The sequence below is a fragment of the Setaria viridis genome, chromosome 5 (genome assembly GCF_005286985.2).
Source record: "Setaria viridis chromosome 5, Setaria_viridis_v4.0, whole genome shotgun sequence".
Lineage (NCBI taxonomy): Eukaryota > Viridiplantae > Streptophyta > Magnoliopsida > Poales > Poaceae > Setaria > Setaria viridis.
This window is the reverse complement of record NC_048267.2, coordinates 12,798,882-12,868,310: the sequence shown is the minus strand read 5'-3', so window position 1 is coordinate 12,868,310 and position 69,429 is coordinate 12,798,882. Positions and strand designations below refer to the sequence as shown.

Below are 69,429 nucleotides of genomic sequence, written 5' to 3'. Positions count from 1 at the left end.
GTTGAATGAAGTCGATGATAACGTTGAAGTTGACGGCGAGCCCCTCGAGGCAATGTAGTGATGGCGAGGTAGGTGGCGATACCGAGGATGAGCCCCTTCGAGCCGATGTAGTGGAGGCAAAATTGAGGGTGATGCCAAGGTTGAGCTCGTAGCCAATGCAGCGGAAAACGTGAAGTCGCAGACAATGGGCTGACGGGCTACTGGTAGCTTTAAGTTGTCGCTGTGCTGGCAGCTTTTTCAACCTCGCGATGAGCGCTCGAAAAGATTTTCAAGCCTCACCGTCCTTAGGCTTAAACCCTCAAGGTTCCGATCCATCACGTAGTAAAATCCCTAGGGATATATAGAGAAAGAGAGATAGATAGATAGATAGATAGATAGATAGATAGATAAGATAGATAAGATAGATAGATGTGTTTCTCTATGGCTAGCCATAGAATAAGTATTCTGTGCCGGATCCAACGGAGGCAGCCGAACCAGCCGCAACGATTTCAGCACGCGAAAGCTTATTCTGTCGTCGGCTCGCCCATCCTATCGGCTCCACCCCTTATCAGCTCCACTGCTCATCGGCTCGTCGGTGGATTACCCATCTCCAGCTTATCCGCTCCCGCTGCTGCCGCAAAATCTGCCCGATTCTTACCCCGCCCGCACGCACGCCCGACGCCTGATTTTTCTCCCGCTGCCGCCGCGCCCGGTCCTCCTCTCTCGGCGGGAGCACTTCGCTGCGCGACGCAGGCGCCGGCCGCGGCCGTAGCCACACGACCTGGGTCACTGTCCAGGGCAAGGAGCGGGAGATCTCCGTGGATCTCGTGGCCCGCGGCCGCGGTAGGGACAAGGGCGCTGCCGGCCGGAAGAAGAAGGATCGGGCGGACGTTGGCATGCCGGTCTCCGTCGACGGCGAGCGCGTGCTCCACGTGCGGCGGCTGCGCTGGAAGTTCCGCGGCAGCGAGCGGGTCGACCTCAGCGGCGGCGATGGCGTCCAGGTCTCCAGGGACCTCCACAACTAGCTCTCCCTCCGCGTGATCCGCCCCCCGTAGACGCCTCGACGCAGGCGCAGGCCCACGCGGTGCTCATTTTCTGGTTCGAGCTCGCCAACGGCGGCGAGGAGCGGGATGCCGATTTGGGGAAGGATCCCTCCTCATTTTATAGTAACTGATCACGCCATATGGATGCATGCCTTTGTGGTCTTACCGTGCCTTTCTATAGAGCAAAACCAAATTTCTTACACTGCTCCTCTGGTAATTTCGGGTCTTCCTATTCCTTAATTCTCGTAAATTGTGGTTCTCGTAAATCATATACATCGTAATAATGGCAACTATCAGTGTGTATGGTAATTTTGTTTGTATTTGTTCAGATCACTAGGCATCCAGTGACCCTTAATCTAGTAATTCATTTTCATAAATTCTCATAATTTAATTGTACATAAATTCTCATAATTTTACTATACCTTCGGTGACCCTTTGCAGTGGTAAAATCACCATATAATTTACTATTTTTTTAAGTATGCCAATTTCACCAGGTTGTAGAGTAGTGTTTGATTTATCTAAGACCTGAGCTCAGGATTATGTTGGAACTTTGTCAATGTTATGGCAAATTCATGATTTCCTGTTAATAACTTATCAGAATGTTTTTCTCATAAATCATAGTAAAAGAATTATGTCAATCAACATTGTGTTACTGCAATTTTGACCCATAAAGTATGCCGTACGTACGTGCTCGTGTCCTTATTAACTTCTATTATACTTCTCAGTTTTCAATTAGTGTAGCCACTGTACTAAAAAAGGAGCACCATTCTGGTCACCACATTATTTTTTGGCAAGTTAGACTTCTCTTTCTCTGAAAACCATTTACCATAGTCATGGTACTTATTGTAAATATGATTATATAGTATCTTCCATTCTTTGCAACTGTCTGGATATAGTTCTGTCCTGATTTTTCTTAAACTACTAATGCAGGAAAAATGTGCCAGGGTTGCTCTAGGCTTACCATCCACTAAACAGTACCACCAAGCTTCCTGCTGGACATGAGGCACACAGACCTCATCTTGATCTTTCATTGCCGATTACCGATTATAATAGTCAAAATAAATACTGACACATAGTGTCTTCGATGCCACAATTTTCCTCGTGTTCTATTCTCCGTCCAAAAGGATCAGTTTATTGTTGTCAGTAGACACACCAATACAATTCTTACCTATTATATTCTGATGAAATTGTAATAAAGGATCATTTTTGTCTATACATGCCAATAAGTTGCACAACATGATGACCGGCTGTGGTAGCTCGCCCTGGTAAACTTCTTCATTATATGATCGAATTACGGTTCATTTGTACCATTTTGTATAAATAATATTGCTATTGCCATTTATCCTGAATTGTGCCATTGGCCTTGTGGTAAAATACCTACCGCACTATCGTCACCAGATTACGTAAATCAGATTCTTAACTAATTGTCGTAAATCACGGCTGCTGATATATATAGTAAATTACTTAAAAAATTGTCGTAACCTGCATGTATTCTCGTAACATGTACGCTGCAACTGCATGTTGTTACTGGACGGAGATCTGCATGTTGTTACTGGACGGAATCTGTTTTGATTGGAAAGAATTCATGAATTCCCGATATGACCCGAAGCTCCTTTTTCAGTCGTTGATCACGTAAATGGACTAGTGAGTAATGACCGGCGTCCAATCCGGCGCTGATTATGCAACTCTCGACTCCTGTCTGCTCGGCTCGCTCCATCACTCGGCTCGCTCCATTAGTGGGCTTGCATGCAGGCCAATTGCTAGGGAGGTGCGGACCAGGTGCCCAATCCTGATGCGCCAAGTGGTCTGGCTATAGAATAACTATTCTATAGAATAACAATCTCTACCAAGCTGAAGTTGGATATAAATTATCACAGCACTAGCAGATCTGAATATATGCATGTTAGATGCCCATAACATATCAAGAGGAAGGTAAGGAGCAAAAGCAAATAGTGACATGAAGATGCAAACATTTCTCCATGAACAGGGTGACCAAGCAAACAATTGACAGCCACATCTCCAAGGTCTTATTCGAGGAGGTCATTTTAGGAAAGATCAGGGTGTTACATGAGTGCTGTACTCTAGGACAATTGGCAATGGTTCAGTAACATATCTTAGATTTTCAGCAGTAATCCAACCAAACTAAGCAATAGGACTATAGGAAGCTGAACCATAATTAATGATGTGAACTAACCAATAATTCCTTCTGGTTGATAGAACTTAACAATGTTCCTGGATAAATGTCTACGGAAAACGAGCTGAAAAATTCTGCATTCCTGTACTACGAGATGGTAATCAACAAATGACCAATGATGCAGTGTTTCTACTGTAGATAAGCAACGCAACAGGAACATTCGCAAAAGCATATTACTGATTGTTTAAGGTTCTCATGTTCCAGTTACAAGAGTAAAAAGCAATCAGACCCTACAATGAATAAGGGTGTCGCAGACATCTGCCCAGAAAAGCAACCATATGAACACAGCAAACAACTACAGCCACTGCTCTGCCTGTGTTTTCCAGGCTGGTTCTACATGAACATGAAAATGCATAGTAGGAATTGAATTTCTATCAACTGTTCTAAAAAAAGGTAAGAGATCTTAGCACTCCCTCCAATTCAAACAAGGTAATGGCAGACTTCTGAACTACGGCCTCCTCAAGACCTCAACAGAATAGGAAATACTACATTGCCAATTATAGAATACCATGGAAATCAACAGCGAACTGGTAGGGCCAGCATTGGCGTGGGGCATGGGCCACGAAACAACCAGGTAAGCAATGCAAAGTGAAATCACAAGAATCTTAGCACAATAGCATTATTGATCCTTATCTTGTAAGGAAGAATATAGAATACTGGTCATGTGTCCTCCAAACTAACATGTATTCAGAAGAATATAGAATACTGGTCATGTGTCCTCTTCGGTCAAAGAATTAAAAGGTAGATTTTCTTCTCCTAAGTCCTAATGCTCCTCACACACAGCTTTATTTCTTTCATCCCCCGAACCAACTGAGCACAGTCATATTTCTTTCTGGGGGTAATGTAAGTTCTATTGTCAAAACAGCATGCCGGTTGTTTAGAGGCCTGAACATAGATAGCTTTCTTCAAGTCAGGGCAGCATGTCAGGCACTCAACAAACATGAACATACACAATGTATCGGTATCCTAAACTCCAAAAGAAACCACAACTCAAATGGGACCAAAACCAGAGGCTGATACCCAGGGGCGGACCCAATAACTGTTGCAAAAAGATCGAATTTAGTAGGTAAAATCATGGTCAGATCCGAATACAAATACCATACGTTAGGGGTTTGGGTGTTTGATTTCGCGCAGCAGGATGGGAAGGGAGGGGAATAGGCAGGCATACCCCTGTCGGATGTTCGTCGCCGGCGAAGCGCCCTGTCGTCGCCTGAACCGGATCGCCGTCCACCCACCGGCGGGCACGCCGACGGTCTTCCTCTCCGGCGGGTCGACGAGGTTGTACTTGGCGGGGTCCTTGGCCGGGTCGAAGTTGCCGACGCCCCTGCCGCCGCCGCCGACACCCCTGCCGGGTCCTTGGCCGGGATCTCGGGATGGGGAGGGAGGGAGGCGAGACGGAGGTGGTGGCGGCGGGATCTCGGGATGGGGAGGGAGGGAGGCGAGGCGGAGGTGGCGGCGGCGGGATCTCGGGAGAGGGAGGCCGGAGGCGTTCAGGCGGAGGCGGAGGCCGGCGGGATCTCGGGACTTCGGGAGAGGGAGGCCGGAGGCGGAGGCCAGCGCCCAGCGGATTTTTAGCAGTTGGAACCCACGGGTTCAACCCATTAGAAGTCCAATAATAATTATCCCTCACCACACCACACCAAACTGCTAGGGAGGTGGAGCCCAAACCAAGTCAATTTATTAGCAGTGTTGGCCCATTAGCACCCAAGCTAAGGAAGCCCAAAGTAAAATCCAAACTGTTAAAGTTATTTCAGCCCAAACCATTTGCAGGGTTATCCATCACGTAGTAAAATCCCTAGGGATATATAGAGAAAGAGAGATAGATAGATAGATAGATAGATAGATAGATAGATAGATAGATAGATGTGTTTCTCTATGGCTAGCCATAGAATAAGTATTCTGTGCCGGATCCAACGGAGGCAGCCGAACCAGCCGCAACGATTTCAGCACGCGAAAGCTTATTCTGTCGTCGGCTCGCCCATCCTATCGGCTCCACCCCTTATCAGCTCCACTGCTCATCGGCTCGTCGGTGGATTACCCATCTCCAGCTTATCCGCTCCCGCTGCTGCCGCAAAATCTGCCCGATTCTTACCCCGCCCGCACGCACGCCCGACGCCTGATTTTTCTCCCGCTGCCGCCGCGCCCGGTCCTCCTCTCTCGGCGGGAGCACTTCGCTGCGCGACGCAGGCGCCGGCCGCGGCCGTAGCCACACGACCTGGGTCACTGTCCAGGGCAAGGAGCGGGAGATCTCCGTGGATCTCGTGGCCCGCGGCCGCGGTAGGGACAAGGGCGCTGCCGGCCGGAAGAAGAAGGATCGGGCGGACGTTGGCATGTCGGTCTCCGTCGACGGCGAGCGCGTGCTCCACGTGCGGCGGCTGCGCTGGAAGTTCCGCGGCAGCGAGCGGGTCGACCTCAGCGGCGGCGATGGCGTCCAGGTCTCCAGGGACCTCCACAACTAGCTCTCCCTCCGCGCGATCCGCCCCCCGTAGACGCCTCGACGCAGGCGCAGGCCCACGCGGTGCTCATTTTCTGGTTCGAGCTCGCCAACGGCGGCGAGGAGCGGGATGCCGATTTGGGGAAGGATCCCTCCTCATTTTATAGTAACTGATCACGCCATATGGATGCATGCCTTTGTGGTCTTACCGTGCCTTTCTATAGAGCAAAACCAAATTTCTTACACTGCTCCTCTGGTAATTTCGGGTCTTCCTATTCCTTAATTCTCGTAAATTGTGGTTCTCGTAAATCATATACATCGTAATAATGGCAACTATCAGTGTGTATGGTAATTTTGTTTGTATTTGTTCAGATCACTAGGCATCCAGTGACCCTTAATCTAGTAATTCATTTTCATAAATTCTCATAATTTAATTGTACATAAATTCTCATAATTTTACTATACCTTCGGTGACCCTTTGCAGTGGTAAAATCACCATATAATTTACTATTTTTTTAAGTATGCCAATTTCACCAGGTTGTAGAGTAGTGTTTGATTTATCTAAGACCTGAGCTCAGGATTATGTTGGAACTTTGTCAATGTTATGGCAAATTCATGATTTCCTGTTAATAACTTATCAGAATGTTTTTCTCATAAATCATAGTAAAAGAATTATGTCAATCAACATTGTGTTACTGCAATTTTGACCCATAAAGTATGCCGTACGTACGTGCTCGTGTCCTTATTAACTTCTATTATACTTCTCAGTTTTCAATTAGTGTAGCCACTGTACTAAAAAAGGAGCACCATTCTGGTCACCACATTATTTTTTGGCAAGTTAGACTTCTCTTTCTCTGAAAACCATTTACCATAGTCATGGTACTTATTGTAAATATGATTATATAGTATCTTCCATTCTTTGCAACTGTCTGGATATAGTTCTGTCCTGATTTTTCTTAAACTACTAATGCAGGAAAAATGTGCCAGGGTTGCTCTAGGCTTACCATCCACTAAACAGTACCACCAAGCTTCCTGCTGGACATGAGGCACACAGACCTCATCTTGATCTTTCATTGCCGATTACCGATTATAATAGTCAAAATAAATACTGACACATAGTGTCTTCGATGCCACAATTTTCCTCGTGTTCTATTCTCCGTCCAAAAGGATCAGTTTATTGTTGTCAGTAGACACACCAATACAATTCTTACCTATTATATTCTGATGAAATTGTAATAAAGGATCATTTTTGTCTATACATGCCAATAAGTTGCACAACATGATGACCGGCTGTGGTAGCTCGCCCTGGTAAACTTCTTCATTATATGATCGAATTACGGTTCATTTGTACCATTTTGTATAAATAATATTGCTATTGCCATTTATCCTGAATTGTGCCATTGGCCTTGTGGTAAAATACCTACCGCACTATCGTCACCAGATTACGTAAATCAGATTCTTAACTAATTGTCGTAAATCACGGCTGCTGATATATATAGTAAATTACTTAAAAAATTGTCGTAACCTGCATGTATTCTCGTAACATGTACGCTGCAACTGCATGTTGTTACTGGACGGAGATCTGCATGTTGTTACTGGACGGAATCTGTTTTGATTGGAAAGAATTCATGAATTCCCGATATGACCCGAAGCTCCTTTTTCAGTCGTTGATCACGTAAATGGACTAGTGAGTAATGACCGGCGTCCAATCCGGCGCTGATTATGCAACTCTCGACTCCTGTCTGCTCGGCTCGCTCCATCACTCGGCTCGCTCCATTAGTGGGCTTGCATGCAGGCCAATTGCTAGGGAGGTGCGGACCAGGTGCCCAATCCTGATGCGCCAAGTGGTCTGGCTATAGAATAACTATTCTATAGAATAACAATCTCTACCAAGCTGAAGTTGGATATAAATTATCACAGCACTAGCAGATCTGAATATATGCATGTTAGATGCCCATAACATATCAAGAGGAAGGTAAGGAGCAAAAGCAAATAGTGACATGAAGATGCAAACATTTCTCCATGAACAGGGTGACCAAGCAAACAATTGACAGCCACATCTCCAAGGTCTTATTCGAGGAGGTCATTTTAGGAAAGATCAGGGTGTTACATGAGTGCTGTACTCTAGGACAATTGGCAATGGTTCAGTAACATATCTTAGATTTTCAGCAGTAATCCAACCAAACTAAGCAATAGGACTATAGGAAGCTGAACCATAATTAATGATGTGAACTAACCAATAATTCCTTCTGGTTGATAGAACTTAACAATGTTCCTGGATAAATGTCTACGGAAAACGAGCTGAAAAATTCTGCATTCCTGTACTACGAGATGGTAATCAACAAATGACCAATGATGCAGTGTTTCTACTGTAGATAAGCAACGCAACAGGAACATTCGCAAAAGCATATTACTGATTGTTTAAGGTTCTCATGTTCCAGTTACAAGAGTAAAAAGCAATCAGACCCTACAATGAATAAGGGTGTCGCAGACATCTGCCCAGAAAAGCAACCATATGAACACAGCAAACAACTACAGCCACTGCTCTGCCTGTGTTTTCCAGGCTGGTTCTACATGAACATGAAAATGCATAGTAGGAATTGAATTTCTATCAACTGTTCTAAAAAAAGGTAAGAGATCTTAGCACTCCCTCCAATTCAAACAAGGTAATGGCAGACTTCTGAACTACGGCCTCCTCAAGACCTCAACAGAATAGGAAATACTACATTGCCAATTATAGAATACCATGGAAATCAACAGCGAACTGGTAGGGCCAGCATTGGCGTGGGGCATGGGCCACGAAACAACCAGGTAAGCAATGCAAAGTGAAATCACAAGAATCTTAGCACAATAGCATTATTGATCCTTATCTTGTAAGGAAGAATATAGAATACTGGTCATGTGTCCTCCAAACTAACATGTATTCAGAAGAATATAGAATACTGGTCATGTGTCCTCTTCGGTCAAAGAATTAAAAGGTAGATTTTCTTCTCCTAAGTCCTAATGCTCCTCACACACAGCTTTATTTCTTTCATCCCCCGAACCAACTGAGCACAGTCATATTTCTTTCTGGGGGTAATGTAAGTTCTATTGTCAAAACAGCATGCCGGTTGTTTAGAGGCCTGAACATAGATAGCTTTCTTCAAGTCAGGGCAGCATGTCAGGCACTCAACAAACATGAACATACACAATGTATCGGTATCCTAAACTCCAAAAGAAACCACAACTCAAATGGGACCAAAACCAGAGGCTGATACCCAGGGGCGGACCCAATAACTGTTGCAAAAAGATCGAATTTAGTAGGTAAAATCATGGTCAGATCCGAATACAAATACCATACGTTAGGGGTTTGGGTGTTTGATTTCGCGCAGCAGGATGGGAAGGGAGGGGAATAGGCAGGCATACCCCTGTCGGATGTTCGTCGCCGGCGAAGCGCCCTGTCGTCGCCTGAACCGGATCGCCGTCCACCCACCGGCGGGCACGCCGACGGTCTTCCTCTCCGGCGGGTCGACGAGGTTGTACTTGGCGGGGTCCTTGGCCGGGTCGAAGTTGCCGACGCCCCTGCCGCCGCCGCCGACACCCCTGCCGGGTCCTTGGCCGGGATCTCGGGATGGGGAGGGAGGGAGGCGAGACGGAGGTGGTGGCGGCGGGATCTCGGGATGGGGAGGGAGGGAGGCGAGGCGGAGGTGGCGGCGGCGGGATCTCGGGAGAGGGAGGCCGGAGGCGTTCAGGCGGAGGCGGAGGCCGGCGGGATCTCGGGACTTCGGGAGAGGGAGGCCGGAGGCGGAGGCCAGCGCCCAGCGGATTTTTAGCAGTTGGAACCCACGGGTTCAACCCATTAGAAGTCCAATAATAATTATCCCTCACCACACCACACCAAACTGCTAGGGAGGTGGAGCCCAAACCAAGTCAATTTATTAGCAGTGTTGGCCCATTAGCACCCAAGCTAAGGAAGCCCAAAGTAAAATCCAAACTGTTAAAGTTATTTCAGCCCAAACCATTTGCAGGGTTATCCATCACGTAGTAAAATCCCTAGGGATATATAGAGAAAGAGAGATAGATAGATAGATAGATAGATAGATAGATAGATAGATAGATAGATGTGTTTCTCTATGGCTAGCCATAGAATAAGTATTCTGTGCCGGATCCAACGGAGGCAGCCGAACCAGCCGCAACGATTTCAGCACGCGAAAGCTTATTCTGTCGTCGGCTCGCCCATCCTATCGGCTCCACCCCTTATCAGCTCCACTGCTCATCGGCTCGTCGGTGGATTACCCATCTCCAGCTTATCCGCTCCCGCTGCTGCCGCAAAATCTGCCCGATTCTTACCCCGCCCGCACGCACGCCCGACGCCTGATTTTTCTCCCGCTGCCGCCGCGCCCGGTCCTCCTCTCTCGGCGGGAGCACTTCGCTGCGCGACGCAGGCGCCGGCCGCGGCCGTAGCCACACGACCTGGGTCACTGTCCAGGGCAAGGAGCGGGAGATCTCCGTGGATCTCGTGGCCCGCGGCCGCGGTAGGGACAAGGGCGCTGCCGGCCGGAAGAAGAAGGATCGGGCGGACGTTGGCATGTCGGTCTCCGTCGACGGCGAGCGCGTGCTCCACGTGCGGCGGCTGCGCTGGAAGTTCCGCGGCAGCGAGCGGGTCGACCTCAGCGGCGGCGATGGCGTCCAGGTCTCCAGGGACCTCCACAACTAGCTCTCCCTCCGCGCGATCCGCCCCCCGTAGACGCCTCGACGCAGGCGCAGGCCCACGCGGTGCTCATTTTCTGGTTCGAGCTCGCCAACGGCGGCGAGGAGCGGGATGCCGATTTGGGGAAGGATCCCTCCTCATTTTATAGTAACTGATCACGCCATATGGATGCATGCCTTTGTGGTCTTACCGTGCCTTTCTATAGAGCAAAACCAAATTTCTTACACTGCTCCTCTGGTAATTTCGGGTCTTCCTATTCCTTAATTCTCGTAAATTGTGGTTCTCGTAAATCATATACATCGTAATAATGGCAACTATCAGTGTGTATGGTAATTTTGTTTGTATTTGTTCAGATCACTAGGCATCCAGTGACCCTTAATCTAGTAATTCATTTTCATAAATTCTCATAATTTAATTGTACATAAATTCTCATAATTTTACTATACCTTCGGTGACCCTTTGCAGTGGTAAAATCACCATATAATTTACTATTTTTTTAAGTATGCCAATTTCACCAGGTTGTAGAGTAGTGTTTGATTTATCTAAGACCTGAGCTCAGGATTATGTTGGAACTTTGTCAATGTTATGGCAAATTCATGATTTCCTGTTAATAACTTATCAGAATGTTTTTCTCATAAATCATAGTAAAAGAATTATGTCAATCAACATTGTGTTACTGCAATTTTGACCCATAAAGTATGCCGTACGTACGTGCTCGTGTCCTTATTAACTTCTATTATACTTCTCAGTTTTCAATTAGTGTAGCCACTGTACTAAAAAAGGAGCACCATTCTGGTCACCACATTATTTTTTGGCAAGTTAGACTTCTCTTTCTCTGAAAACCATTTACCATAGTCATGGTACTTATTGTAAATATGATTATATAGTATCTTCCATTCTTTGCAACTGTCTGGATATAGTTCTGTCCTGATTTTTCTTAAACTACTAATGCAGGAAAAATGTGCCAGGGTTGCTCTAGGCTTACCATCCACTAAACAGTACCACCAAGCTTCCTGCTGGACATGAGGCACACAGACCTCATCTTGATCTTTCATTGCCGATTACCGATTATAATAGTCAAAATAAATACTGACACATAGTGTCTTCGATGCCACAATTTTCCTCGTGTTCTATTCTCCGTCCAAAAGGATCAGTTTATTGTTGTCAGTAGACACACCAATACAATTCTTACCTATTATATTCTGATGAAATTGTAATAAAGGATCATTTTTGTCTATACATGCCAATAAGTTGCACAACATGATGACCGGCTGTGGTAGCTCGCCCTGGTAAACTTCTTCATTATATGATCGAATTACGGTTCATTTGTACCATTTTGTATAAATAATATTGCTATTGCCATTTATCCTGAATTGTGCCATTGGCCTTGTGGTAAAATACCTACCGCACTATCGTCACCAGATTACGTAAATCAGATTCTTAACTAATTGTCGTAAATCACGGCTGCTGATATATATAGTAAATTACTTAAAAAATTGTCGTAACCTGCATGTATTCTCGTAACATGTACGCTGCAACTGCATGTTGTTACTGGACGGAGATCTGCATGTTGTTACTGGACGGAATCTGTTTTGATTGGAAAGAATTCATGAATTCCCGATATGACCCGAAGCTCCTTTTTCAGTCGTTGATCACGTAAATGGACTAGTGAGTAATGACCGGCGTCCAATCCGGCGCTGATTATGCAACTCTCGACTCCTGTCTGCTCGGCTCGCTCCATCACTCGGCTCGCTCCATTAGTGGGCTTGCATGCAGGCCAATTGCTAGGGAGGTGCGGACCAGGTGCCCAATCCTGATGCGCCAAGTGGTCTGGCTATAGAATAACTATTCTATGGCTGGCCAGAGGCTTATCATAATTGAAAGCGTGGCACATTGGTTAGTCTTGAAAGTTGTTATTAGCTAAAGGATATGAATTCAAGTCCCAAGTTTAAGAGTTTAGTAGTCCTGCGACATCTTTCTGTGTTTGCTGCAAGAGTTCTTGCCATACAGCTTGGATGCTACGTTGGTTGCATTCTCGACGTCATGATGCGAGGTTGGGCGCGACAGTTCAGGTCGCTTATGCCTTTTTTCTTTTATCGGCCGAGGATAGCCGCGAGGGTCCAGCTTATTAGCACGGGGGTTCATGCTAGCTTATTTTCTTTTTTTCTGAGCTGAGATCAAAATCATAAGAGAAACGAGTCGAGGTTAACTATTAAAAGTACTCAAGCAGTGTGTGCTTGAGTTTTTTTTTACACTTATGCTTGAGGTTTACAGGTCGAAATCCTATCAGCAATTTGTTTTTAGAGAAAGGATAAGTTACTTAGCTCCTCGAAGGTCCTCTTCTATGGATTTTGGACTTTTGTAATTAATTAAACACCCTCGCTTGCTGATGGTAGTGCTGCCTTGGTGCATGCATGCGGAGGTTCCAAGGGCAGCTTGGTCTGCGGAGGTTAGAATGCAACTTGACTTGCAAGGTTCCGCAGCTTTGCGCGGAGGTTCCGAGCACAACCTGACTTGCGAGATTCCGCAGCTTGCCCCCACGGAGATTCCGGGAACAGCTGACTTGCGAGGTTCCGGAGCTCCGGCTTTCGGGGGTGTTGAACAAGGTGATCGATGAATATATCAAGTGAATGTATTAGCAAAGTAAAATATAGGTGGCAAGGGGAACAAGCTAAGGGTGATGAGCTTCGCTGTAAGCAGCAGGTTTGACGGGGACGCAGCTCATCTGGCAGCTTCGCTGCTGAGACCCTTTGCCTTGGTGCCGTCGACTTGTGTGAAATCCTTGCATGCACCCACGGTGGCAAGTGACAAACCAATGGTGCAAGGTGATTAGAAAGGGTGCATTTCATTTTTGAAACCTTGACTGGGAGCCTCGAGGGTGACGTGATTGAAGAATCTTGTCCAAAGAAAAGGAACAAGACCCCAATTACTTATCCGGTTCAACGTTCGAGGGTGCAGCCTAACTCCGTGCTCGGATTGTGTACGGCCATATGAATTTCGTTGGTTACGTGAGCACTCTCAACTGCAGATTATGTATGGGGCTTTGTGCTGGTACCTCGCAGGGCCGTACATTAGGGGGTGCAAGTGGGGCGACCGCGCCGGGCCTCCAATTTTCAGAAGCCACTCTAAGCAGCAATTAGCCTATTAAGCATGTTATAATCCAATCTTTTTCACGTCGAGCCCAATAACTTACAGTGGATGCTTGGCCAGTTTGGGTTTCAATTCTATTATCCTCGTATTGCAGCATACATTAATGCTTATGGTAATTACATTATGAAGTATAAATACATTTTTGTTATTTGCATTTTGGAAATATGGAGCTACCATTTTGTATTTCGCACCCGGACTTCGTAAACTTAGGTACGGGCCTGGTACCTCGCACCATGACTTGGATGATACACTAGCTTTTATCTGTGGTGGTGGAGCCTCGAGGCAGGCCCAGGTCTCCTGGCCACTTCGGTGCCATGATGAACTGCAGCTTCGGCGCCGAGCATATCATCAGAGCAAGTTCATAACCTCATCGCACTTATTATTTAACCTCAGGGTCTTGAGCATGCACTCGCAAGTAACGAGCTGTGCTCTAGCTTGCAACTATGGTGCCTAGAAGCTTCGATGCCATCGATTGGAGGTTGATGTATCTCGAGCACAAACTGCTAGTACCTTTGATACTTCCATATAAGTCCTTACAAAACTAAAAACCAGGTTTTCTAATCAACTTGCCACCCTGATGGCTCGCAGCAAAACTCAAGCATCAAGCCTTGTCGAATCTGAAGTTCATATCTGTGACGGTACCAAGGTTGAGCCCCTCGAGATCAAGCCTTGTCAAATATGAAGTTCCGAAGGTGAAGGCGGAGTCCCTTAGCCCGCAAAGTCGTGAGTTCGACTTTGCTTGTGTCTGTGATGCTGTGAATTTTTGTGAATTTTTGAGGTTCGAAACCTTTGGCAGGCGGTCTGTGAATTTTTGAGGTTCGAAACCTTTGGCAAGTGGTTGTGTCTGTGATGCTGTGAATTTTTAAGGCATAGTGAGGATTTCATACGTAAAAGAAAGTTGATAAAAACTTGCTTTGAGTTTTGTGGACTTAAATTTTATGAAAAGTAAGGTCGAAATTGCAACTCTTGGTTGCTTCGACCGTGAAACTTTGAACCCTGCTAGGTTAGAGGGAAAACAAGTGTACATTGCAATATAAAGTTGATGCCGCAACTTGTTGTTGCCTCTGACTCTGAATGCTTGAACGAAAAGTAAAACTGATGCCGCAACTTGTTGTTGCTTTTAGCTCAGAGCTTGCATAGAAATGCAACGCTTTACTTGTGCAGAAACGCAAGATTCAAGTGTTTACATCTACTGTTGGGATAAGCAAACCTCTGTGCAAAAATGCAAGTCTCGATTGCGCTGAAACACAATGTAATTAAAAATGCTTAAAAGGTAGAGACGATGCCGCAACTTTTTGTGCTTTTGGCTTTGAATGTTTGAGCAAAAAGTAATATTGCAGAAAAGGTAAACTTGTGGATCGTCACCCAACTTCTCTTTTACGAAATTGAACCTCTTAGCCTCTCGGGCTTTTCTGATTCATGCACGAAAGTCAGGTGATGATTTTGATGCATGCTTTGATGCATATGAATGAAATGCTTGCATATGCAAAGATATATCTTGTAGTTTTGATTGAAACTTGAGCACGCAATAGAATAGTGCCCTGAATTGCTTTAATCAACCTCCGAAGGTTGTGACTTGGTGCTAACCATTATAGTGAAAGGCCAATGATTGATGAAAGCCCATAAAGATAATTCCAATAGTTGATGGGAGCCAAAGGTCCGTAAGATATATCACTTGATGAAAACCAACGCGCCATTAAAACCAATATATCATGCCCCAACTCTTGACTTGGTTATGAGGTGAAAACCAATGTACCTGAAAATAAAAAGTGCGAGGGTCTAATATAAAAGGGTTAGCTTTAAGCGGGTGGAGAGGGGCTTACGGTGGTGAAAAACTGCATGCTAAAGAAAAAATTCCAATATATAAGATGTAGCTTGCACTGTTTTAAATTTTGATCAGAGTCTGCATGCCTCATCTGACCACGATGTAGTAACAATACAAATAAATAGATTAGTGAACAAAAGTTTGCTTGTGCTCAAGCTTTTGTGGACTTACTTTTCAAGCATCAAGCTCTAGTCGATATCGTAACTCTTGGTTCCTTCGACTATCATTTTGAACTTAGTCTCATGGGGATAAAACATTGTATTGAATATAGTTAGTGAGAAAATTTTCTAAGGAAAACAACTGAGTTTCTAGGGTAGCCCCGTATGCATGGGCACGCTCCGTAGTTAAGCGCTGGGGAGTGAATAAAATTGCCAAGCTGCTCTAAAGCTCAATCTGGTAAGCGAACAATAAACATATAACTAGATTGCCTTTGTATGTTAGAAAACCAATAAACCAATGCCCTTCATCATGTTTCTTGTAGAAAACCACATGACGCCAGCAAAGGTCATCCAAAATGATTATTGACCAAGTAGCAGAGCTCTGCATTTTTTAAGAGGAGGTACCCTCCATGGAGGGGTTGGCGAATTAATTTTACGTCACTGAATTAACTTAGCTGGGGAAAGGTAAGCAGCTTATAAAAAGGTGACAACATGCGCGTATGGCAAGGATGAAATAATAAGCAAAGTATTTTAAAGGATACATCCTGCAAACATAGATGTTAGCTTAGAGAGGGCACTATCTATAACTCCATACGCACGCAGATAGTGTATAAGATGCATGTGCATAGGAAACCCAATAAACCTTGTTACATAACGGAAGCTATTGAATATGTAAAACGTTTGTTCTTTTACTCTAAGGCCTTAAGCAGTACGCTATAGTAGTTAAACATTTAATCATGCATATTGCGGTAAGAAGACAAACAGAAAAGAAATCGAAGCTTACGTACTATACAAATCAGAGTGGTTGATTTGGTAGATTGCTTACCCTCGAGATGTTAGAGGTTCTGGGATTGAGTCTCACCATAGCATCATTTTTGATAAATTGTAGACTTACCTTAATTTTTTCCTGAAGCAAAAAGGGGCCGAACCATCGCTGCTGCTGGGCTGCCAGAACTAGTGCTGCCGAGGCTCTTAATCCTACTTGTGCATGTATAAAGATTATTTTTTACGTAGCTTAATTAATGTTGCTAAGTTAAGAAAGCCACCACTACTTTGACAAACGAGGGTTCTGCAGATGTTTGCAAAATTATGTTGGCCGGTTCAGCTAGCTTCGATCGTGTGTATGACAGTGCATGCATGCTTGCTCGCTAGATGCATGTTTGGCCTTGGCAGCACATTCACGGGGAGCTTGGTTGCGTGCTGGTAGTTTCACATGCATGCAGGAAATCGGGAACAGCGGCCAGCTGCTTTGCTTGCTCGAGGTTGCGAGCCTCGGTCTTGTGCCGCCCGTCCGCACTGTCGATGTTGGCAGCGAGGGTTTACCGCGGAGGTCGACACTTGCCGAGGGTTCGCTACAAGGGTTCTGCGCATGCCGCGGAGGTTCTAGCTGTGAGGTTCAGCGAGGGTTTAGTACTTGCGGCCAAGGTTCGAGGTTGCCGCGAGGCTTCTAGGCGGCCTCGATGGTTCTGCTCTTGCCGCCAAGGTTCGAGGTTGCCGCGGAGGTTCTAGCTGCGAGGTTAGCCGAGTTGCTCAGCTTCGAGGTTAGAAGTTGTTTGGCTTCGAGGTTAGCCGAGTTTCCCAGCACAACTTGATTTGCGACTTTACGAGGTTAACTGCGCCGGCAAGGTGCGGAGGTGAAGTAAAATGGAAGAGTTTATCTGCTAGCTTTAGGCGCACGGCCGTGCGCATGTGACGCAAAAATAACATGTAGCTTCGGTTGTTCGATCAAGCAGGATAGGCTCAACTTCGCTATCCATGTTAATGGCAACATAATTATTGCTATTTTGGCAGTCTGACACGGTTAAACGCCCAAGTGCCTTTCGAGAGGTGAAACTTCGATTGGTGTTCAGACTGTACAAGCTGCTCAGCGTGGTTTTAATTTTCCTTATCATAGTTTTGCTCTTGTTTGATGGGCTGTCAGCCCAACGAGGGTGACATGATAATGACGACGATATTTATAACCTCGCCTGGAACGTACATTCTTGCCTCCGAGCTATGTGGACAAGTGCATCCTTGCGTGATAGACGGTGACATACGTATGCGAAGGTGTGCGGTATGCATTGGAAATGTTGGTGTCGCGAGGTCGTGGAGGTTTGGAGCGGAGGTCCTGCAGCTTGGCTTGTCTTGTCTTGCGAGGGTTCCGTAGTTTAGCTTCAGGAGATTTTGAGACTTTGTGAGGTTTCCAGCTTGCCGATTCACACGGTCGTAGAGCTCGCCGCGAGGGTTCTTGCACCTGGGAACTGAGGTGATGGACAGCGTTGCCTATTTGCTTGAGCGTGCACTCGGAGGTTCGTGGCTCGCCACGGATGTTCGCTTGCTGCTGAGGTTCTAGTTGAATAGCTAGCCCGAGGCTTATTAGAATTGAAAAGCTTTGTGCTAAAGGATATTTAAATCCCATAGCTGTTGACTTGCAACAAACGATCGAGGGTGGTGAGATTAAAGTAAGGCATATTAAGGAATGAGACATGACCTTCAATTGGTTGAAAGCATGACGTGAGGTTCCTGCCGTGGAGGTCGTCGCTCGCTACAGAGGTTTTAGCTGCGGGGGTAGAGCTTGCTGAGGAGATTGACGCTTGCTGCGAGGGTTCTCGGCAGCTTCGAGGATTCAGCTCTTGCCGTCAAAGTTTGAGCTTGCTGTGGAGGTCGTGCTTGTTGCGAGGGTTCTTGGCAGCCTCGAGTGTTCTTGCGGAGGTCGTTGTCGATGGCCCTGCGAGGATTCTTGCCGCGGAGGTCGCGCTTGCCACGAGGGTACCTGGGTACGGTGCGCTTGTTGCTGCGTCGTTGCTCGGTCAGCAGCTCTTGGTTATCCTGTCAATATGTCACGATGCCTGGAAGTATCGAGGGTAAAGCTGAAAGCTTTTTCTTTGTTTTAATATCATGGGTGAGCTTCGATTGGATTTGTTGGTTTCCATTAGCCAGAAATTAGCTAGCGACGGTCATCATAGTTTTATTATCACATGTGTTTTGTTGTTGTAAAGCGAGATGGAAATGAACGAAGGTGACATGATCAAATAATTTATCTCGGGAAAAAAACATGCGCTTCACTCTATAAATTTTTCTCCTTTCGTGGTATGCCGTGAACTTTTATTTCGTACGAAAACTACAGCGGGCGTCAGTGTTGGGATTGGGAATCCCGAACAGGTTATAGAGAGAAGGAGAAAGGAGAGAGAAAGCCAAATGAACTAGTGAACAAAATGAACAAATGGTCAAAAATCCTCTCCTCCGAGCCCTAGGGTTCTATTTATAGGGAGGAGGAGGTGGTTGTTTATGTTAATTCCATTGGTGGGGTTGAATATTACAGACAGATTCTTAACTTTACAAAGAGGTCTCTGGATGTTACAACTGAGTCACTAACCCTTACAAACAAGCCCTTAGATCCCATTTCAAACCTTTTTTATACATAAAGGGGGTTCCTAGCCTTAGTTAACCTCGCAAGTTCTTATGGGAGCTATTCTGGTAGTAAAACTCGTACCTTCGCATCTTCTTTGTTGCTGGAGGGACTTAAAGCTGGCAACTAATAACTGATGACCAAACTCCAATTGAGCTAACCCTCGAGTGTTCGGAGTCAGTCCCGAACACCGAGCTTTCACCTTTTTACTCTTTACTCAGGAACGGAGCCAGAAGGAAGACATCGCGAGGTTATAAGTTCTCGGAGCAGCATAATGAACCAGATGCCACGAGGTTGGACAACTATCTCGGACCAAGGGTGAAGACACGAGGCTAAAGGATCGATCTGGCACGAAGGTGAAGCCCCGAGGTTGGGAGGATGGAAGCGTAAGAAACGTGATCACATAGAGAAATTCAATTTGTACACTTTACCCTCAGTGAAATTTATGTATGCCATATTCTAGAAATGTAGTGGTTGAGTAAGAACATTTTCAGAATGTAAAGTGGCTCACGGGTTACTATAGAAGGGGAGCCCTACCCTGTAGTAAAAGGAAGGCTACAATTTTTCTATTTTCATGTGCTATCTCCTTTTATCCACAAATTTGTTCGGTATCAAATTTCTTTGAGGCCAACAGCACGCCTACCATGTTCTCAGCCATAAAACAACCCATGATGTCACAACCAAAGAAGAAGAAGATCACACCACAGGAAACCACCGAGGGAGAAAGAGAGCAAGAGATAGGACTTATCCTTATTGGTCAAGATGACACAAACACCTTAGAGAGGTTAAAGAGAGTCAAGGCTAACTTACAAACAAGAAGTGAGAAAAAAAGAGCCGAGGCGGAGGCAACAAACCAAACACAACTAGAAACAAGCACAAGAAACGATTTACTTGGAGCAATAGAAAAATAATTGGCCTCGGTACTCAAATAGCTCGAAACCCTAAAAAAATAAAAAGAAAGATTTGCCCAAAGAATTGGAAGCACAACGGCTAGCGGTCAGGAAAATAGCAAAACTAAATCAAGCAAAAAAACAATTGGCAGAATTGTGAGAAGAATTGGATGAACTACAATACTTGCAAAACACGCCACCACGACCACCAACTTCGAGACAGCAACATATCATGAGAGACGCATCTATCCCACAGACAAATACTAACCTCGCTGGGCACAACGTCCCAATGATGACAAACACCTATGTAACAGTAGATCAAAACTCTCCATTGTCCTTGCAAACGGCTCCATGGTCTACAACCTCCAAGGTGGTTTCACTGCCAAAGTTCAATGGGCAAAATGACCCTCGCCAATTCCTCATGAGCTACGAAGCTGCAATAGCATCAGCTGGACGAAACGATGTTGTCTTAGCCAAGTCCCTAATCATAGCCTGCGAAGGAGCAGCACTGAACTGGTACTCGGTACACAGTCAATGTATAGTTGGATAGATCTCAAAACAAAGCTAATACAAAACTTCCAAGACTTCCATCGTGCAACAACAGACCCGAGCGACTTGTTCCATGGCATCCAAAAAGATAAAGAACCCCTGGCCAGTTATGTCAGAAGATTTGTGCAATTGAAGTCACAAACTCCGGATGTGGACGAAAGTGTAGCCATAGCAGCCTGCATTAGAGGGCTAACACCAAGCCCAACAGCTTTGCATCTAACAAGAGAAAAGTCAAAAACCATGGAAGCTATGTTCGCCGAGCTGGAAAAGTACTATAGGTCAGATGAGGATCACAGAAAAGAGTGATGGAAAGAAATCGCCAAAGGCAAGCTCAAAAAGACCAAAATTGGCAAGCCTCGAAATACAATTTCGCACAACACCAGCAGCCATACCCAGCTCAACATGTGTTACCTATCGAGGGTACTCAATCCACACAACAGCAAAGTCAAGATCATAATAGATAACCCCAACAACAATAGGAAACAAGTTATAGCACGGGCAAAGAGGCAGTCATTCTGGAAGAGGGAGAGGCCGAGGTAGAGGACCTCTGAGGCTGCACAATCAAAACAATCAACCTCGAATGTTCTATTGCACATTTCATGGCAAGCTACTAGATCATGTGACTGACTTTTGCCCAGAAATAAAAAAGACCTTCGAAAGAATAGCTAAAGAAAAAAGAGTAGCCGCAGCACGAAAAACCATCCACCATACCTCTTTTTGGCCACAACAACCATACTTCCAAGCTTATCCACAAACAAACTCAAATATTAACCTCGCAAACTCCTTTGCCAATCTTTCGTTCAACTACCAATCCACCATGATGTGACAACCTTCGCCGCAGTTTCAACCTCAAAGTCAGCAAGCCTCGCAAACCGCAAGCTTTGCACCTTCCCATCCTCTGCACGAGATACCACTACCTCCACAAAATCTACCCAATCAAATACCTAAAGCTGAGCCTAACAATACCCAAAACAACAACTCCAAAGCCCTACCCACCTACGGCATGATAATGCCAATGTCGGGAGCATCCTCGCAAGAACTCGAAAATCCAAAAACCAATTCAAATGCTTGCCCACCTATGGCATGATCATACCAATAGCCGGTGGATCCTCTCTAGAATTTGAGAACAAAAGACAAAGGCAAAATTATATCAAACAATTCCATTCCATCATCCCTGATGGGCCACCAGCCAAGTCGGAATGGGCACACATGCCCATCTCCTTCATGGAAGAAGACTTTAAACTCAAAACAGCCTCGCATAATGATGCGATGGTGATCGAGGCTATCGTTGCAAGATGGAAAATTAGAAAAGTGCTAGTCGATAATGGAAGCTCAGCGGATATCATTTTCGCAAGCACATTTAGAGAAATGAAAATTGATCCTCACTTGCTACAGCCAGTAGAAGTGCCACTGCTCGGTTTTGGCGGAAAATCAGTACGAGCCTTAGGAAAAATAACACTGCTGGTATCATTTGGAAACTAAGACAACGCCAGAACGGAACACATAACATTCGACGTTGTGGAGATGTACTATCCATACTTCGCTATCTTTGGCAAGGGATACATTAACAAGTTTGACGCAATTATAAGGCAGCTTTTCCTATGTATGAAAATCCCAGCCATGAAAGGGGTCATCACAGTCTACGGCGATCAACAAACAACCAGAAACATTGAAAAAGGTGCAACCCTGAGCTAGAAAAATATTCACCACCTAGCAAGCCCCGACGAGGTTGATTCATCAGAAAAGAAAAAAACATACATCGAGCCTAAAAGAGACAAAAAAAAAGGTGAAAATGAGCGTTGACGGAGAAACAAAAAAAAAGTGCTACTAGATGAATGCATTCTAGACAGAGCTGTAACAATTGGGGCCAACCTTGAGCCCAATGAAGAAAAGCACCTAATTGAGTTCCTGAACAAAAATAAGGATGTCTTTGCATGGTCCGCAAGTGACCTGCAAGGAGTCAATAGAGATATAATAGAACATAAGCTAGAGATAAACAAAGGCATGAAACCCAAAAAGCAAAAGCTTCGAAAAATGTCAGAAGACAAGATACAAGCTATCAAAGCAGAGGTTCAAAGGCTAGCTGATGCCAATGTAATACGCGCAGTCATGTATCCTGAATGGCTAGCAAACATAGTCCCAATCAAGAAGAAGAATGGCAAATGGAAAATGTGTATAGATTTCACTAATCTAAATAAGGCTTGCCCAAAAGATGACCGCTCACTAGAAAGGGTCGACAAAGTGGTAGATGACGCTTGCCCAAAAGATGACCGCCCACTAGAAAGGGTCGAAAAAGTGGTAGATGACGCTGCAAATAGTGAAATGTTGTCACTACTAGACATGTTCTCAAGTTATCACCAGGTGCGAATGAAAAAAGAAGATGAGGAAAAGACAAGTTTCATAACTCCATTCGAGGCATACTGCCTGAGGGGCTCAAGAATATGAGGCAAACTTTCTCAAGAATGATAGCAATAGTCCTGAGTAAGCAACTTCGAAGAAACATTCTAGCCTACGTGGATGATATTGTTGTAAAAAGTGACAAATGAAAAGATATATTCATGACCCTTTCCAAAAACAAAAACAATATTTATTCCCTATTTGCTACGAGTTTTGTTACAAGTCCAAAAAGCATTTCTATCGCATAACCAAGACCCAAACCTTGAAACCTCAAGGCTCTAAAGGCCAAGGGGCTCAAAGCCTCAAGTAGCGCACCTGATATAGCAACCAAACATAAAACACCCTCGAAGCAAAAAGGATTCGTGAGAACTAGTGCATAAATAAAAAGCACGAGAGATGAACACAACCATTAACAAACATGTTTAAACAGCTAAGGTCGATCAGGCATCCTATACAGCAAATGTTTACAATCACCAAATATTACAACCAACAAATGTCTCACTTCCAGACCCTAAAATCAAGTTAACAAGCCGAGCCTCAAGCCTACACCTCGTGCTGCCCAGAACCACTAGCTTCACCTTCCTCCCTCGATCCCTCTCCCTTGACCTGATCACAACAACATCATTAAGAAAGCAACTAGAAAAAGTACAAATATAAAACAAGTGATAAGAACACAAACCTTCACAAGTCGATCACGAGCAAAAGCCTTGCATGACCGCATCCAGAAGCTGCCCAAAATTGTTTCAAGAAATTTTTCTTCAAAATTTTAATGTTTTTAGAAATCTCTTGTTCATCAAGGTCCGAGGCTAAGGGAAATTAATAACTGCATGCCTCAAACTTCAGAAATTCGGAACAGCCCTCACTCTCCAGCAATTTCAGCATGCCCTCGCAGCAAAAAGAGGTCGCGTAGTCGCTAGCCCCAGCAATGACCAAGGGCAAGGACTCAAACTCTTGTTCCATCCAATCAAACATTTCTTTGGCACCCTTGTTGATAAGGAAAGGAAGGGGCTTAGCACCAAACTCTACCAAAGCAAGTTTATATCCATCATGAATTTATGCAAACTTGGTCTTTAGCACCTACTCCGCTTCATCAATAAAAACTTTCTGGTCCTCAAGGCTCTTGCCAAGCGTATGGATCATCGTATCCTTTTCAAGCTTTCTTCAAAGATGAAATAGTTGTTGAATCTTTCTCAATAGTGCTTCGCAATTTCTCCAAAACTCCAAGATTGTCTTGCGAATTCTTCTCCAAATTTTCTACCCTCTGAACGAGATCACTGCATGTTTTCACAAGCAATTATTTGTTTTTCTTTAAATTTGTGTTTTCCTCGAAAAGAGAGGTCTTGAGATCATTTAAAGCAGTATTCTCTTTTTTCAACCTCACGATCTCAACCTCGAGTTCAATAATTTTAGTGCTATGGCTAAGTGCAGCTTTCTCTTTCTCCCGAAGCCTATCAACGGCAACCTTACCAGCAATCACAGCCTAAAAAGAGAAACGACGAAAAACAAGTAAAAAAATTGAGAAGAAGACAACATTGCTAAACTACCAAAACCTCGATACTCGCAAAAACAATACCTTATACCCAAGGGTAGTTGTTATTCTTGCCAAATGATCAAGGTCGTAGCACTGTAAAGACTTCTCGTACTCTATCAAAACAGCAAACACCATATAAGTAAGCAAGTAAGCAAGAATCAAATAAAATAAGAGACATCATCAAAATACTAACCCTTAGGATCAAATGAACTTCCTTGAGTATCATCTTGAGTAAAACACTTAACCCTTGTAGGAACCTGAGGAATTTGCTCTTTTTCCTTAGCAACCTCGCCCTCCTCAGAAACCTCAGAAGAAATACCAGTTTTAGCCACCCCCAAAGCTGCCTTCATTGTTTCACCTACAACCTGGAAGGAGTCCCTCGATCCCCATAGAAGCGACGGATTTAAAGGATCATCAACCTCACCTGACCCAGGTGCATGAACAGACAATAAATTTTCCCTAAGATCTGTGCCAAAAGCCTTGTAATCAACCACACACTGAGGTAGAGCGGAGCCCTCGAGTACAGGATCCACTCTTAGAAGCATCGAGGGCTCGTTGTATGGCTCTCCAGCTGTGCCAACAGTATTTTGCAATTCCATCAAAAATTTAATAGAGGCACCGCTGGCATCTACGAAGCTTAATTTAGGTGAAAATTTGATGATATTTTTACCTGGCTCAGCAGGCACCAGATCAGGTTTGTCATCCTTGGTAGCAACAACAACCTCAGGGCGCAACTCTTTTTGAGGAGACCTCTTCTTAGTTTTGAGGCGCAGAGACGAAGCCAAAGACAAGTCCTCGTCCAAAAATACTTCATCATCATCATCAAGGACATTAACAATTCTAACCCCAGTTTTCTTGCCAGCCTTCTTCAATTTCAGCCCAGCAAGAGCTCCGGCGACTTCGAGTTCTAACCTCGTAGCATCTGGCTTAACCTTGGGCTCACGCATTGTAGGCGTAGAGCTCTTGACAACCTTAGGATTTTTGCCGAAAGAGCTCAACTGCTAATCGGCAGAAGAACCCTAACCAAGCAAGCTTTTCTTTTTAAGAGCCTCGAGACCAGAGGTCTTGGACTTCTTACTGACCTCGACCACAGGCAAAGAAGCTGAGTCCTCAGATTTCTTCTTCCCCCTGCCTCCATTCCCACCAATCTCAATAGAGCCGGTCATGCTAACCTCGCGCATCCGCTTAGAGGGTTTGCGAGGTTTGGCGTGAGGTTCAACCTCTATACCCATCTCGGACAGCACACGGTTCACTCGTAGACCGTGAGTAACAATCTTGCGAGCAGACAAAAACTCACTCTCGTGGCAAGGCCCCTCTCTCAACCTCGTCAAAAAAAACTCACTCTCGTGGCAAGGCCCCTCTCTCAACCTCGTCAAAAAAAAACTCACTCTCGTGGCAAGCCCGCCTCTCAACCTCATCAACAAAAAAAAACTCACTCTCCTTTGGCATCCATCCGTAAGAAAGGGGCCAGATGTCCACAGCCAAAAAATTCCTCAACTAAGTCTCGCCTGGCAACACATGAACAAGCAAGAACAAGGCATCCTCGCAAGCCCAAAAAGTCTTTGTTCTCAAGAAAGGTGAGGCAGTTGTAATGTTCAAAGGCGACATCGAGTTGAAGAAGGGGTAAAATGGCTGACCATAACCAGAAGCCTCGGACATATCTATCTTAATGTAAAACCAATAGCTAAGCCACTCGTCATCCCATCTGTTCTTTTGTGTCATAGAGAGCTCAACCCTGAAAATTTTCTTACTCTCATTTTTCCTCCGGGTTGTAAACATGCAACAGCTGAACTGTGTCTCAAAAGCCCCCTCCTCTTCATCAAACTCAACCCTCTTCTTCTGAATATGAAGCTCAAAGAGCCTCGCAAAACCATCAACATCAATCACGCCCCCAAACGTGCGCTGAATCCAGTAAAAACTTAGAGAACACCATGAAGGCATTAGGCGTAAGCTGGTGAAGCTTAGCATTATATCTATCCAAAAGCTAAGGCAACATCTTATCACAGGGAAACCGCAGGCCGGCGGTAAAGAAATCCCTAAAAACCACAGCCTCGCCAATTTTAGATTTTGGCACAAGCTTCTCACCGGAAGGCCTAGCAACACCCTCGGAAAAATAGCCCTCACTGACATAAAAATCAATAGTATTTACAAACCAAAGAACGCCCAAAGTGAAGGGTTGGAATGAAAGTATCCTTGCTAGCCATAAGCTCCGATGGGTCAACCTCGACATTTGTAAGATCCTCCCCACTATCACTATCGGAAGAAATCTTCAAATGATCAGAACCCTCGTGAGCCTCTTGTCCCTCGGGAGTGTCACCTTGCAGTCTCGCTTGCTCTGTTAACTCTTCAGAGTCATCAATCTCACAATTTGCATAATCCGAGCCAACTAAACAACACTTAAAAGTAAATAAAAAAGCAAACAATAGAGCAAGAGGCAAACAAGAATGAAAAATATGAATAAGTTAACAATACCTTCGAAGCTACGAAGACTGACAAAAACCGCCGAGGAAGCATGAATCTCAAAGCACTAAGCAAGCAGCGCGCAAACTCACAGCAAAAAGCGAGGGTAGCCCTGAGCGACCGGTACCCCCCGCCTTTTATAGGGGAGCTAACGGGCGCGAACGGACGCCTCGAACCTCGAACTGAAGCCGAAGAGGTAACCAATCAAAAATTGACACTTCAGGCATAAAAAGTAATCATTGGCTCACCTCTCCTCCGACGCTCGAGGGTGACGTTTTTGATAGAGCAATCCATTGTCGCGGGTTTGGCCCGTTGGAGTCGACCCTCACCCACGAGGGGCTACTGTTGGGGATCGCCAAAACGCCAAACACCCTCGAGCGCCGTCCATGGATAAAAACTCTCTAACCTCGCAAGATCTGGACCAAGGAATAAAATTTAGTTAACCTCGCAAGTTCTTATGGGAGCTATTCTGGTAGTAAAACTCGTACCCTCACATCTTCTTTGTTGTTGGAGGGACTTGAAGCTGGCAACTGATAATTGATGACCAAACTCCAATTGAGCTAACCCTCGAGTGTTTGGAGTTAGTCCCGAACACCGAGCTTTCACCTTTTTACTCTTTATTCAGGAACAGAGCTCGCGAGGTTATAAGTTCTCGAAGCAGCATAATGAACCAGGCGCCACAAGGTTGGACAACTGTCTCGGATCGAGGGTGAAGACACGAGGCTGGAGGATCGATCTGGCGCGAAGGTGAAGTCTCGAGGTTGGGAGGATGGAAACGTAAGAAACGTGACCACATGGAGAAATTCAATTTGTACGTACCCTTAATAACTTTTATGTACGGCATATCATAGGAATGCAGTGGTTGAGGAAGAATATTTTCGGAATGTAAAGTGGCTCACGGGTCACTATAAAAGAGGAGCCCTACCCGTTGTAAAAGGAGGGCTACAGTTTTTCTATTTTCAGGTGCTATCTTCTTTTATCCATAAATCTGTTCGGTATCAAATTTCTTTCAGACCAACATATATTCAGAAGAATGAAATCAGCCGATGATGATACGAATATACAGCAAGAAATCTGTGGACGAACACAAAGTGCCGAACCGGAGTCTAATAGTAACTTGGAGGTAGTACGAGGCAGGTAGCTAGCTACGGTGGAACAGCGGCGAAGTGGATGATGATCAGCAGGGTATCTTGGAGGTGAACCATGTCATGACATGGAGCGGCGCCTTGACGAGCTCGACGGCCACCTCCAGCAGCAGCGTCACGCACAGGCAGCAGGGGCAGATGCACGAGATGGGCAGCCTGCGAATTGAACACAGCGTAACCAGCAGAATTAGTTAGTCTCGTCGGATCATCAAGGCCGTGCCGATCCACAAGAGAGATTGAGAAGGGAAATCAAAGGAGAAATTCCGGCCGGGAACAACAAACGCACCCGATGATCCAGATGATGGCGCCGACGAAGGAGACGATGACGGCGAGGAGCGCGAAGGGAAGGCCCAGGAGCCACCCCAGGGGCCGGCACTCGCCGTCGCCGCCGCAGCACATCCTCTCTCGATCCTCTCCTCCCCTCCGGCTCCGGCGCGGAGATCAGATGCAATAATCAATGCCGGCCGCTGCGTTGCGCTGCTTGCTGCGCTGGCGTAGAAAACCAAGTGCGCGCAAGACTACAAGAGCTAATCCGATCCGTATATATGGAGGCGTGCGGTCTCGGGTGGTCGCTTTCCTTCCTTCCGGTGCTGAGAAGCCCAACACGCTTTCCTTCTCAGCTGACGACGACCGCGATGGCGAGAGGAAGGAACTGCCCGCTCGCTCGCCGGTTACCCAGACGGCCAGACGCGCACCCGATCACGTCACGGGGTTTCGTGGGTGGAGTTTGACTCGTGGACCGCAGTTCCGGCTATTGAACCCGTGGTGACGCCGGCGCCCGGGGGCGCGTGGCGGCGCGCGGTTTGGCCGCCCTCCTACTCCGTCCTGGCTTGGACCGGGGTGGGACGTGCCAGGTTCCAGGCGACACCCTGACACCCATGCCATGTGGAGTTGGTTGGGGCTTGGAAGGCGAGGCGAAGGTCCGGGGCGTCCGGCTCCGGCCGTGGCGGTTTCGCTCGCCAGTGGCCACTGCCTGGCTCCCACGTTACTCGTTGAATTCTACGCGCCAGATCAGATCACCCCAACTCAATGATTTCGTGATCAAACATAGGCAGAGAAAGTATAGATAATTGTTCCGTGACGCATGCGTGCACTAAAAGATGGTCAATTAAGGAGCTTCGCGATGATACGGAATCTCAGCTATCTATAGGTAAACATCAGGGCCAGCAGCGCAATGCTCATTCAGAAGCTGAGACATTTTGTCAGCTCACTGAGCTGGGAGGCGGCAGCAAGCGGAACAATCTAGACGTTCCCGATCCAATATGAACCTAAAGAGACATGTACAGATCTTCTTCTGCTCCTTTTGCCACAGTGTTGCAGACCCATGATCCCCAAAGCCAAATATTGTTTGCACTGATCTTGGTACATCATCAAGAACTATACTCTGGCTTCCTTTCAATGTTTTGATAATCAATATATTAGTTAACTTTCACCAGGTAAAGTTCTTCAGCAAGTATCATCATCAAAAGCACGGAGCAAAAATAAAGCATGTACTTAGTGCAAGCATCGCACGGAAGCAAGCTGTAATGATAAGGCACCTGAACCGAAGAAACTGCACACTCCATCCACAAAAGATTGTGTGCATATCACCCAATTGTCCATAGGAATACTTTGACAAGTAACACCAACATAACGTTCGTACAAAAAAAATCAGTATTTATGTATAACTAAGACAAATACTATCGGTTGCGGTGATTTCATCCTCTGGCCAATTAGCACGGGTGGATCGACTTATCTAACATACCATGCACCCTTAGCAACAAAAGAATGTCCTAGAAGCATATGTGTCAGAAGCACAACTTAGTACTAGTTAGTAATACCCATAAGCATAACACCAATCACCATCAATGGAACATTGATCAGTCATCTTTCCACCAACACTAATCTGTACTCAAATTAAAAGCCAGGCGCCCAGGCGCGAAACTGAATAGTACAGGATTCCAAGAAGCCACCAACAAATCACTCTGCTACTTCTCACAAAGTCACAAGCATCAAATGTCTGGAATGAACCGCAGATATGAATATACAACAATCTGTGGAGACGCACAAAAAATTAACCATGTACAGTGAGTATACAACCTGTCATCCAGATCATCCCAATTTAATAATTGCTCAATCAAAATGCGTAGAAAAATAATAATAAACCAATCTTCCATGACACATCCTTGTTGGACTGACTACACTAATCATGAATTCCTGATTGTAAAGCTCTGCAGTGATGATGCGGAATCAATCATACATAGGAATCAGTACAGCCATGGATGATAAAATTACATGGCTGGAGACAACATGCTGTATCTCAGTAAGCTTGCAGCAGAATGAAGAATTGAATTGTCTCTGTTCTAGCAATTGAAATCCACCACGAATGATCTTTTAAGTAATCCAGCGATCTACAGCTTCCGGTTCCTGTTTCCAGCCTACAAGATCTGGGTGTCCACTTGACAGCAGGTATCTTTGCAAGCATACACAGATGAGTTGTATAACATGCATTGACTATTAACTATCTTTCCACTCCAGCAAGAAGAAACCTAAAATGGTCAAGATTAAATACTATTCAATGCTACTCAAATAGAAATGTGATACTATACTAAGTTAAGTTATGGAGAAGTCCTGTTTCTTCTTCGCGCATTCTAGAGACAATTTCAGCAGGAGACCATTTACAGGTTATGGAGCATGGACTATGGACCATTAGCAAGTTAGAGCATAGATGTCAGAATATACGATTTTGTCCTACAAACTTAAGCGTTTATGATCTGGATTGATGGTGGATAGATAGTCAAGTTTATCTATCTCAAACTGAAAAGAAAAAAAATGGTTGTTGACAATTTATATGAAAAACAAACCATGTAGCTTTTTAGAGTTCAAGAAGAGTAAGTTTACACATGGTAAAAAAAAATAGTAGAGTGCCTACCCAGTCTCTCATGTACATCAAGTAGAACTTAATCATTCAAACTTGCATTCTCTTTCTCCATCTCAACAATACAAGCTAGTCTATCATGCACCTGTCAAGGACATGTTATTAGTTTAAGTTCATTGCAAAACATCAGCGTCGAAAACTAATCAGTCTCTTACCTCTTCAAGTTTTTGTGCAGATTCCTGTTTAAACTTCTCATCATACCTGAAATAATATAATCATTAACCTCCTCTTATAGCTGTCAAATGCTTGTAGATATACACTGCTGAGTCAGGACCTACCACTCTCGAGGTATACCAGCTTCATCACGAGCCGGATAGTTAAATGGACCCTTCAATACAACACCATACTCCTTTATCAAGTCTGAAATGTTAATGTGAATATTGCATTAGACAACATAATTTTGTATATGCATATATAGTACTCTAGACGATTAGGCGAGACAAACCTTTAAAAGTATCACCAGAATCACGACCCATCATTTGGCATACTTTCAGAAACCAATACAAACCTACAGAAACATGTGCAAGCTCTTCCTCTGCTACTCTTGCCACAATATCTGCTGATCGATGATCCCCAAAACCAAATAACCTTTGGACTAATCTTGGTCCAGCATCAAGGCCTCTAGCTTCCTATCAAGATTCTAATAATCAACATATTGGTCAATTGTAACAAAACAGTTTTTGAGGAAGCTTTATCACCGAAATAATGGTACCTACTAGTACCAGCTGAATACTAGCAAGTTCAATAATCAACTAAAATTAAACATGTATTTATTAGGACAAGCATCACGCATAAGGAAGCAGTATTGATGTGGCACCTGAACCAAAGGAATCACAGCCAATCGTGCAGAAACATCACTTGACGACTTTGCACATTCCCTCCAAAGAAGATTGTGAACTGGCATATCACCATAACTGTCCACAGATATACTATGACATGTTAGAGCAACCTGGCATCGCTCATCATTCACTAAAAAAAAGTCACCGTCCATGTATAACTAAGGCAATATTATAGGCGGACATGTGGTTTCCTCCTCTGACCAGTGACACATGAATACATGATACGGACATTTATATATTATACAATGGAATCGAAGAAGTAGGTAGCTGGTCCTGCATTTTTTTGCGCCACTCACCTGAACCCAAGCTCAGCTAGGCGCTGCGAGTACCACCGAAAGTGGCGGCTCTCGTCGTCTGCCACACGAGCGAAATCCGCGAAGAAGCCGTCTCCCAGCGTGTCCCTGAGCGGCGCGAACCGCACGACGGTGTCCCACGCGAGGTCGATGGCGTTGAGCTCGACGTGCGCCAGGTTGTGCAGCATGTACGCGTTGAGCGGCACCCGCATCTCCTTGTGCGTGGTCATCTCCTTCTGCGTCACCTGCATAAAGAGCAATATCAGCAGTACAGTCACCCACTCCTGCTCGATGGAATGCCAAATCCAGGAGGAAGCGGAGCGCCTACCACGAGGGGCTTGTCGGGCCTGGCAGGGTGGTCGGGGGCCGTGGCCTGGCCGACGGGGAGCCCGGCGACCCACCGGGAGAAGGCGGCGTGCGTGAGCCGCGCCTTGGCGAGGGGGTCGGCGGTGGACAGCACCAGCGCACCCATCTCCGCCAGCGACGAGCCCGCGCCGGCGTCAGGTTCGGGCGGGGCCCCGGCCGCCTCCTCGGCGTCGGAGGCGCAGGGGCCATCGGGGCCCCACGTGCGGAGGTCGCTGGGCGGTGCCCGGCGCCAGGCGTGGAGGCCCGGCCATGGGAGCGGCGAGGGGGAGGCGGCGGCGGATGCCGCGGCTGACAGGAGGCGACGGGGTGCGGGGCCGCGTGGCAGTGGGAGCGGGGGGAGGCGGCGGAGCGGGAGCATTTGGTGGCCGGTGCCGTTTGTTTCCGACCTCCCGGGATAACGCGAATTTCCTTGGGGTTCTGCGAATAAACGATGCGCTGTGAACTGCTCGCGCAAATTTCACGAGTCCTATTCCGGCAAATTTTCATGGAAAATACAAACATAACACTCTGTCCTGCTTGAAAAGTGAGAATTTCATGCGAAATCATCCAGTTCATACTGGAATACTCTTCGAGCAGGACAAGGTAGATCCATCCAGACCAACACATGCTCAGATTCTCCATTCAAACATGACCTGTCGTACAACAGATGTTCAGTCAGCTTCACCATTGAAAGATCACCGGCGATGCGGCGGAGCAATCCAACAAGAACCCAGAAATATTTGCATTCTGGAGGCCGTCTACGAGACGATGAAGTTCAGGGTGCTGGTCTGCTGAACTTCTTTCCGTACCAGTCACAATGGAGCTGAGTTCAGTTCAAACTTCAAACAAATGCGCAGCGCTATTTTAAGATGCAGTGCAACCGGAGACAGACAAAAAAAATGATCAATGCTAATGCAAACACCAACAGAAATTACACAACTATAACAATTGTACAATCTTACAACAGGGCGAGGCCTCCAGGTTCCTGGTCTTCACCCCACCGCTTGTTTTACTGCCCCCAGTTTGCAGGTTTCTTCCTATCCAATGTGAGGTAACTTCCAGCTTGACGACTAGAGAAACGCAGCACTCTACAATAAGTACATGACTGCAAATAGTGTTGCAGATGAATTGGGCATGAGCTATCCCACGCAACCACTTCTGAGACCAAAACAACAACAGCATGGCAGATGGCACTGGTTAGGGTCCCTACATAACCAAAATTTACAACAATCTCGCCGACAATTTCACGCTAGAATCATTGGTGAACTAAGGAGTTATGGCCTTTCCAGTCTCAAATCAACACCTGCAAAGGAAATCGGACATGTCAGTTTTGTGATTGTGTGATCATGGAATTAGTTATAATTTAGTCAGTTTATTATTTCATATAGTTGGTCGTTTGGATCAGAAGTTAAATGCATTATTTCAGAAGCAGGTAGACTCAAAGCATCCGCATTTCCCTACCATGATTTGTTTAAAAGCTTAACTAACTCTTGCTTTATGAGCAACAACCTTTGGCAATAAAAGCTACCTGAAATAATCACTAACAATGACAAAACGAGCAAACAAGGCATAAGCTTAAGCCTTGCAATAGTACTAGTAATAGAAAGGAAAACAAATTCCTGTACTTAGTGCAATTCATAGTTATGTATTAAATCAAGCAATCTACAGCACATTTGGTTTCAGATCTGCATCCCATTGCGCATAACAAACTATGTGACAACAAAAATTGCTCAATCACATTCACCAAGGCTATGGAGGGCTGATCTATGCCTCCAAGGTAGAAAAATTGACAGAATAAGACAATCAAGCAGACAAGTACCTATCTAAGCTCAAGAAAAGGTAAAGTACAAAAATAAAGAGAAGCAAATCAGGCCCAATCTTTACAACTTGGCCTTGATGATACATTGACTAGTAAGTGAGGAATTTGAACATCACAACATGTTTTCAGGTCAACTTATGTTTTCAAATGACCCACAACATAACTGCAGATTTTTTTTTTATCTGAACTGCAAAACTTTCTGCCAATGGCAAAAACTTACTCGATGGGCTAGACCAGCACGGCCATATATAGACAGATGATGAAAATGGGAAAGGATACCAAGAAAGCCTAGTATTTGAAAAGTTGAAATCCGCGAAAAAAAACGGAGCAAGTAAACGTCAAACAACTATGATATGAATACCTTCCTCTCGTGTTTTCCAAATATAGTTAGAATTGGACTAACAAACAACCAGCCCAAAGTACGCCAAAAAGCAGAATTGATACAATTGTTCACCCATTGCTCAAATTCTGAGGACACTAGTACAATTCCAGGATACATTAATTCCTAACAAGGATTTTTTATATTAGTTTGGTGTACAAATCCACGATGTATTAATTCCTAATACGGATCTTTTATACTAGTTTGGTGCTACAGCTGAAACTAGAGCCACATAAAGGCAAAGAAATATCAAACCATGAAACTGGCTAGCAAGGAGAAAATGAAAAGGAAAGGTAAAGAGATCAAATCAGTTTGGATCGTAAACCTGATAGCTGTCATAAAGACGAGGTGGAGGGCTAGAGCCTAGAGTACTCGATACTCGCAACGAAACAAAGAAAGTATTGTACTAAGAAAAAACAAATCATACAGAAGGTGCTAATATAGTTTTGAAGAACAATTGTATCTAGGCGCGCCTAAATAAATGAAGTATGAATTATAAATATTGGCAGTATCAGAAACACGTATAGGATCATTTGGAACACTTTGAGTTGCCATACAAAAATTAGGTTAATAACAGTAGACTAATCAAATATACTACAAATTAACAGCATGACATTAAATTCGCATACACGTACAGTACAATGTGCCACTTCACATATGAGTATGTGACATTAAATATGCAAGAAGACAAACAGTTGGCACACACAAAAAAAAAACAGTTCCGGGCTACATGCGAGGAAAAAGTTAAAGAACTCTGCTATGCTGTTGATGTGAATACTTTGACTTTGTCAACCATTTACAATTTATCTAGGGGACACCTTTAATGCTTACCTAAAAAAGTGTCTCTGTAACCAACATGCGTACTTTCTTTAGTTGGGAAAATTACTACCATGCGTTGTTTTAAGATCACAGTAATAAAAGCCTTTGCAGACTTAAATCATGTGAATGGTGACTCCCAGATATAAACTAAAATCAGTAGATCGACACCACAGATTATCACCAATTAAATGCTAATTGATTTTACTTACAAGCCAACAAAGGAAGCTACTTATACTGGTGCTCCTAGTAGAACGACCAAGGTCGTCACCACCAAGCCTGCACATTTATTTCTTACCATGTTCTGTGCAAAAACTATAGGACAAAGCCAACAGTTTACATTTCGCCAACAGAACGTTCAAACGATAGAGGCATAAGATGTCACATTGGTCTATGGAATTTCATTTCTAAAGCTTATGCAGATGGGAAAAAAGGCTAAATATTTAGGATTGATGGCTGAGCAAATGCAATACATGACCCAGATAGTTGAATTCTGGATTGCTCATGTGAGCTTATCAATCAGCATCTTCTGTAAGTTAGATGACAAATATCCATCCAGAAGCTTTATGACAAATATCCATCCAGAAGCTTTCTGGCAAAAAACAATTAACTAATTAACTGGTTCCACAGAGGACATGAATTGTCTGTACAGCCTTGTGATTTGGAGCTCCAAAAATGTTTATTGAATTTGAAGAATTTACCAAATTATTCGACATTATATGCAAATGATTGCTCCATTAATGTAGAATATACCTGGGCTATTGATGCTACGTTCTGGGTGACTGTGGTGCATCAGAGCCATCTGCTGATGAACTATCTGTGTCCGTATCTGCACATGTTTCTCAAAGTAAATTCATGTGTTTCCTAAATACTTCCAAACCTAACCTTTATAAAGAAGAATACAGGATCCAAAAGATTGTCTTGTTATGATATCTGCAAAATAAGGGAACATTTACCACTAGAGGACGAGCCCGAGTCACTACTAGAGCTTCCAGAACTACTTGATCTACCAGCAGTCTCTCCCTTCTGATCTTCCAAATGACCCGGTGATGATTCACCCACGTATCTCTCATTGTCATCTGTAGTTGAGTATACTTAGTCAATTCTTTTGCAGTGATAAGAACAGAAGATAATAGGCACAAGTGGTTGTTGCATTAGAAGCATGATTATAATGATACATTTATTCTTTTCTCAAACAGAAAGAACGAGCATAGCAATTACAAGAATGCCCTAAAGACACATGTCCCGCCTACCTGCTGCATTTTCCTTAGGTGGTTGTGGTTCAACATCAACTGCTTCTGGTTCTGGAATCTGTAACAGCAAGACAGCAATAAGAACCAAATGGAAAATATTACCTAAAACTTAATGCAGGCACCAATACTAACAACCAAAATCATACCGGTTCTTGTACTGCAGGAATCTGATCCTGATCTGCCTCATCCTGCCTCACATGCTCTATCTTCTCCAGCTCCTGATCAGGCTCAGCCTCAGCCTCAGCCTCATCTGGCCTTACTGCAGAAAGCTCAGCCTTCCGCTTATTCTTAGTTATACTCTTCTTATAGTTTGTCACAAATCTATCAAGCTCCCATAATGTTTCAACATCAAAGCTATCGATATCAACCTCAATCTCATCATCATGCTGGCTGAGTGACAGGTTCCTCTTCTTTATGATCTGAACAACATTGTCTAGCTTCTCTGGTGGCAAATCCTGGAGGTTATTGCTAAGCCGCTGCTTCTCCCAGAAGGTCATATCCCTCTTATTTGGCTCCCTTGCCTTGGGCTTCTTTAAAACAGGTGGCCTGCCAGTGTGTGGCTTCGGTGTGGCCTCCATCCCAGCAGCATGGACGGTCGAATCCGACCTCTCTAACACCCTAGAATTATCTATCTCCTTTGGTTTTCTGGGTGCAGCCGAGGACGGTGTAGGAGGCTGTGGTGATAGCTGCGCTACCTCAGCTTCAATCTCCGGCCACTTCTCCTCAAACATGTTCAGCAGCTGCTCGGCCATGAAGTGCACGTCCTGCCCCTTGGGGTTGTACGTCATGGCATTCTGGAACGTTAGACGCACATCCCCGGCGAACTCCCGTGGTGACTTGTACTGTCCTGCCGCTAGCTTTGACTTGACAGTGCCGAGGTCCATGGGCTTGGTGATGATGGTATGGTAGTCGTGCAGGCCAAGCGCACTCGCATCTACCGGCTTGTTGAACACCCAGCTGTGCTTGTGCTTCATGAGCCTGGCAAGCACCGCGGCGCAGGTCTTGAACACGGGCGCGTAGAGCTTGCGCCGCGCCTCCGCCGAGAGGTGCGGGTGCGGGGCTCCCCCGCCCTTCTTGGACTTGTGCTTGGACGCCGGCGGGTGCGGCGGGAGCGGCGTGGAGGGGTCGGTGGCGGAGAGAGCGGAGGAGGGGGCGGGAGCCGGGAGGGAGCTGAGGCGCTTGGAGGCGGCGCGCACCTGGGCGAGCTCGGCAGAGAGGCGGCGGCGGAGCTCCCGGCGGGTGGCCAGCGTGGAGGGCAGCGAGAAGGTGACGGTGGGGAGGAGCGGGCCGTTGCTGTGGGAGTCGAAGGAGGGGACGCTGGGAGCCTTGGAGCTGGCGTGGGATTTGCGAGAGTAGGGTTTGCTGGACGGCGAGGGCGGCCCGGAGGCCATTCTGGGCGGGTCAACGGCAGCGGCGGATCGAGAACGGCGGCGGATCGGAGGCGGCGATTTGGGGATTTGGGCGGAGGAGGCGAAACGGGGAGGAAGGGGTTCGGTGAGGGCTTGGTGCTGGTGGGGCAAGCGCTGGCAGCTGCTACCGTGCAAGGGAGAGAAACAAGATCCAGTTTTTTTTTCTTTTCCTCTTTGCTCTGTTTTGGCTCCCTCTTTTGCTTGTCTCCTTTCCGTTGTTGGTAAAAAAAATTAGTTGATCTTCGTTCCAGTGATCTGAGTGCGGTCCGATTCGAAATGCAAACAGTAACTAACATTGTTGTGAAAGTATTCTATCAAGTGCTCCCTCCACCTCAAATTATAAGTCGTTTGATTTTTCTAGGTGTATGGATATTATTATGCATCTATAGTGTATACTCAGATTCATAATAATATATATGAACCTACAAAAGTCAAAATAAGTTATAATTTGGAACGGAGGGAGTAATATCTATATGAATTTAGAAAAGTCAAAACGACCTGTAATTTGGAGCGATGGGAGTAATATCTATCGTACATTGTAAATCTATGCAATTTTTGTATATTAATGTCAAGGTTTAAAAATTTTGACCATGAAGAATCGCAAAATGACATGTGTTATAGACTAAGGAGTATGAGATCATCAACATTGTTTTGGTTTATCTATGACATATTAGCTCGTGCATAGAATTGATCCTACATGAAAAAATAACAGAATTATGACACAATTTGCATAAAAGTATAATAGTATCATCTATAACGGTAAGAGCTGGTAATTAATCGGATAGTGTCAAACGATAAGATGTTTCCATTCAATAAGGCGAGTGTTGCGGAGAGAAGAAGGTATCTTTTTAGACATCTAGAGTTAGAGTCGTAACGTAAAGGCTGGTATTGCGATTGGCGTGACAAAATGCATTGCCGATGGCTTTTGTTGTCTTGTCTCGTGCCCGACAAAACGATCCATAAAATGTAATAATATCACCTATAACGGTAAAAGTTAGTCATTAATCTGATAGTGTCAAATGATATGGTGTTTCCACTTAATAAAGCGAGCGTTGTTAAGAGACACCTTAGTCAGTTGGCGTCGTGTAGCCCTAAACTCAAATCCTAATGATTGTTTGAAATAGAGAGAGTGGAGAGACGGGTTCAAAAGAGATTGTAACATAAGCTTCAAACGCATTATGCTATTGGTTTAGCTTTTATGGAAAAATAGATCCACTTAAGGAAAAAAGATGATATAAACAGTACGCTTGTTGATTTAAAACTGATCAGATCAGTTATAGCGTGTGTAGACTAGATGTATTTTTCTAAAGTTCTATTGACGCTCCGTCCATGTTTGATGCTCACATCTCTAACTACACTCTATTCCAAATCGCAACTACAAACCATTGTTTTGCTGGCGGTGAACACAACAGTCTCAGGCGAGTTTCCTCTTATTTTTTCGGAAAAAAGAATCTGAGAGTTGGATCACTGTTTCCGTTATAAAAGTCATCATGACCATACTGCGCGTGCTTCAGGTCGGCTCAGCCACCGCATCTCCAGCACCGCTGCATCGGAAGGAGATGATATCACGGCGAACGGCCGGAATATGCTCGTCGGTGCCAATGATTCGCCTGCTGGACGCGAGTCAAATTAAATTCGGCATGATGATTTCACGAGCTCACCCCAAGATTCCGTCTCATCCACCAGATGACCAGATCACACACGGCCACCTACCCTGCGCCAGATGACGAGGTAGCCGCCACTGCCACTGCCAGTCCGCCGCACAGCCTCCAAAGCCGCATCCCAAGAAGCGAAGCGCTCTGTGACTGAGTGAGTGAGCCCGCGCGGCGGATTCCCCGATCCGAGCGATCCACCATGCGGCCGCGGCTGGTGCTCTTCGGCGACTCCATCACCGAGCAGTCCTTCGAGTCCGGCGGATGGGGCGCCGCGCTCACCGACCGCTTCGCCCGCCAGGTACGTACGTGCGCGTGTTTCCTCTCTGGCGTCGCGCCGCCGCCGGCCGCCGTGGACTGACCCGTGTCTGGGGCCCCTGCCCCGCCCTCTGATTTGATCCAGGCGGACGTGGTGCTGCGCGGGCTCAGCGGGTACAACACGCGGTGGGCGCTCAAGGTGCTGCCGCGGGCCATGGAGGGCGCGGCGGACGCGGACCCGGCGGCCGTCACCGTCTTCTTCGGCGCCAATGACGCCTCGCTGCCCGACCAAGTGCAGGCGCACCAGAACGTCCCGCTCGAGGAGTACCAGACCAACCTCCGCGCCATCTGCGCCTACTTTAAGGTTTAGAAGAAGTTGCTGTCTAGCCTTGTGCGATCATATGATTCCCAGATTCGGATATGTTGGATTCTTCTTCGCTCATGTATCTGTTTCTTGGTTCTTCGATCGCAGGAGCGATGGCCCTCCGCTGCTATCATACTCATCACTCCCCCACCGATTTACGAGACAGCGAGAATCCGGTAAACAAATAAATCCACTTTTGAGGATACTACAAATGGAATAGATCCACCGATTTATCACTCGTCACTCTACTGATCTTTAGCTTTCAGAAGGGAATCTAGTGGTCAACCGTAGAAAAATCAAATCATTGGGTGCCTTTCGTATACTGATTCCCATTAGTTTCCTTTTTTGCTGTGATGCTTATATGCTATTCCTGCATTCAGCCATGGATGCAAGTTGTATGCGGTGAACTGCATCTTTCCAGATTGCTGCTTACAGTAAGCGAAAACGTGCTCAGCATTTACTGCTAATCATCACACCGATATACGAACCTGCAAAAATCTGTCTAGAAATAGCCACCACTTGTTTATCTGTAGCTAGTGCGCCTAGCTTTTGCGACAAGAATCTATCGAGTAACCGTTGATTTGTGTGAATCACACCGATGAATGATGATGTCTTCTCAACCATAGATAGCTGTTGCACATGGGCCATTCCTGTTGCATCTCCTCACAACAAACATGTCTTTTAACACTATACTTCAGAGCCTCTCTGTACATGCTAATTTTGATGATCGTGGCTTGAGGGGAGAAAAAACGGGAAATGCTGAGTTACATCAGACCAGACTACGAGGTTTATTTAGGGCAGGACATGCTTATTTTGGACTTACATACATTTGTCAAAGAGTCCCATGAGATACGATTCTTTGGATGTTGCCTGTATTTTCCATTCAAGGCACGTGCATTCTATGTGTTGGGATTGTCTCTGTCTTTCTAGGCATGTCCTGCTAACTGATTTTCCGCAAAATGCACCGTTACTAAAGTAGATTTCAAGCATCCACACTGATTATCCCTGTCTTCTTATGCAGAGACATTTATGGAGTTGATGACTCTGCACGACAAGCAGAAAGAACCAACGAGGCTGCTGGCTCTTATGCACAGGCATGCATAGCTGTTGCCAAAGAATTGGGCCATCCGGTTATAGACATCTGGACAAAGATGCAGGAATTTCCAGATTGGCAAACATCTGCATTAAGGTAATGCATCTATTTCAATTACCCCCGGGAGTAATGCAGGATCCAGATAGGCTAATAAACGGATACTACTCTGTATTTTTCCGGTATCTAGTTTTAAAACTATCTTGCATTTCTTTGTCCCATCATTAACAATGTGCACTGGATATTTCCATTTGCTATAGGGGGGAATCGAACTTATGTATACATTTGGTTGTTCTGTTGACTGTTGCTAAGACCAGTAGCCTATGCTAATAGAATACACTGTGTAGAAATTTGAAGTGGGTAACAATCTACTGCACTTAATTTTCTTTTAAAACTTACATGTATCTACTATGTGATATATTGATGATTACTAATGGGGCAGTACATTACTACTTTTAGGTTTCTCCATTATCAGATTTTAGGCTCTGGCGTTCTGTAATAAGTGCTGTGATTCTTTGTTTTTATGCTGGGATTCTAAATCGATTATTGCGTGATATCTGTTCCAATCTGCACATCTTTTTTTCCGATGTGCAAGCACTAGATAACATTTTTTACACCTTGATGCAGTGATGGGCTTCACTTCACGCCTACTGGAAACAAGATCCTGTTCGACGAGGTGGTGCAGACGCTGGCAGGCATCGGTTTCAGCAAGGAGAGCCTCCCATATGATCTCCCCCTCTACCCCGAAATCGACCCCAAGGACCCCATGAAAGCTTTCGGAGCTTGAAGGGGACGCCTTAGTGCATGATTGGATTAGAGATGTTTGCTCGTGTCAAATGATGTGCCCTACTCACTATCTGTTCTGTTTGGCAGTGCGTGTGCGACTTTTACTTCTGGAATTGTGTTTTGTCCTTTGTAATTAATATGCATAAGTACTACTGATGCCATCACATAAACAGTGAAATTCAATAAATGGCATTTTTTTCAGTACTTCATTTTCGAGGCTTGGAAATCAGACGTGCACAAAATGGGTCCGCTTCAGCAGCCCTGTATATTGGCACGGTGCACAGTAGGCGATGACTTAAAAATGCCGCGAGTATTTCAAAATCATGAAAAAAAAATAGGTGATTGAGCAACGCAACTTCAGAGGCATTCTCCAGAAATGGTTTAGGGAAGGGGAAAAAAGGGTTCGAAGCTTTGGGCCAGTGAGCGGAGGCCCATGAGAATGAGAGAAGAAGAAAGAACTTTTTAGATGACCTTGCTCGGCTGCCGCCTCCGGTTAACTACCGACGAGTTCAAATCTCCTTGATTGTATGAACATGAAAAAAAATCAGTCGCTTGAATCGCAGGAAATGCATTGGCATTCCAAACATTACCGATCAGGTGACAGTCGCATCTTCACATGTATTGGCAGTATGTACCATGCACATTCCCATGTAACTGCAAAGAGTACACAGATTCATCAATCATCACAGGTAGGCAGGGCAACTCGCTGCATCATAGATGGACCATGGCTGCCTGGCGTGAACCAGCTCCCGGGGTCATGCATCCTTTCTCAATCTGTGGTAGCAGGCCAGCACTGGTGAAGATAGCTGGACTGATTCATGGTGTCCTGCATAACTGCAATTGCAGCACCGCAAGAAACGGCCAATCTCTGATCCGGAGCAATGGCACGGTCCGACTCCAATCTTGCTTTCAGTGAGATCACACGGGCTGTTTAGGTGCAAACTCCGACCATATCAAAGTATTGAAAAGATCACACTACCCGGAGGAATCATGCAGTGAAAGGCAAACCAAGTTGCAATGTCACGGCATAATTTTCTCAATTTTTTTTCATTTGGGATATAGAGGTGACACAACACGACATTGTTAGTTTGGTATCCCAGAACAGAAGGGTCAAGAACAACCAACCAAAAATTTTGGGTGAGATTCTTTTTTTTACCTAGGCAAAAGCTGATATATACACTAACTTACATCGATCCGTCACTTCCTATGTTGACAGGGTCACCGACTTTGGCGGCCAGACGACAGGATACATACACATCAGACTCTAAGAGGTCTCTGTTTCACTCAGCAAAAACTTTGGGCTTTCGTACCCTTTGGCTCCTGCAATTTATAGCCACCGCCAGCACAGCCTTCTCAGTCTTCACATTCAAGGGGGCGCTTTCAGTCTCTTTTGTTGCGGAGGGCGCATTTGCAGTCTCCTGCTTCTTTGCTGCTGAGGATGGCTTCCCAGTTTCCTGCTTCTTTGCTGCTGAGGATGGCTTCCCAGTTTCCTCCTTTGCTGCTGAGGATGGCTTACCAGTTTCCTGCTTCTTCGATGGTACAGATTCACGCTTCTTCGCATCTGCAGGTTCATTTCCAGTTTTGCGCTTCTTCCTAGCTGAGCGAGCAGTCATGGTTCCCAGCCCCATTGAACCAGAGGGCGCGCTCTCAGTTTTCTCCACTGCCGCAGCAGAAGGTGTGCCCCCAGTTTTGTTCTTTGCAGCTGAGGGTGTGCCCTCAGCTTTCTCCTTTGCAGGTGTTTTGGAGGTCTCTTTCTTCTTCTTCTTCTTCTTCTTGGTGAGAAAAGAGCCTTTCTTCCTCTTCTTCTTAGGTTTAAGCTCCTTGCTCTGAGGGGAGACAGGCTCCACCGCTGGAGCAGAAGTGCTATCAACTGGAGCACAAGTGTTCTTAACTTCTGCTGGAGCAGAAATGTTCTTCGTTTCTGCTGGGCCTTTGTTAGAAGTTCCAGAAGGCAGATGCTTGGCCTTACCAAACTGCCGATGCACTACATTGGCTGCTTGATTGTCTATGAGGATATCATAAGTGTTCTGCAAAAAAGAAACAGTAGTAGAATCAACTAAATGCATGTGCAAATATATTGGCCAAGAAGCAAACACGTTCATCTTTTTTTTTCTGGAGATGGTTCGAAATCAGTAAAATAGTTCTAGATAATAAAATAATAACAGCCACAGCTCCACATCTAAAGTAAGATTTTAAAACTGTCATTGGAACATAACATACTAAATTACTAGTATTGTGTGTTTGGAAAACAAAGTTAAAAATGAATTGCTTTGTCACATGCAAAATTCATAGGGATATCTTCTGACAAAGTAATATTGAGTTCTGGATGAATCTGATTCACAGACATCTTAATAAATTTTAGATCAGTTTGACACTAATGTAAACATCTGACATGGCACCCATACCTCATGTCCAAGATATAACTACAAATTCCAGGTTCTATGGGGGCAATAGCATCTGTTTTCTGTTTACATGGAAACTAGACTTTTTTTATTTAAAAGTAAACTAGGAAAGTCGCAATACCTACAATATTTTACGGATGCAGGAAAGGTTTGATTATTTCTCAATGGGGACTCTATACACCCCATGCCTACTGTGTGCATATAAGATGATCTAAATTCCAATTTGAAAGCAGTAACACTGAGAGGATCAACCCAAATCAAAACAAGCACTAATAAAGAATTAAAAGAGGAATAAGATTAAGCAAAGGACCAAAGAATTACTTCTTTGCATAAATCCCCAATGTGACCATTTGGTATGGAATTGTCAGTACCCAAGAGTTGGTCCATTGTGACGTATTTCTCCCTCAAGTGATTGCACTCTCCACTTCTTTCTTCAGCATTCCTATTTTCATCTTTTAAATGAGCATCAGTTTCCATGTCAGGCAAAGCAGGTCTCACTGCAAGAGCTGATACATCATCCTTCAGCAAAACGTTTAGATTCTTCCTTTTCCGTGGTTTACTATATCGACACTCCATATAAGAGAATGAGTGCTTTTGAGTATGCTGCCTCTCCTGAGGCACCCTGACATGAGTACTGTACTCAGAAATCACCAAATTTTCTCCTCCAGAATGAGCCTTGCTAAGACAATCTTGCAGCAGATGAACTCTAGACTGGAGCCCGTCAATTGTCATGAGTGTGTGCTTTAAAATGAGTTGCTCAAAAATCATATCATAATTCTCGGAATTGAGCAATGTAATAGTGTCAAGTCCACCTCTGATACAGCCATCAACTGCATGAAGAACGAACCAAACACGATACATAATTAACACTTGCATGAAAATTACTTAGGCAGCAAATATAGATTAATTGCATTTTCTGCATGGCCAATCTAACTAAACCCCAAGTGGCTATGTGTGTCCTTCAGTGATCTATCAGAAAATGAGAATGCTACAATAAAATCCAATGAAACCATAGAGGATCAGAAAGGTGTTCGGCACATTTTAATATACATAGATATATAAACTACTCCCTCTGTCAAATTATATTGGGTATGCATGTTTCAGGAAAATTCAAACTTTGTATATTTTGACTTGGTCAAATTATAAGTATGTCTAGTGCATTAAATTATACAGATACATTCATATTTCAATTTGCTTTTAATCTATATTCATTTTATAGATAAGAATAGTTATACTACAAGAAAACAATGGTCAAAGTCTAATTTTGAATCCTGGTAAAAAAAGAGTCTAGTTTTGAAGACTGTGTCAAAATAAAATACACACTATATACTTGGATGGTGGGAATAGTTGATTGGTTACTTCACAAACAATGAGGTAGCCACCAACACAAGAGCTCGGTCACTTCTACCAAACAGATTTGGTTTCAGGATCCATGCAATCAAACTTAAAAAACCTTGACCACTAAAGTACGCATAAGCATTAAAATTTGTCACTATAATGGCATTGGTAGATTATCCATGTGAACCGCTTTCAAGCAATTATTTTTTACATATTTTTTACTGACATTTTAGTAAAATCAAAGGTGTGTGTGTAATGTACTGTTAATGTCCATAACAGAAAGTAAAAAATATGGCTACAAGGCTACATTAGGTATCTCACAAAAGCAATTTTTCTTCTCACAACCAGGTCTAGGAGCTAACTCGGTTTAATGTAACTATGCTTAATACCATGCTTTCAATTTTAACTCCACTAAAAAGTTTGACCACATGGGCAAATTCGTACCTGTACTGCCACAATCATCATCAATTAAGATACCACCAGTTTCAGCTCCCTTATTTTGCTTATCTGCCAAATATTGGAAGATTCTTACAATTAACAACTAAACTAGGTGCAAAATCAACTTGGCTATGAATAAATTGATGTCCTATCCCTACAAAAAGGTAGACATAATTGGATGTCAGACTAGAACCATTATAGTATGACAATATCTGGTGCTTGGTGATGTACAAGGGCCCATCCACATTTTCTTCATGTCTCTTCCTCTTTCTCCTCTTCATAATACTGTCCCCATGGCCTTTGTGAATCTGCCTCGATTCTAACCTAGAAACATTTGCTTTGCTTACTGCTAGCTGTAGTTCCTTTTCTTTCTTGATTAGAGCAAGCTCCCTGTCATACTTTGATACTTGAGATGACAGCTCCTTCACACGCAACTCTAACCACTGGCATCTCCACAGAATTGGAAGAACAGAATCCCTCCACTCAGCTGTCACCTTTTTCCTTCTGAAGGGCAATCCATATCACAAAATTTGCCCCAAAAAAAGAAGTGTCTCAGAATAACAAAACTTTACATTATAACGACATATTGTAAGAATATAACAAATAGCTGCTTGCTCCAATGATATTCTAACTATACCGTAAAATGACAGGTAAGCTAACAGTTTGAAACACTCACAAGAGTAGCTCAACTAGCAGTTTCCTTGTTCATGACTACACATTATAAGCACACTATCAAAGAAAGGCAATAAGCATGAAACCTGATCGACAATATTTCCTGACATGCACAAAAGGGAATCTATAATGGTCTACAGCATCAAAGATAAACATCATCAATGATGGTCCCAATCAGTATATGATATCTATTCATGGGTTTGAATCCCAGGCTAGAACTTCTTTGTGATTTAGACTGTCATGCTTAGCAAATATTATTTAGTTATCTAGGCAAACTTTGCCCCCCCCCCCCCCCACACACACACACACAACAAAAAAAAAAGGAAAAGAGAAAAATGGTAACCCTAACCCAAGGACTCTCTCTAAACAGAAGGATAGTGTGCTCTATGTTTTAATCTTTGGTGTTTGATTCACTGCTGAACTGACAGACACGTGATCCCCCGTGCTGTGCTGATTATCATGGAATTAATTGACCTAGTTGTTGAAATCAAAGTCCTGGTGAAATAAACAACACTACAATTTTACAGTGCTTCTGAAGAAGCTGCCATTTGCTCAATTATCTTTTTAAATAGCCATGCTAACAAATAGAAGACCTTAGGAGTACCCGGTAATTGTTTTGTTCTGATTGTGGTAGGCATACTTGGCATAAGTGGCCACCTGCTTCAATTATGCATAGAAGAATTGGGCAGAAATTATACCCAGGTCTTAATGTATCAGGTGCTATCATCACCTTCTAAAATTTAATATTTCATATACAAATGATGAACGAAATATACCTCGAAAAAGGAAATTTTCGACGATAAAGCAGTAATTACTATGCATACAAGACACCATATTACGTTTACTGAATCATTTCTTTCCGTTTTGGTTACATTGGTCCTACTTTTCTTGCTGCTTCTGCAGACAGTAATTAGAACATAGTATACCAGTCGAAAGTCAAAACCCTACTAAAACCTTCTGTTTTGTAACCAGGAGCATGGGACCAACACCAAAACACATCAGTGCCTAAACTGCCTAGCATAATCCCACACCTGTTCATTCTACCATGAACCAGGACGGCACAATCATCAGATCAGTAACATTCAGAGAACACGAGGAACTGATGAGAAGACTCACCTTGGCAGCTTTGAGTACCCACTACCATTGGCATCAGCTGAAATGACAGAATCCACCTCCGGTTCACCCCCATCAGCCTCACCTTCGAAACCGGAGCTGGTGTCCCCGAACGAGCTCGAGCATTCGACGGCATCACCTCCCCGATCTGTAGCAAGGCCAGGAGCCACCACCTTCTGAGGGCCACCGTTCGTGCAGACGGCCTCGGCTATCACCACCACCATGCTGCTTTGGTTCCTGCCTTCCTGGCGCCACCACCGCCCCCGTCCTCAGCACATCAATGGCTGCAGCAGGAGCAGTAGCGGGCGCCACGGAAACCAGGGGCGGACCCAGCATAGGACATGGGTGTACACTGGGTCAGATCCGAACACAATCAGCTCACGCTAGGAGCAGGAAGGGAAGGGAAGGAGCGGGCATACCTGGTGGGTACTCGTCGATGGAAAAGGGCCCGGCGAAGACTTGGCGAATAGCGCCGGCGGCGCTCGCCCAGTCGTCGCCGCCGCCAGGAAAGGAAGATGGGGGAAAGGAACAGAGATCAGGGGGAGGGGGTGAACCGTAAACGCCGCGAACGACCGAACGATATGTTTTTTTTTCTTCTTTCATTACCAGTTTACCACTTTATAGTTTATACATACTTAACAAAATTGGTTAACTTCTCTATGTCCTTTTAAGAAGTTGGCTCACATGACTCAGACGTTGGCTATTTTTTTCTTCAAATTACACAGTACAGACTTAGACACTCATGTACACGTACACACACTTACCTCTACGAATACACGCAACCTTTCCCTACCCTTGTTAGCATCTCTGAAAGATCGAGCTGATAAATCTTTAAAATTGATGAAATCATCGTTGGCGTCTCACTGTCGATAGGCACGTCGCCTACCACTAAAAGAATAGAGCCAGTTAAATCCTGGAATAAATTTAGAAAAACGTGGACACCAGCGTCGAGTCGAGGATTTGAACTTGCTGGTTAGGTTTCACCGCCGAGGAATCTTACGAGGGAAATATTTTTATCCCATTTCTCCGTTCCGTAACTATCTAGTGGTGAAGTTATTTTTTCAGTACAGCATTTCCGAAGGCCGGGGGATCAGCAGACGTGGTGACGTTTCGGCTTGGAAATCAATCGCGTGAACTGTGCCCGCTTCAGCTGCAGCCGTACAAAAAGGCCCAATGCTTGGGTCACTGAGCGGGAGGCCCATTAGAGCAGAAAGAAATTTTTAGCCCGCCGGGGAGTGCTCAACCGGACCGAGCCGAGCAGCACAATGGCGATAGACTTGTCAACGGTAAATTTTTCTCCCACAGACAAAAAAAACGATGGTAAATCTCAGGCGAGAATTGTGTATCTGTATTATTTTGAACCGGAAAGGCCTTGTTTTGTGCAGCTCCACGGGTTCCAGCTCCTGATATTTTACTGTATATCACGGAACCTCTTTTCTCTCTCTTCTCCCTCCGTTTCACATCACATCCGGCGGCTCCCGCTCCTCTGACACCACCACATGTTACAGTGGCTGGAGCCGAAGCACCATAACTTCAGCCAAACTGGCCCAAAATCATAAAGGCCCCGTTCTACACAACACACTGAATTTCGCTACATCGAGTGCCCACACAGAAGAGAAGATGTATTGTCCATGATCGAATTCCTAGAGTAAGGGTCCGTTTGGTACGGCTTTGGCTCGTGAAAAAACAGCTCTGTCTCTGACTCATCTGAAAAAGCAGTTTTTTCTGGCTCTGGCTTAATTGATAGGAAAACGTTTGGCACTATAACTTCTCCTAACTTTTTAGAATGTATAGAAGATGTTAATTGTCCATTGTGCCCTTGCATATATATATATATATATATATATATATATATATATATATATATATATATATATATATATCACATATGAATTTCATGTGTGGCTATGTTAATAATGTGATTTTATTATTTCTTCCATTTATTTTTCCTCTTTTCTTCCTCTCTCCTTTTCCCTTTTCTTTTTTTTCAATTCTTCTTTTCCTCTTCCCTTCCTATCTGTTCATTCTCTTCTTCCTTCCTTATCCATTCAGCTCGGCCTGGCACTGCCTCCACCCGTGGCGCTCGCCGGCTCATGCCTCGCCACCGGCCATCCCGTCCCTCGTCAACCCCGCCCACCTTCCCCCGCGTCATCACCCTCTATCGCGCCTCCACGGCCTCTGCCCTGCCTCCCCCTTGTCACACCCTGAATTTTTTGAATTTCAGGATGTGATTAAAAGGAATAATTAAACAATACTTTTCTCATAATTTTTCAAAATTTTACCAAAATTTATTTTTCTTTACAGGAAATTTAGTATAGGAAAATAATTGTTTATTTTTTAAATTAAATAAGGTTCTTCTGTGTGTTGCATTCATGCCGATGCATCTTGGTGTTCCTTGGGTGCAAAAGGTTTCAAAATGCGTTTAGACATTGTCCAGATCCTTCTGAGAATTTTCCAGCTTTCCTGGAATTTTTCTCATTTTCCTACAGCTAAATCTAATTTTTTGATGGTTCTAAAATCCTTTTCACGAGCTCCAAATATTTTATTTGGACCCCTCGTGTTCCAATCTATCTCTAGGATTTTGTTTTCCTGAATTTTTAGGATTTTTAGAGTATTTTTCGTGGATTAAATGAATTATCTAAATTTTCTTTCATGAGAATTGGTTCTGGAAAAAAAAAACCCTTTTTCCCGGGCTGAGCCCACGGACCCGACCTGCTCAGGCCCAGCAACCAGCCTGCCAAGCCCATCGGGGCCCGTGGCCATGGATCCCTGAGCTGCAAGCTGAGCATGCCACCGCCGCCCTCCCTGCCTTGGCGTACACGCCTGGGGCACACGCCCTATAAAGGGTGAGCGCCCGAGTCCCTGCCTCTCCCTGCTGCCTGCGCCACCTCGCCCCGACTTCATCTAGCGTAGCACCGCCACCTTGCAAGATTGCTGGCCGAGCCGGGCGCCGTCGCCGGTTTTCTACCCGATTCGCCGCGTCTGGGCACCCCAAGGCGAAGCAGCTGCCATCCCGAGCAGCACCTCGATGAGCTGCGCCCGTTTCACCGGTTCCCGTCGTCTTTCTGCCGCCGGAGCGCCGCCGCCACGAGGAGCCCGAGCCGACTGCTATATTCTTCCGCCGGCGGCCAGATTTTGGCTGCCTCTATCTCTCTTCGTTGCTGGTGAGTGCATCTACGGGATCATCTCATCCACCTCCTGCGTCGCCCGCCTGAGACCTTAGCTCGCCGGAGCGCCGGCGAGCCGGTCGGCCAGAGACCACGGCGGGAGGAAGAAGATGACCCGCCAGTTTTGCGTCTAGCCCCCTTGAGAACCATGTAATGTTTCCCTCCTTTCTTTGTGTCTTTGCGAACTTGCAGATAACCCCCAAGAAGTTTTAGTTTACCTAGATCCAATCCAGCCCGTGGTTTTGCAGATCTAACCCCGACCTTAGATCTTTTCATGAGCACTGTTTCATGTGCCTTGGGAATTTTTCTTGCTAACCCCTGAAGTATGCGGTTAATTACGTTTAGACCCTTGCGACCTTGTTTAATCCATAGATTCTACGTTTTAACTCTGTTTGAGTGATTTTTTCACTCACGCGTTCGTCTTAACGTGCAGAGTAGTTTTGTATCGCTTTTCAGTACTGTTTTTAATTTAGTTCTTTTATTTGCTTGTATGTGCGTGCTCTGGATATTTGTCTTGGATGATTGATGCAAGTAGAACAAACATACTTCGAGGACATTCAAGAGAAAGAAGTTGAAGATATTCTGAGCAGCAACACTACTTATAGAAAGGCAAGTGTGTCCATGTGATTTTGTCCCAATAATTTTATTTAATCACTATTGCTTATGCTTGCATTTAATTTGATGGTGTTGACGCCGGATTTCGTCATCAGTAGAATCGGCGTCAAAGAGGAAAGAAGTAGAAGAAGTACGGATGGGAATCGGTCAAAAGGTGTTATAATGCGGAATCGGTCGGTAGCTTTTGCTTCGCTTCAGGGTGAATGCGCCAGGTTCCCAATCGGCAATCCTTTGCCGATAAGAAATCGGCCGATTAGGAAGGTGGACTAAGGTGGGCCTATATGGGCTTGGAAAGATGGAGGGATAAGGTGGAGTTCAGCCCATGAAGCGTGGGGAAATTAGCTTAGCACGGATTGTGCTCGTAGATATTTGTTTTCTATTTGAATTAGAGATAGAGTTCTAGTCGGTTAAGAAGATTATTTGTACGGGGCTATAAATAGCTACCTTTGTAAATCTGTAAAGACAACAATCAATCAATACAACAAGTTACTTTCCTCTGCGCACCTACTTTCGAGCAGGTGACTTCGCCATCATTTTTTCCTTCTCACGAGTTCGTACGGGTTGGCAGGGCTGCATCATCTTGATCTCCGGCCGATTCTGTAAGTTCCGTTTATCGAGTAATATCTAAGCCTTAACTTCCGGCGCATCGCTGTCGTTTCGTTTAGATTTATTCACCAGTTATCGATATTAACTAGATCAATAGGTTTTTTGCCTTATTCTTCTAGCTTTTATCACCAGTTATCCCGCTAGGAGTCGGTAGTGTTGGCTTTCATTACTTTCTGTTGTCAGATATATCTGTTGCCAACTAGATCTTTTCCTAGTACTGTTTCATAAGCCTTGTACCGATTGTTCTAGTATTTATTTGTTTACGAGGCTACAGGAATCGTGCTGTTTTATAGCCGATTTCATTATTATAGTAAATCGGCCGATCTGCCGATAAGCTTCTCTCGATCGGAAACTTAGCCGATCGTAGTTTCTGAATTTGACACGCGTTCTTCCTTGCCAATCAACAGGTCAGATTGGCTGGCACGCCGCGCGAACCGCACCAGGGCATTCACCCGAACAGGAGTTAAGCAGATTCTCCCGGGTCGTGTGTCGGTCGCTAGGATTCGGTTGACCGATTTCTAGCGCCAACACACTTTTGGCACGCCCGGTGGGACCAACACGACCGCCGTTATGTCGAAAGCTGCTGAAGTCTCTGAGGATAACGTCATCGAAGTGACGGAAGCAGATCTGAAGGACGACCAAAAGGAAGATCTGAATAAATATTTAGAGCAAGTTCGAAAAACTTGCTTGAAGTCCTTCAGTCGTTCCAGGAGCGGGGAGACTGTTAAAAAGGCTCCTTTCTCTACTCCTCGTCAAATCACAATTTCCGAAGATTCGGGCAAAATGTCCGATATGATTGAACAATCCCTTCATCACGCTTTCATCAACCAGTCCCAAGTACTCTCAAACATGGTGCACAACGCTGTTGTCAACTCCTTCGCCGGAGGTATACCTCAAGGGTACAGGGGACCTACTTATTTTCAGCCGATTCCACCAAATCAGGCTTATCAGGCTTCACAGCCGATCCAATCCTCGGTTGGAGGATCTGGTGCTTCTACGTCATCAACTCCTTTGGGATACGGCTCCATCCAGCCGTCCTCTGCACCACTCCCTCCAGTCATCCCTTTACCCTGGGGGGCACCCTTAAACACGACCGGTTTGAATCAATCGGTCAGCCAAGGAAATCCTCCGTTCCAGACACCCTCCCAAACGGCCACTCGGCCGATCATACCACCATACCAGCCTATCGCTCCGGAGGTCAACAAGACGTCAGAGCTCATGCTATATGATGAAACAAGTGGTTCATACAAGCAGCCGTCCTTTACTGCACCACCGGCTCATACTCAGATACCACCTTTTCATCAACCTCCTTTCATTCAACCTCCAGTTTATCAACATGTGCCAATACCGTCGCCAACTATTCCCCAGCAACAACCAGATTGGTCGGCGCAAATTGCGGAGGTAATGCAAGAACAATTCGGTTTGAAGCCGAAAATGCAAACTTATACCTACAGGACACCATACCCATCTACGTATGACTTGTTGCCGTTTCCCCATCGATACAAAGTTCCTGATTTTACCAAATTTTCGGGGATGGATGATACTTCTACTGTGGAACATGTGAATAGATTCATCATTCAATGCGGGGAAGCAGCTACGCAAGATGCCCTGCGGGTACGATTGTTCTCGTCATCCTTGTCTGGATCGGCCTTTCAATGGTTCACCACTTTGCCACCAAACTCAATTATCACATGGGCCGATCTGGAAAGACAGTTCCACAAGTACTTCTATGCTGGGGTCCACGAGATGAAGCTGTCTGATTTAACTAGCCTCCGGCAAAGAAGTGATGAGCCGATACCCTCGTACATACAGAGGTTTCGGGAAATCAGAAACAAATGCTACTCCCTGGCTCTAACCGATGCACAGTTGGCCGATATAGCTTTCCAAGGCCTGCTGCCACACATTAAAGAAAAATATGCTTCACAGGAATTCGAGAGCCTGAGCCAGATCGTTCACCGATTGTCCGGGCAGGAGGTGCGTCCATTCGATCCAAGAAGGAATTTCCAGAAGAAAGTGGCATTCCTGGAAGAATTAGAGGATGAGGAAGACGCCGACATCGGACTTGCAGAGTGGATTAAAGGAAAGAAGCCGATATCATGCCCGTTCGGCAAAAAGGAGCTGGAAGCATTTGGTTTCGATACAAGTAAAGCTGACAAGATCTTCGATCTTCTACTCCAGGAAGGACAGATTAAACTCTCGCCTTACCACACGATACCCTCTGCCGAACAATTGAAAAAGATGAAGTATTGCAAGTGGCACAATGCCACGTCACATGATACCAACGAGTGCAAAATCTTCAGGCAACAAATACAGTCGGCCATTGAGCAGGGCAGACTCAAATTTGAAGTGCCGGCAAAACCGGCCAAACCAATGAAAATCGACCAGCACCCCTTTCCTACCAACATGGCTGACACGGGGAGGAATTCTCTCCAAACAAAAGTGTTGACGTCCGAGTCGGCAAAAAAGAGTGGCGCTGTCGATCCCAGAAACCAAGCTACGTCTGAAGATATCAAGGGAAAGCGACGGATGGAGGTCGATGATGGTGAATCAGATGGACCACGCATTACTTCCCAGTTCCTGCTCCAAAAGTATCAACGCCAACATGAACGTTCGAGGTCCCGAGAGGAAGCGATGCGTCGGCACGAGGAGCACTGGAGATGCCCATTCTTCATCCATTGTTGGGAAAATAACCTCAGACTACCATCGGCCGATACTTGCCCGGAGTGCAACGGTCCTTATCGGGGCAATCGGCCGTTCACCAGGTCTCGCTCCAGAGATGGAAGGCCAGAACCGACCAGCAGGAATTGGCGCAACCCAGAGGATCAGCGCCCTTCCATGCGTGATCGGCTGGGGGGCAGAAGTGACCGATATGATCGGTCAGAAGGTAGAAGCCATAATAGGCAGGGGGGCAGGACCGATCGACACGATCAATCAAATAGCAAAGCCAGCGTTCACAGCCGGCTCGAAGACATGGCCGATGCTCGGGTAACGGACGAGAACCCGTTAGGACGCGAACCGGAATGGGAACGCGCCAGGAAAGAAGGGAGGCCAATAAACCCCAGATGGTGCCCCGACGGTTTAACCAAATCACAAAAACGGAGAGTCCAACGCCTCCGCCAATGGGAACAACAAGAAGAAGAGAACGCGATGGACAAGAAGCAAGGAAGGCCTCGAGTGTGGCGCCCCAAAAGAAACGACAAGGGCAACGATGAGTCGGCGGGTGATGAATCGGCAGCCAAAATCGGTATGGTTTTCATATTGCCGATAGAGTTCATGACCCCTGCCGATCAACAGGACGTGTCGGCAATAGAGGAACAAACAGCACGGTTGGCTTTAGAACCAATGATGGCCACGTTCGAAAAGCCCGAAGACGACGAACGACAACATATGAAGGCATTGTTCCTTAAAGGGCATGTTGACGGTCGCCCCCTCACTAGATTAATGGTCGACGGAGGAGCCGCCGTCAATATCATGCCGTATGCCGTACTCCGAAAGCTGGGAAAAAGTGATGACGATCTAACCAGGACGGACATGATGCTCAAGGACTTCGAAGGCAAGGTATCAAACGCCCGCGGTGCCCTCTGCGTCGACCTCACCATCGGCAGTAAGACCCTTCCTACCACGTTTTTCGTCATTAATGGCAAAGGGTCCTATAATATGCTTCTTGGCCGAGACTGGATACACGCAAACTGCTGCATCCCGTCAACTATGCATCAATGCCTTGTACAATGGGTCGGCGATAACATCGAGGTGGTCAAAGCCGATTCCGCGTACAGCATCGCAGCAGCCGACGCACAACAGTGGAGCTGGGAAACCGTCAGGTGCATATCAGGTAGGGTGTGGGAAACCGATTTCCTGAAGGTCACCGATTTTGGCCTACAGCCGATCCGAGCAGTCGGCTCCGAAGAAGCGCAATAGATGGATCAGTTCACCCGAGAAGATGGAAAGCTGGGACACGGGTTCACGTCGGCCGATTCATTGGAAATGGTAGATTTAGGTGACGGGACCAAACCAAGGCCGACTTTTATTAGTGCAAATTTAGATCCAGAGTATAAGTGTAAATTGACAAATTTATTAAGGGAATTCAAGGATTGTTTTGCTTGGGAGTATCACGAGATGCCCGGATTAGATCGATCTATTGTTGAACATCGGCTACCCATAAAGCCAGGGTATCGGCCGTACCAACAACCCGCACGGCGATGCAATCCTAAAATTTTACCAGACATAAAAGCTGAAATAACTCGGCTAATTGAAGCGAAATTTATTCGGCAATGTCGTTACGCCGAGTGGATTTCTAATATCGTACCGGTGTACAAGAAAAACGGGAAGCTGCGCGTTTGCGTTGATTTCAGAAATCTTAATCAGGCCACACCGATGGATGGTTACCCCATGCCTACGGCCGATGTGCTGATCGACGCTGCCGCAGGGCACAAAATTATTAGCTTCATGGATGGAAACGCCGGATACAATCAAATACTTATGGCCGAAGAGGACATACCCAAAACAGCTTTCAGATGTCCAGGCCATCTTGGTCTATTCGAGTGGGTGGTGATGACTTTCGGCTTGAAGAATGCTGGGGCTACATATCAGAGAGCCATGAACTACATTTTTCACAAACTCATTGGCCTCCTGGTGGAGATCTACATCGATGACGTTGTGGTCAAGTCCAAAAGCCATGAGGAACACTTAGCCGACTTGCGAAGGGTGCTAGAGTGTACCAAAAAGCATGGTCTTAAGATGAATCCCAACAAATGCGCTTTCGGCGTCTCCGCCGGATAGTTCTTAGGATTCATGGTGCACGAGCGAGGTATAGAAGTCAATCAGAAGACCATAGCGGCCATCAACAAAGTTGTTGCTCCACAGAACAAAACTGAGCTACAGTCTCTAATCGGCAAGGTAAACTTCATCCGAAGATTTATATCTAATCTATCTGGACGGATTCAAGCGTTCACACCACTTCTGAAGTTGAAGCCAGACCAAGAATTTATATGGGGAGAAGAACAGCGCAAGGCGTTAGAAGACATCAAGCGATACTTGGTCTCACCCCCAGTCCTGGTTCCCCCTCAAACGGGTAAGCCGTTCAAACTATATTTATCAGCCGATGAAAAAGCTATTGGGTCGGCTCTAGTCCAAGAGTTTGAAGGCAAAGAACGGGTAATTTATTACGTTAGTAGAAGACTCCTGGATGCCGAAACAAGATATCCTCCAGTAGAGCGTTTGTGTTTGTGTCTTTACTTTTCGTGCACCAAACTCAGACACTATCTACTGTCGGCAGAGTGTATAGTCGTATGCAAAGATGATGTAGTGAAATACATGCTGTCACTGCCGATATTGAAAGGGCGAATCGGTAAATGGATTTTAGCTTTATCGGAATTTGACCTACGGTACGAATCGGCAAAAGCCGTCAAGGGTCAAGTCATGGCCGATTTCGTCGCCCAGCACTGTGGACCGGAGATCGCCTTCGTGGAACTAGCACCTTGGCAGTTATTTTTTGATGGGTCATCATGCGGAGTCGGATCGGGAATCGGCATCGTTCTCATATCGCCTCGGGGGGCAAGATATGATTTTTCTCTGCCGATAGAAACCGCCGCCACAAACAATCAAGCGGAGTACAGAGCTGTATTAAAAGGCTTACGATTATTAAGAGAAGTCAAGGCCGATGCTGTCGAGGTCTTCGGAGATTCGATGCTAATCGTGGATCAACTAACCGGAAAGGCTGAGTGCAAAGACGACATATTACGAATTCATCACGAAGATTGCTTACAGCTTTTAAAAGAATTCAGATCGGCAGTAATCGAGCACGTCCCAAGAGACCGCAATGAGGAAGCGAACAAACTCGCTCAACACGCATCTGGGTATCGGCCGATTCCGGGCGCCATGGCCTTAGAGCTTGCAGCTGACGATTGGCGCAAAGAAATTGCCGATTACCTAAAAGATCCGTCTAAAAAGGTGGAGCGACGAGTGCACTTTCACGCCACCAAGTACGTGTTACTCGAAGATGATCTGTTCTACCGAACGATCGATGGTGTTCTTCTTAAATGCCTTGGGACAGAAGAAGCCAAGACTCTAATGGGAGAAATCCATGAAGGGGTATGCGGAGCTCACCAATCAGCACATAAGATGAAATGGATGATCAGAAACAACGGGTACTATTGGCCTACGATCCTCGAAGATTGTTTCAAATATTATAAGGGTTGTCAGGAGTGTCAAAAGTTTGGAAACGTCCAGCGTGCACCCGCATCGGCCATGAATCCCATCATCAAACCATGGCCGTTCAGAGGGTGGGGAATAGACCTTATCGGCCAAATTTATCCACCATCGAGCAAGGGGCACAAGTTTATTCTGGTTGCTACCGACTATTTTACCAAATGGGTGGAGGCAATCCCACTAAGGACCGTGACGTCGGCTATCATGGCCGATTTCGTAAGGGATCATATCGTCTATCGATTCGGTATCCCTCAAACTATAACAACCGATCAAGGAACAATGTTCACATCGGGAGAATTTGAGGAATTTACGACCGATATGGGCATCAAATTGCTAAATTCTTCTCCGTATTATGCTCAAGCCAATGGTCAAGCAGAATCTTCCAACAAAGGAATAATCAAATTGATCAAAAGGAAGATTGAAGAATACCCGAAGAAGTGGCACCTATGTCTGACCGAAGCCCTGTGGGCATACAGAATGGCCTGTCATGGGGCTACCAAGTTATCTCCCTATCAGTTGGTGTACGGTCACGATGCAGTACTTCCATGGGAGTCGAGGGCAGGATCAAGGCGTATTTCACTTCAGGACCAGTTGTCGGCCGATGACTACTCGGCTCTGATGAAGGAAGAACTTGATGACTTGGCCGGCCAACGACTAAGGGCTCTAATAAGTATCGAAGAAAATAAAAAGAGAGTAGCCAGGTGGTACGATAAAAAGGTCAAAGTCAAGCAGTTCTCCCCCGGAGATTTGGTATGGAAGTTGGTACTACCGATCGGGTCGAAGGATCCTAAATTCGGCAAATGGTCTCCTACCTGGGAAGGGCCGTATAAAATCGGCAGATGCGCTCCAGGGAATGCATATATTTTGGAAACAATAGAAGGGGAAGAATTCACTAGAGCTCTGAATGGGAGGTATTTAAAAAGGTATTACCCAAGTATATGGGTCGGTGCCTAAAGGAATTAACACGATTATACATGACCGATACGATTCGGTTTTAAGATGCACACAAAGTCAACCGGAACGGCCGATTACATTCATTCGGTACGGGCGACAGATTACATGGCCGACAAAACATGAAGTCGCCCTTAGAACAAAAAATTACAAAGAAACAAACTAACTATCCTTCTTTTGAGATGATCCCCCTGTCCGCTCAAAAGCACGAAGGCGTGAGGCCTCTGCCGCCGCCAGAATGACGGGCCGAGGAAGCATACGGACCCCATCGGTGGAAGGCCGCGGGTTCCGAGGAAGCAGACGGGCCCTATCGGTAGGAAGCCGCGGGTTACCATTCCTTTCCAAGAAATCCAAGATTGTGCAGGTTGTCGAAGTGATGTCACCTCCGGAAACGTTACGGCGACGACCCCTCATGGCTAGAGATCGATGACGGCTTTCGTTCACCACGGCATCCAAGACTACTCGAGCATCTGCGGTAATGTGGTCTTGGAGCTCCTCTTGATGAGCTAGGATCAGAGCCTTGTCCTCCAGGGTTAAAGGGTCCTCAGAGTGTATGCACTCGATGGCACGTACGAGTTCCGGACTAAGGCGTTGAGGCTGAAACAAAGAAGGAATAAGATGGCGCATTCTTTTCCTAAGATCTAAGAGGAGAAGGCGGAGCGTCACCTGGTTGACGGAAGAGGACGACGACGAGGCCATGACTAAGAAGTTGCGCCGATGAGGGAAAGAGGAAAAGCGAAGTGGGAGCCAGATCGATGTTATCGGGAGGAAGCGCCGAGGTCGATATTTATGGGGAAATACAGGGAAAACTGATGAGGCCACGTCCCATCGGTAATAAGGAAGGCAGTAAATAGAAGGCATCGCGAAGGGTCAGTCAAAGACGGCAGTAAATGTTCGTACAAAGCGGTCAGTGTTTTACAGATTACCCAAAAGGGTATCGATAGCCGTGATGGCCCGACGCCGGATCTGATCGGCAGAGTCAAGAACCCGTTGGTCTTCTTCTGCCGATCCAGGGACTTCCGATGCGATGCGGTGGAGTCTCAGAGCCTCCTGAGCAAAACGCTGCCTCTCCCGCGTCAAATCGGCAATAGCCGAGGGTAACTCTTGAAGCTTGTTCTCTTCAGCGCTGATTGCCTTGGTCACTTGCTCCATCTCTTTGGCAAGGTCCGCCCTCCGTCGTTTGAGGCGATCTATTTCACTGATGATCGCCGGCCGTGAATCTTCCAAGACATGGATCCGCCAATTCGCTTCTTGAGCCTGATGCTTGAAAGCATTCTCATCTTCACGGGTCTTGGCCAGTTTCGCGCGATCGGCCATATGACGAAGGGCTCTAAAAACGGGAATCCTCATGGACTCAATAAAGGCCGCCGGTGCCAAGGCCTCTTCCGCTTCCTCTGGTACTCGTCCGCTGACGTCACTGAAGAGCTGCCGAATCGGCGAGGCGTCTTCTACCAGTCGGCCGATATCCCCTTGAAGGAGGGATCGGATGTTGGTGAGTTTAGCCCGGACGTCGTCAGGAACAGAGCTTAAGGCGACTTGACGGGACGTGGTTTCCTCGTCATCGGAGAAAGCGACCGCGAAGGAGAAAAGGCTGTTGTTGGGAGAGTCTTGTTCCTAAGAAAATAAAGAGAAAAGGTGAATCGGCAGGGGGAACAGAGCAAATCGGCTGGTAAAGCTGGTTTAAAAATTTACCATCTTAAAACGGACTTCTTCATGCTGCGCTTGTAAAGCCGTTGTGTCTTGTTCAGTGGCCTGTGTCATAGGTTCATCCGATGAAGAGGACTCTACAACAATCGGCACGGTGCTCGGACCAGCTCCCTGAAAAGGAATCGGTTGTCGAGAAACGCTCGGTGTGCCGATGGTCTGCGTCAAGAAATCGGTTAAATATATCATGCAAGTGCCCAAGGGGAGTCCGTAGGATAAGTACCGTACCTCAATGGATGAAGGCAGGGGCGCGTTGGCATCCGGTCGAGTTGTCGCCGACTGTGGCATTTCCATAGAAGAACCCTGAGAAGCACAAAGTTAAGGGGAGTTAATACCGAATTGACAAATCGGAAATGGCAAAGCTTGAACTCACTTGTAAAGCTTCCAGCAGTAGTGAGGCGGCAGCCGCTCCGGCTTGTGTAATGGCTTGAGTATCAGCACTCTGTGTGACCTGGGGCGGTGCAGTCAAGGTTTCTGCCGATGCGGGCGCAAGAGGATCCACCGATGCCGTACGAGCCCGGACTCGGCGACTAGTTTTCTTGACGACCTTCTTATGAACCTTCTTCGATCGGCCAGCAATCATGTCGACTGACGGAGCGTCGTAGCCGATAAGTGGATAAGTGGTGTACGGATAGCTCTCCATTAGCCGACCACTGCGGCTGTGCGTTGGAGGGGCTTGACTCTCGGCCTAAAGAGACAATGAAATCATTAGTGCTCAATCATGTTGAAAAGAATAAAAAAATCGGTAATCAGAAATACCTCGGCGTTGGGATCAATGTTGGCCGGGTCTAGAAGGTTGCAGTATGCCGATGCTGAGTTGCAGAATAAGAATTGCTTCCATTCGGCCCACCAAAGCTTGAACGGCTGGATGGCAAATGGACATAATAGCCATTCATTCAAATTAATCGTACTGGAGTCCGGAATTCGGTCTCGCAGCCGACAATAATCCACTCCAGTTTTTAGCGCTTCCCTGAACTTGATTCGGCCAGCAAAATACACCCGTATCGGCAATTGACCCATGCCGAATTGTCGTGCAGCAGTAGATGGGTTGTAGAACTCATATGTAGGGGCATCTTTCCCCGAAAAGAAGTTGGCCGGTAAGAGTCCTGGTTTGATCAATTCTTCATAAAGGTTTTCATCAAATCGGCCAGAGGTCGAATCGAAGCAGGAGGGAAGTTCGAAGATTGGGATGTCTCGCTGGTATGGAAACCAGATAGTTGCGTCCTCGTTAAAACCATTATAGAAGCACCGGAAGTACTCAGCTACCTTTGTAGCGGAATACGCACAACCTGGAAAAGCTGACGCTGCTTCACCATAAGACATGCATCGGCGACGCTCGGTAGGGTCTTCCGCCGATTCGATATTAGGAAACATCATGTGGTCCACTGGATGCCGGGTGATCCTGTTCATGTAAAGGTTCAACCATAGATTGACGAACCACCAAGGCCCGCCTGGGTTGCCGATTGGTTCTCCCTTGGAGAGTTTTGTGCCGATTTGATGGAGCATATGGTACACGGCGCCCAGGATATGTTTCCCGAGAGGGACGCGGTTTCCTTTGGACAGTGCTTCAGCTAAGGATTGGGTGTTGGTTGTTGGGCCGGCGGCTCTTCCACAGAAAAAGTGTTTTTCTAGCCACATCATCAGGAAAGCGGTGTGCTCCCTGTTATCAACAGTACCGGTCTTCTTGTTATCACTAATAAAGCCCTTCCAGCCGCCGATTCTTCTGGTGTCCAGCCGATGCGACGGTACGGTCAGAAGTTGGAAAGGTGTGTCAGGGGAGGATATATCCAGGCCGGTCAAGAGGACCACATCGGCCAGAGTGGGGGTCATAGGACCATGACCAAATAAGAACGCATTAAGTGCGTCAGACCAAAAATAAGAAGCTGCCATCACTAGCGGCTCATTTTTCTCCATTTGCGACAGGGAAAGGTTGATACATTGGCCGATTTTGAGCTCATCCCATGAGACGCTCCTTGACGCGGCCACCCGTTGGTACCATTCCCTCCAACCTGGGGTTTCGTTCGGCCAGGATCTAAAAGTGCTTGCCCATTGATCTAAGTTCATATCGGACCGTTTGAAAGGTATCCGATCAGTTTCCAAATCTATAAGAATCGCCGGATCTGGGTCTCCCATGGGACCAAGGCAAACAAGGCCAGGACTGCCCGTGAGGTGAATGGTAATTCTATCTCTAGCCGCCTAAAAAGGAAAAGGGGCATAGGAATGTAAGGAGTAGATCTAAAATATTGCCTATATGGGGAGGATTCGGTTCTTACCTCCGGGATAAAGTTCTGAGTAATCGGCGTGGTCGCCGACGCTGGTGCAGATGATAGGGCTGTAATGGGGACCGCCATTGGGATTTCGGATGAAGCTCTTGCATCTGCGGAAGAAGTGACGGCCGTCGCTACCTCCACCGGAGGTACTGTCCCTGGAGCATCGCGTGCGGGGGAATTGCCGGGAGGAGTCGCCATTGAAGGAAAGGGGGAAGAAGTGACAGGAGATGGAACTAGAAGACTTCGATGGCAAGGGAGAAATGAAGAAGGAAGGATGTGCGCGCGTTGGGAAAAGAGACGTGAGCTTGAGGATGAGCTGCGGTGAAATGTTATTTATAGGATGCCTGAAGAAAGGGTAAAGATGGAATTTTCACCGCGCCGGCGCGTCGGGTTTTTCGGGGTAGTGGCTGTCGTGGGCGCCCGTTTCAAAAATTGCAATGATCAGCCGGGAGACCGCGAAACGGAAGGATATTTTCACTGCGGCCGTTTCGGAGGGGAGGTTATAAAGAATTTCGAAGTAAAAGACTATGTTTTACTCCGAAACTGGGGGGCATGTGTTGACGCCGGATTTCGTCATCAGTAGAATCGGCGTCAAAGAGGAAAGAAGTAGAAGAAGTACGGATGGGAATCGGTCAAAAGGTGTTATAATGCGGAATCGGTCGGTAGCTTTTGCTTCGCTTCAGGGTGAATGCGCCAGGTTCCCAATCGGCAATCCTTTGCCGATAAGAAATCGGCCGATCAGGAAGGTGGACTAAGGTGGGCCTATATGGGCTTGGAAAGATGGAGGGATAAGGTGGAGTTCAGCCCACGAAGCGTGGGGAAATTAGCTTAGCACGGATTGTGCTCGTAGATATTTGTTTTCTATTTGAATTAGAGATAGAGTTCTAGTCGGTTAAGAAGATTATTTGTACGGGGCTATAAATAGCTACCTTTGTAAATCTGTAAAGACAACAATCAATCAATACAACAAGTTACTTTCCTCTGCGCACCTACTTTCGAGCAGGCGACTTCGCCATCATTTTTTCCTTCTCACGAGTTCGTACGGGTTGGCAGGGCTGCATCATCTTGATCTCCGGCCGATTCTGTAAGTTCCGTTTATCGAGTAATATCTAAGCCTTAACTTCCGGCGCATCGCTGTCGTTTCGTTTAGATTTATTCACCAGTTATCGATATTAACTAGATCAATAGGTTTTTTGCCTTATTCTTCTAGCTTTTATCACCAGTTATCCCGCTAGGAGTCGGTAGTGTTGGCTTTCATTACTTTCTGTTGTCAGATCTATCTGTTGCCAACTAGATCTTTTCCTAGTACTGTTTCATAAGCCTTGTACCGATTGTTCTAGTATTTATTTGTTTACGAGGCTACAGGAATCGTGCTGTTTTATAGCCGATTTCATTATTATAGTAAATCGGCCGATCTGCCGATAAGCTTCTCTCGATCGGAAACTTAGCCGATCGTAGTTTCTGAATTTGACACGCGTTCTTCCTTGCCAATCAACAGGTCAGATTGGCTGGCACGCCGCGCGAACCGCACCAGGGCATTCACCCGAACAGGAGTTAAGCAGATTCTCCCGGGTCGTGTGTCGGTCGCTAGGATTCGGTTGACCGATTTCTAGCGCCAACAGATGGGTCCTATTAAGGTTTGTTTAGTTTTTATGATAATTTCTTGTCAACCTGGGTTTATCTTTCTGTTGGGTAGCTATGCTTAGCTGCTATACTTGGGTTATGGTGGTTCTAATGAACATTGATGATAAACCTATTTTATTATGCTATACCTTTATTTAATACAAGATTACAATGCTTAATTGAAACATGGAGCGACCACCCAGGAAAACAGTGCAACCACAAGAACTATAATGGCTCTGGTCTTGGCTGAATAATTAGAAACTCTAGTCTGGGGTAATCTTACCGAAAGGGCAGGAGGAGGAGCGGTAGATTGGATGTGATGCCTTGCTACTGATCCAGAAACCTTAGCGGGTTACCGCTTACTAGCAAATCTTTATAAAGACCTCGTAGCGTCCCTATGCAGTCACACCTCGGTAGTGTGATTAGTGCCTGATCAGCACAGCATGGTTTGGTTGGTTTGAACTTTTACGCGACTTGTGGGTAAAGATGTGCAACCTCTGCAGAGTGTAAAACTGATTGATCAGTTGTGCTCATGGTATAGAGCGGCCTGGACCCTCACATGATTAATATACTTGAAGATGGACTTAAATTGTGGTTATGGTTGTGCCGTATGTTTATGGCTTATGTTTATGTTAATTGTGGTTGGTATATACTTATACCTTAGTAATCAGGTGCTAATAAAATTTGACCAACTAAAAATGCTTAATGCAGTGAACAAGTCAGCATTTCCTTGTCTAAGCCTTGCATTCATATTCTTCCCGCACTTGTTGAGTACGACATATGCTCACCCTTGCTATAACCAACATTGCTCAGAAGAAGAAGCTACTATGAAGATTGTTGTGAAGATGGTGCTGAATTCTAGGCGTACGCAACCCCTAGTCGATTGCCTGTGAAGTTTGGAGCCTCCGTTTCTAGGAATAACCTATGTATCTTTGATAGTCTTGTAAGTCTTTTTGTATTTTTTTACGCGATACCGTTGATGTTATTCACCTATGATGTCCTTATATGTATGAAACTTAATCCTGTCATACATATAGGTAGCACTTGGTTTTGTTTTAAAACCGGATGTGACACCTCGTGCTGTTAATTGGCGCAGTGGTGCCAGGTCGCCCTCCCCCCGTGCCTCCAAGGCCGCCGCCCTCACCTCTCCCGCAATCATCGGTGCCTCGTCGCCCTCTGCCCCAAGCTAGCTCCGCCCCACGCCGGGCAGCCCCATTCCGTCCTGCACCGGCAGCGCCGAGGCCCAAGCTGCCCCCCCCCCCCCTCCCGCCCCCGCGTTGTTTGTGCACCGCCGCCCAGTGGCAAAATATTTATAATTTCGATAAAAGGACAAGGGCGCATGCGTATTTTTGCATTCGTGGAGATGGATGAGCCGGGGGAAAGCTATTTTTTTTGCTTCTCCCACATAGTAGAAAATCTGGTGCAGCTTCTATCGGCTTTTGCGCACGAGCCGTTTTGCACGGGAGTGTTAGGGCTTCTTGAGAAGCCGCACATGAAACTCTGCCGGCTAAATAAAACGGGCCATCATCAATTCTGACAAGGCTATAGCAGCTTTGGAAAAGCTTCCTGCCAGTGGAGCACAGTCCATTCCATGCGCAGCAGGAGGGGCCGTATCGGTGCCGTGGCTGGCTGGGCTGGGTTTGTTGACTTGTTGTTGGCGTCGTACCCTTCCGCTTGTCGCGGCGGGAGTCCATGCATTGCTCCTTGTGACTAGCTAGCAACAGCAGCATGCATGACAGCCATGGACGGATGGTTGGGAGGTCCCCCAGCCTCGATTGAGCCACAACTATGCATCCTGCTGTCATCAGCCCGGCCGGCGGCGGGGCCATGCATGCATGCATGCCCAACTGTGCCTGACGACGACGGCCGGGCGGCTGTCGTCATCATATGCGTCGCCGATCGAGGCGCCGGTTGATCCGATCCGTGCCAAAAACAAGCGCAGGCCCCATTGCCCTTTTGTAACCTAGCTTCTTGCAAGTTTTTATTTTTTTTACCGGCCGGACGACCGATCTGAATTCTGATGCCTGATGGGTGGTTTTGGGGAGGAGGACGGGAGAGATTGGTGAGCGTGAAATCTGAATAATAACCGGACGGAAACGGCCGTGTCTGCGGTGGTGCTATGCGGGCATGTGAGTTGGCAGTTCTCGCTTTCAGGCTACTGCTGCTAGCTGCATACGGACTGCAAGTAAGGCAGGTACTGTCCCGCTGGCCGATCAGGACAGCAGCCCCTGTGGCCCAAGCCCCACTGTTTGCATGCGGTGCAACAGCCTCTCACAGCGGCTACAGTAGGCAGCAGCGCCCTTGCCATCGCCACTTCGTCACCACTCACCGGCAGAGTAAACTAGTAGAGTGAACAACACTCACACAGCTCGTGTCACTGCGCTTTCGCCGCTGTCGGTCGGTCTCCTGCCCGTCGCCGTCGCCTGCACGAAAGAGCACGGTGGCCATCCCATCACACGCGCGCATCCGTCGCCGTCGATCACGGCACTACCGCCGGCTGGACGTGTTCCATTGCTCGCTCGTGTGCCAGCCTGCCAGGGTTCATTCAGTACTCGCCATCCCGGCCGGTTTCGGCCGGTGCCGGTCGGAGGTTGTGCGACCGGTCGGAGCCTCGGAGGGTGCCTGCATCTGGATCTCCAAGTCGTCGCCCCAGCCGGTGGCGCATTGATGTGCGCTCATCAGCTCGCACGGCCGGCGGCACCATCATCATCCTCTCTAAAGCCGGGTCCGTCTCCATCGAACGAAGGAGCCTCTGGAGCCCCCGCGCGCGCTCCACTTCCACTCCACTTGCCCGTAGTACGCCACGGCATCTCCATTTATCGCGTCCAGCGCGGCGTCGTACGAGCCAGGCGCCCGCCGATCCGTCTCAGAGCTTTTGGATCAATCAGCCAGGCCGCCGGGGACGATGGGCCACGGCGGCCGCATTTACGGCTCTCATGTGCTTCTCATGTTCCGTTCTGCGCCGGTACAGGGGGGCGGCCGATCGGGATCCATTGGCCGCCCGCCTGCGGACGGGAACGTGGCCTGAGCCTGAGCCGCCTCCCTCTCGTGCATAGGCGAGACCCCCTGCAGAGTGCAGTGCTGTGCCCGGCCACCATTTTGTCGGAGTTGTCATGATACACCGGCAGCCGCGAACTCCACAGCGCCATGCACGACGCATCGCTGTCTGTCTGTCCACTCCACCCACGGATCGATCATATTCGTATTCAAACCTACCGCTCGCTACCCAGCAGCTGTCAACAAGTACTGCCGGCTCGTGCCGTCGGGGTCGGGGGGGGGTCCGTCGCCACCACCTGCTAGCTCGTCGCGATCCAGGGCCGGGTGCGTCGTGCATGTGATGCTCCCCCGTCCCCGAATCTGAGGAGCTGTTGGCTTCCGGCTACAGCCACCGGCGCCGGGCGGGCGGGCCGGTGACTCGCTCGCTCGGTGGTCGTCGTCACTTCTTTTGGTGGCATGCGGGCGCCGGGCGGGGTGGCCGTGCAGGTGCATGTGATTCGCTCCGTTGGCTGTTTCTTGACCTGGATCGATCGATGCCTGTGCTTGTGCTTGACACTTACTGACAGGGCAAAGCTGAATGAAAGCTAAAGGTGCCAGACGCTCTCCAAACGGCAGATGCTACAGTACGCTTGTTGCGCCACCAAATCACTCTTTTTCTCAACAAAGCAAGCTCAAGGGATCTGGTTCTCCCTCCCCTCAATCTAAGATATAGATGTGACGGGTACGCGTCTTTGTTTCATTGTTTCGATCACTTGTAAAGTTGTATAGCATCTCTGCACGTACATGTGTGACCGGATTTAGTACAGATTCGACAATAATAGCTTTCGTCTGTCGTGAATTAGGATGGTAGTACGGATTTAGTGTAGCATCACAAAGGCTTGTTAATTTTTGATCATTGAGTAATATAAGTTCAAGGTACCCAACGCATGCAAAAGAAACCGGTATGGTGATGTACTCTATTTGACAAACAAGGTATCTTCAACCATGATTTTTGTTTTACTAGTTTGCATGTTATTGTTATTAAGTTGTTGTTTAAGGTTTTGTCCACCACATTATCACAATTATAGCGTTCCCACTACCGGAAACTGGAATTTTCCTGTGTGCAGTCTATTTTCCATGACAGTACCACAGAAAGCACACATGACACATGGATATAGGAGTTACCCTGTCGGTTTTTATTATTGATGGTTCTTGGCGCAGAGGGAAAAATCGGTTTCTAGTAGTGTCCTAACATTAATTGTAATTTGAATTGCTCTTAATTTACTGGACCAAA

General features: G+C 46.1%; 6 protein-coding genes across 10 annotated transcripts; 1 reads left to right on the top strand and 5 right to left on the bottom strand.

Annotated features, from left to right (window-relative positions):
- Positions 1-23,046: 23,046 nt before the first annotated feature.
- Positions 23,047-27,529, bottom strand: LOC117855436 (uncharacterized). 3 transcript variants are annotated; one of them, XM_072294142.1, is made up of 5 exons: positions 26,701-27,529; positions 24,422-26,614; positions 24,271-24,341; positions 23,377-24,177; positions 23,047-23,303 (listed from the first exon to the last, which is right to left on the bottom strand). In XM_072294142.1, exons 2-4 carry the CDS (start codon positions 25,173-25,175, stop codon positions 23,992-23,994), a joined length of 1,011 nt encoding a protein of 336 aa, XP_072150243.1. In that variant the 5' UTR covers positions 25,176-26,614; positions 26,701-27,529; the 3' UTR covers positions 23,047-23,303; positions 23,377-23,991. The 3 variants fall into 3 exon arrangements, with proteins under 3 accessions (XP_072150243.1, XP_072150242.1, XP_034593680.1); XM_072294141.1 differs by having other exon boundaries at positions 24,422-26,870; positions 26,937-27,529; XM_034737789.2 differs by having other exon boundaries at positions 24,422-27,104; positions 27,177-27,529.
- A 148-nt stretch (positions 27,530-27,677) lies between these two features.
- On the bottom strand, positions 27,678-28,363 carry LOC117855437 (signaling peptide TAXIMIN 1). The gene is made up of 2 exons (XM_034737791.2): positions 28,120-28,363; positions 27,678-27,989 (listed from the first exon to the last, which is right to left on the bottom strand). The coding sequence occupies exons 1-2, from the start codon at positions 28,230-28,232 to the stop codon at positions 27,866-27,868; spliced, it is 237 nt and encodes a 78-aa protein (XP_034593682.1). The 5' UTR covers positions 28,233-28,363; the 3' UTR covers positions 27,678-27,865.
- A 1,466-nt stretch (positions 28,364-29,829) lies between these two features.
- On the bottom strand, positions 29,830-32,966 carry LOC117856886 (uncharacterized). The gene is made up of 8 exons (XM_034739323.2): positions 32,211-32,966; positions 31,886-32,127; positions 31,568-31,664; positions 31,196-31,379; positions 31,029-31,110; positions 30,906-30,951; positions 30,745-30,835; positions 29,830-30,361 (listed from the first exon to the last, which is right to left on the bottom strand). Exons 1-7 carry the CDS (start codon positions 32,604-32,606, stop codon positions 30,773-30,775), a joined length of 1,110 nt encoding a protein of 369 aa, XP_034595214.1. The 5' UTR covers positions 32,607-32,966; the 3' UTR covers positions 29,830-30,361; positions 30,745-30,772.
- Positions 32,967-33,116: 150 nt separating this feature from the next.
- On the bottom strand, positions 33,117-38,047 carry LOC117856885 (transcription factor GTE4). Its single transcript, XM_034739322.2, has 5 exons — positions 36,641-38,047; positions 36,495-36,552; positions 36,198-36,320; positions 35,995-36,070; positions 33,117-33,530 (listed from the first exon to the last, which is right to left on the bottom strand). The coding sequence occupies exons 1-4, from the start codon at positions 37,883-37,885 to the stop codon at positions 36,009-36,011; spliced, it is 1,488 nt and encodes a 495-aa protein (XP_034595213.1). The 5' UTR covers positions 37,886-38,047; the 3' UTR covers positions 33,117-33,530; positions 35,995-36,008.
- A 1,393-nt stretch (positions 38,048-39,440) lies between these two features.
- Positions 39,441-42,262, top strand: LOC117856789 (GDSL esterase/lipase At5g45920). Its single transcript, XM_034739180.2, has 5 exons — positions 39,441-39,856; positions 39,959-40,177; positions 40,286-40,353; positions 41,199-41,366; positions 41,895-42,262. Exons 1-5 carry the CDS (start codon positions 39,758-39,760, stop codon positions 42,052-42,054), a joined length of 714 nt encoding a protein of 237 aa, XP_034595071.1. The 5' UTR covers positions 39,441-39,757; the 3' UTR covers positions 42,055-42,262.
- An 809-nt stretch (positions 42,263-43,071) lies between these two features.
- LOC117856788 (uncharacterized) lies at positions 43,072-48,604 on the bottom strand. Of its 3 annotated transcripts, none has more exons than XM_034739177.2 (6): positions 48,436-48,604; positions 48,020-48,368; positions 46,425-46,735; positions 46,238-46,300; positions 44,777-45,285; positions 43,072-44,080 (listed from the first exon to the last, which is right to left on the bottom strand). In XM_034739177.2, the coding sequence occupies exons 2-6, from the start codon at positions 48,238-48,240 to the stop codon at positions 43,334-43,336; spliced, it is 1,851 nt and encodes a 616-aa protein (XP_034595068.1). In that variant the 5' UTR covers positions 48,241-48,368; positions 48,436-48,604; the 3' UTR covers positions 43,072-43,333. The 3 variants fall into 3 exon arrangements, with proteins under 3 accessions (XP_034595068.1, XP_034595070.1, XP_034595069.1); XM_034739179.2 differs by having other exon boundaries at positions 46,425-46,732; XM_034739178.2 differs by having other exon boundaries at positions 48,020-48,300.
- Between the last annotated feature and the right edge of the window lie 20,825 nt (positions 48,605-69,429).

Bases quoted from the DNA above. Each gene is read 5' to 3' on its own strand.
- LOC117855436 (XM_072294142.1), bottom strand. From the start codon at position 25,175: ATGCGTGAGCCCAAGGTTAAGCCAGATGCTACGAGGTTAGAACTCGAA. The intron at 24,342-24,421 runs GTTAGTATTTTG...CTGTTTTGATAG, and splicing joins AAGTTCATTTGATCCTAAGG to AGTACGAGAAGTCTTTACAG. The intron at 24,178-24,270 runs GTATTGTTTTTG...TTCTCTTTTTAG, and splicing joins CAACTACCCTTGGGTATAAG to GCTGTGATTGCTGGTAAGGT.
- LOC117856788 (XM_034739177.2), bottom strand. From the start codon at position 48,240: ATGGTGGTGGTGATAGCCGAGGCCGTCTGCACGAACGGTGGCCCTCAG. The intron at 46,736-48,019 runs GTGAGTCTTCTC...ATTGCCCTTCAG, and splicing joins GGGTACTCAAAGCTGCCAAG to AAGGAAAAAGGTGACAGCTG. The intron at 46,301-46,424 runs GTTCTAGTCTGA...AATATTTGGCAG, and splicing joins GATATTGTCATACTATAATG to ATAAGCAAAATAAGGGAGCT.
- LOC117856886 (XM_034739323.2), bottom strand. From the start codon at position 32,606: ATGCTCCCGCTCCGCCGCCTCCCCCCGCTCCCACTGCCACGCGGCCCC. The intron at 31,380-31,567 runs GTGCCACATCAA...GAATCTTGATAG, and splicing joins CTGTGATTCCTTTGGTTCAG to GAAGCTAGAGGCCTTGATGC. The intron at 30,952-31,028 runs GTAGGTCCTGAC...ATATTATTTCAG, and splicing joins GCTGGTATACCTCGAGAGTG to GTATGATGAGAAGTTTAAAC.
- LOC117855437 (XM_034737791.2), bottom strand. From the start codon at position 28,232: ATGTGCTGCGGCGGCGACGGCGAGTGCCGGCCCCTGGGGTGGCTCCTG. The intron at 27,990-28,119 runs GTGCGTTTGTTG...TTCAATTCGCAG, and splicing joins GCCATCATCTGGATCATCGG to GCTGCCCATCTCGTGCATCT.
- LOC117856789 (XM_034739180.2), top strand. From the start codon at position 39,758: ATGCGGCCGCGGCTGGTGCTCTTCGGCGACTCCATCACCGAGCAGTCC. The intron at 39,857-39,958 runs GTACGTACGTGC...GATTTGATCCAG, and splicing joins CCGACCGCTTCGCCCGCCAG to GCGGACGTGGTGCTGCGCGG. The intron at 40,178-40,285 runs GTTTAGAAGAAG...CTTCGATCGCAG, and splicing joins CCATCTGCGCCTACTTTAAG to GAGCGATGGCCCTCCGCTGC.
- LOC117856885 (XM_034739322.2), bottom strand. From the start codon at position 37,885: ATGGCCTCCGGGCCGCCCTCGCCGTCCAGCAAACCCTACTCTCGCAAA. The intron at 36,553-36,640 runs GTATGATTTTGG...TTGCTGTTACAG, and splicing joins TTCCTGCAGTACAAGAACCG to ATTCCAGAACCAGAAGCAGT. The intron at 36,321-36,494 runs GTAGGCGGGACA...ACTCAACTACAG, and splicing joins ACCTAAGGAAAATGCAGCAG to ATGACAATGAGAGATACGTG.